At 38.3% G+C, this 72089-nt stretch overlaps 3 protein-coding genes and 2 pseudogenes across 3 annotated transcripts; 3 read left to right on the top strand and 2 right to left on the bottom strand.

The window, feature by feature from the left end:
* Nucleotides 1-3635: 3635 nt before the first annotated feature.
* Nucleotides 3636-9591, bottom strand: LOC125468836 (annotated as a pseudogene).
* A 9237-nt stretch (nt 9592-18828) lies between these two features.
* On the top strand, nt 18829-21948 carry LOC125480725 (lysine histidine transporter-like 8). The gene is made up of 5 exons (XM_048591800.1): nt 18829-19318; nt 19482-19618; nt 19727-20154; nt 20958-21089; nt 21303-21948. The coding sequence occupies exons 1-5, from the start codon at nt 18909-18911 to the stop codon at nt 21789-21791; spliced, it is 1596 nt and encodes a 531-aa protein (XP_048447757.1). The 5' UTR covers nt 18829-18908; the 3' UTR covers nt 21792-21948.
* Nucleotides 21949-35308: 13360 nt separating this feature from the next.
* On the bottom strand, nt 35309-39379 carry LOC125470281 (annotated as a pseudogene).
* A 15643-nt stretch (nt 39380-55022) lies between these two features.
* On the top strand, nt 55023-55688 carry LOC103959009 (lon protease 2; the record flags this gene model as incomplete). The annotated part of the gene is made up of 1 exon (XM_018650294.2): nt 55023-55688. A coding segment is annotated over one exon (651 nt), but the record flags the coding sequence as incomplete, so codon positions are not given.
* A 3967-nt stretch (nt 55689-59655) lies between these two features.
* LOC125468419 (lysine histidine transporter-like 8) lies at nt 59656-62045 on the top strand. Its single transcript, XM_048564115.1, has 5 exons — nt 59656-59933; nt 60083-60216; nt 60497-60927; nt 61325-61456; nt 61554-62045. Exons 1-5 carry the CDS (start codon nt 59656-59658, stop codon nt 62043-62045), a joined length of 1467 nt encoding a protein of 488 aa, XP_048420072.1.
* The last annotated feature ends 10044 nt before the right edge of the window (nt 62046-72089 follow it).

Raw genomic sequence — 72089 nt, 5'->3', positions numbered from 1 at the left:
AGTGGTACTTATGTCTTTGGGGTCCTCCCACCTATTGGACTAGTCTTTTGGATTGGGCTTTTCCCTTGGGCTTGAGTACCTAACATTGGTATATGTTATGATCCCATATCGGCTACACCAAAAATGGTGTAGTGGTACTTAAGTCCTTGGGGTCCTCCCACCTATTGGACTAGTCTTTTGGGTTGGGCTCTTCCCTTGGGCTTGAGTACCTAACATTGGTATCAGAGCCTAGGTTCCTGATGCTGCGGAGGGGGTAACCTGGAAAGGGTTACCTTAACGGGATGGCACAGAAGGTGCCTTTGTTAAGAGTGAAAGCCACCGGAGTAAGGGCCACCGTGGGCATCGGCTTCCGAAGGGTAGTGTAATGTTATGATCCCACATCGGCTACACGAGAAATTGTGTAATGGCACTTAAGTACAAAGGGTCCTCCCATTTATCAGGCTAGTCTTTTAGGTGGGCTCTTCTTTTGGGCTTAAGTCCTAATAGGTGGGATCCCTAGCAAAATCAAGGCCAAACACGTTGGGTTTGATTGAAAATTAATGGGAAAGTGGCAGGGAAATGATTTGGTAGTGATGGGGAGCTTCCATTTGCTCGGAAAACGCCGCAAAGGCGTTGAAAATGGACATTAGCCGAATCGAGTCAGGGTGAAAGAAACGGGTCAAGGGGAAAGGTTTTTGGTTGGGTGCCAATCACCTCTCTCCTTTCCCTCCTTGATCTCCCCTCTTATTCGTCCCCTCTCATTTTCCCTTATTTCTGTTTAGCCCCCCTAATCCCTCATTTCTCTTCTTTTCTTTCAATCCTAGCGATCCACCTCTTTCCTTTCTCCATCATAGCCATCCATGTGGTGTTTCCAATTTTTTTGGAGCATTCCAGATTATGGCCAAATGATCATTTTGTCCCTAACTTTATTCATTATAACTCCGTTTCACAAACGGTTTGCGCCTACGTGTTCGTGAGATGGAGCTATATTTGAAAATATAAATTGTGACCTTGAATGATCTACGAATTTTAAATGATTAATTTCCTAACTTCACTCTTCGTAATTAGTCTAATTTAAAAATCTAAATGTAAATAACTTAATATAAAATTTCCCGAAATAATAAAAAATCTCAATAATACAAATACGTAGATTATAACAGTGAAATCTAGGAATGGGATTTCACATAAATTGTGAGCGGTTCAAAGTATTTCACATCGCATTTTCCTTACTCATGGTTTTGTCATTAAGTTGATGGTATTTCGTCACCTCTACGGTGAGGTTTTATCATCAATTTAGTGGTGGTCAACGCATTTCCATCCTTAGCTGGAAGGCTAATAGGGTCGGAATGTGTCAATTAGGTATCACTACATGATGGTTAACTACAACAAAGAAAACAAACGAGTACAATGCAAACTGCATATACAACATAGTTGAACCTCTTCAAAGATAGAAGGCGTTGTGGCTTTAAACTTTCCATTTCAGAGAGATTTAAGATGATGTCCAACTGAGCTTTTTCGAGTGCATTTGACAAATTTTCAGGTTTCATCCCACTTGCCTGAGCAAAATTAGGGTTTCCACCCCCTCCACCACCACAAAACTTACCAATAGGCCCTATGAACTTCCCTGCATGCATTCCCAACTGGACAACCCCTGGGGTGAATGCAGCGACCAAAGGACATATTTCCAATTTCGTAGGCCTTCTCATAATTGGTCTGATCAAGTTAGTTTTCGAGTTGTTCGGAACCTCCTGAAGGATGCGAGCCATACGCTCGAGGCCAAGCCCGGTATCTATATTCTTCTGTTTTTAAGGGCTCTAGTGAACCATCATCCTTCTTCTTGAATTCCATGAAAACTAGAATGTAGAACTCTTTAAGAATATGGTGTCATCGTTGAGATCCTGAAAAACAAATTGATCCTGATCGTAAGTAAAGAAAAAAGCCTACAAAGTAATTCAGAATTTAAACCTTTCCTTCCAACTAAAACAAAATTTTACTGAAAACCAACTACATACAGCATATGATGTATCCCCTCTCTGGTTGGAAGTCAAAACACACCTCAGTGCAGGGCGCAAGGACCGGTGACCTCACTAGTCCAAAAGTTGTCATCTTCGCCCATTCTCTTTATAGCTCAACCGGAACGCCCACACGAAGATAAAGAATTTTATTCATATTAAACGGGCGTATTAGCTCGAAAAAGACAGACAGAGCTTAAGATCAAAGCATAATGTCCATGTCCATGTACGTAAAACTAAGAATGAAAGAATGTATAAGCAGAAAACGATTAACCAACAAGGTTAATATACAAATTATACATGACAGTAAATACAGATCGGGCCGTCTATAAACTTCAGCTCATAAGCATTTCTACTATAGAAGCGCATCAAAAACAACAAATGAACAAGGTTGATAAACAAAATACGTGACTATTCATGAAGAGTAAAAAGTTGCGACTCTTCATTTGAATTTTATGTTTGGAGAGACATATCTTTCCACCAAAGGAACCACTTCTAATTTTCATTCAGATGGTGCTTTACCGCATTGGCAAAAAGCAAATATGCCTGCACAGCTTGGTGCGGGTTCTATCCCCAACGATCTCTCCTCATAATAACTAACAAGTTAACTCACTAATGTTATGGTTTGTCAAATAATAAATTTATTATATAATAATACTAAATTTCTTAAATTTTTCTAACAAATAGTACGATATTCATTGATATGGTGAATAAACACATGCAAAGTGGATAAAGTACATTATTCGGACCTCGATAAAATTCATGCACATTGTACTCATTTTTCCTTGACTAGGTTTTTGATCTTTAGCAAGATTTTAACGATTAAGGGTTTAGGTTTTGTCCCACCAAATTTTCCAAGCAAGGTTCTTAATGGGCAACCATATCATTGTACGGAGGACATCCAATTAGGAGTATTATAAATTATAACTCCATTAATTGGTGGATGACCATCCTACCTCTTCCACTTCACCTTTGGTTTCCATGTAACCTATGCACTAGATATTTTCGTATTTAATTTCCTATCATGTAAAGCCTATAAATAGAGGTTACTACCAAGATGAAATACACAAGTTTGCAGAATATTGTACATTGTCTTTCTCTACTCTTTCTCTCTCTCTCCTCATTTCTCTCTACAATTTCTTCCATAGTTTTATAACAAAGCTGTTTTTATCCCCTAAAAGCAAAGCCTTGATCAAGTAGGAGGTTACTCGAACCAAGTGACCTAATGTTCTCAGTCCATATCTTGCTATCTTGCAATTATAGACTAACAAAATATGTAGTCTTTTCTAGTTATGTAGTTATTTTGGCGGTTTTGTAGTGTTCTTTATTTTTCTTTTCTACGAAATAAGATTCATAGATTTGTTTTTCTTTTCTCATATTTTAATTTGCTAACGATCTTTGCTTGTACTCGAAATCAGGACTTGCATATATTTTCAACAGAATCATCCAATTCTACAATTCCACAAAGGAAAATTAACATAGAAAACGAAAGAAAGTTAGTAATTTTAAAGAGAAAATTTAATATGAAGTCAAAAGGAGTAATATTTTGATCTTTCATGTTTACTTGTAAGATTTCAGGATTTCTGTGTTCCTGTTATTAACCTTCAAACTTCTAACTTGCAGACCAAGAAATAAAATTATACGTATAAATAACGGGAGAGAACCCAGCAGTTTCTTTTGCATCTGTCATCAACATTTCTGGTAAGTAAACATGCTCTAAAAGAAAACCCATCGATTTTGAACTTCCCAATTTAATCCCATCTCAGGTAGGTTTTCCCTAAGCAAATGTGCAACTTTACAACTGGGACTGGTTACTTGAGCGTAGATTGATGGACCTATTTTCTATCCACGCTCTACAATATTAACAATTTCCCCCAAAATAGACGTACCTGTATTCATTTTCGTACAGTAAGACAAATAATAATTCTTTAGACCCGTCAACTAGAATCCTGATGAATGACTTTTAACTTGCCTTTTCCGATAGAACTGAGATGATCTCCGACCGAGTTTTTTCAAGTGCATTGGACAAATTCTCAGGCTTCCGCCCTCCTGCCTGAGCAAAGTTGGGTCTTCCCCACCCCCTCCACCACCGCACAACTTAGCTATGGGCCATATGAACTTCCCGGCCTGTATTCGCAACTTGACAACCCCTGGGGTGAATGCAGCCAGCAGACCTACCTTCTTGTCACCTGGACAAGAGCCCAGAATTACAGCTGCCGGATCTTCTAGTGTCTCTATCAGATATTCGGCTGCCTTTTTTAGTGAATCGGCATCAGTGTCTTCCATGGATTCAACTAGTACCCTGTGATACGATATTTTCAACAAAGAGTGCGAAAATATAAGCAAATAACAATGAGGAGGGGACTCAATTATTGAGCCACTTTTACATGTTGGTTCAAAACCAAATAAGTTAAAATAGAAAATGACAATCAGGTAGAATACTGAATATAACTCGATTTTTACTTTCACAAGATTACGTGATTTCTTAGGCTACTATGCATCCTTCAGAACTTCAATCATGAGTTTCTTATCATTTGAAGGTAGGTGCTTCAGATGAGTAAAAATAGTAGTTAAACTCCTCGAGTAAGATGGGTGCTTATTTGATAAATGGCGATATATTCACAAGGCCTATGTAACTATGTAGTCAAATATGTACCTGACTTTTTGTGAAGTTCCCACAGAAATTGCTTTGCTTGCCATGATTGATGCTTTGTAAATTGCTGCTTTTTCTCGTAAGGTAGAAACTTCGTTTCTTGTCATCCGTAACTCCTCTAGCAGATTATCTACCCTGTTTGTTACTTCTTCAGCTTTCACCTTCACAAAGGCAACATTAAATAATAAATTTTCTTGTTCCATTAATAAGGGAAGTATTAAGCACCAAACAGCATTTGGAAACTGGAAAAGAAAAGTGAAAGAGAAAGGAAAAAGAGACAAAAAAACACTAGAATTAAAGAGTAAAAGAAAACATACTTTGAGAGTCGAACATAGTTGTTTCATGTAATAATCTCTGGCATTGACATATTCAATAAAGGCGTCACCTGCCACAGTTTCTATCCGCCTTATTCCAGATGCAATACCCTGTTCTGAGATTATTTTGAAACTGCGTATTTCAGAAGTATTGCTCACATGGGTCCCACCACAAAGTTCCATGGATATGCCAGGAACCTCTACAACTCGAACCTGCAGCAGGTCATAGTTTAAGTGAAAAACTCACAAGCAAATTTCACTCTGCATCCTGTTGAAATAAACACATTGTTTACGGGATCAAGAGAAGATGTGAAGCAGATTCAATATTAGAGATAAAGTAGTAAACTATACAAGTTACTGCAGTTCTTGTAATACAAAAGACACTCAAACCCCTTCACCATATTTCTCTCCAAACATTGCAATAGCCCCTGCTCCTTTGGCATCAGCAAGAGGCATCACTTTAGTTTGTAGCGGTGTTGCATCCCCAACCCATTTATTAACCAGACTTTCAATCTCCGCAAGCTCACTGTCCGTAAGTGGTCGATGAAAGTTGAAATCAAATCTTAGACGCTGAAAGCAACCAATGAACCAGCTTGTGACGTTTCCTGACCTATAACTTTCTTAAGTGCAGACTGCAGCAATGAGTAGCAGTATGATGAACCTGCAGGGAGCTCAACATAGTTCAGATTGCGAGCTAAAATGCCTCAGATAGAATATATTCTAATTAATTAGTGAATACCATATAATAGATCCATATATTGACTTTTGTAGTTGCAATTTATTCAGCTCAGAATATATAGATACCTCTCGTAGTTTTGAAGCTTGTTTATTGTTCATTATTTAGGAGGAAAAACCAATCCTGCAAGTATGTTTGTACCTTAGCTTGCTGCCTTAGTTTTGCATCCACTGAGGCTTCCACTTCTTTGCCAACTTCTAGAATTCCCTCTCGGATCGTACCCTTGTGAACAAAAATGTTACCCAAAGATTTTTGGACATCTATTATCTCCATAACAGCCTTGTATTGGTTTTCACCTTGCGGAATATATAGAAATCCATGATCTCCAATTTGACCTCCTGATTCTGCATAAAATGGAGTCCTGTTCAGCAATACTTCTACTTCACTTCCTTCGGAAACCTCTAGGACAGGGTTCCCATTGACTATAAGACTTTCCACTACGGCTGTTGCAGAAAGGGTTTCGTATCCAAGAAATTTGGTGTCTGCAACATCTTTTACAACATCTGCACTATTTCCCAAGGAAAGTTTAACGGCACTATGTGCAGCCTGGGATTGACGCCTTTGGTTTTCCATTTCAATATCAAAACCATTTATATCTATACTTACACCACATTCTTCAGCCACTTCTGCTGTTATTTCGACAGGAAACTCATGTGTCATACAAAAGAAATGCATCTTTTCCTGACAAGCAAGGTACAGTCCCACTTTCTTTTGCACTTGATAATGACTCAACTAACATTTGGTCAAGAAATTTTTCTCCCCTCTCCAGTGTCTGCACAAATTTATTTAAGTTCTTCCCTTTTCAACTCCTCAAAAATGCGGGGCATTCTACCTTCACATCCGGATATATGTGGGTGCTCATATCTATTACTTTTCCTGCAATGGCTCGTAAAAATGCTCCTTCAAGGTTTCCCTGACCATCTCCCTTTATACCAAGCATCCTGCCAGTAAGAACGGCCCTTCTAATAAGATGTCGAACGACATAACCTTGTCCAATATTTGATGGAACAACCCCATCCGATATGAGATATACAACTGCACGCACGTGATCTCCTATAATCTGAAATAAGAAAACTTCCATGAGCATTCCTACCAATGTGTTTGCTGAAAATACGAACTTAACAGATTGCGGTTTCTTAAACAAGGGCATACTTTGAGGTTCAGTTTTGACTGATCATCAGCTAGGTCATTTGGTACTTTTGCCAATTCTGAGGTTTTCTGTATAATTGGATAGATCAAATCGGTTTCATAGTTGTTTGAAACCTGCAAGAAAATCATGATTTAATTGATAATTATTGAACAAATTCATATGATACTTTTGTTGCAATCAATGCATCCTGCAGTTAACGACATGCTCAGTTAGTTTTCTTGTAAAACAGTAGAAGTATCAATTTTGCAAAGACATTTATATACATTATCATGCAAAACCAGCAAATCAACTGATACCTTCTGAAGAATGCGGGCCATAAGCTCCAAGCCAAGCCCAGTATCTATATTCTTCTGTTTCAAGGGTTCAAGGGAACCATCATCCTTCTTGTTGAATTCCATAAAAACTAAATTGTAAAACTCTATAAACCTCGTATCATCATTCAGATACTGAGAAATTAAATTCATCCCAAATGTAAATGACGGAAAAATCATCGCTGTAAAGTAGTTTGGAATTTAAACTTTTCCCTCCAAAGAAATTTTTTGAAAACCAAATACGTACTATATCAGCATATCCCCTCTTAGGATGGAAATCATAATAAATCTCAGAGCATGGACCGGTAACTCCACTAGTCCAAAAGTTGTCCTCTTCACCCATTCTCTTTATACGCTCAACAGGAACGCCCATCTGAATCAAAAGCCGTGATATGTCACATTCTGTTCTTACATTGGTTTAATTTAACATCAGTTATAGAACTAGAGATACACTTAAACAGTTAGTAGAGAACAAAAAAACACCGAGTCTTATATGATATTTGTGATTGTGATACTAGAAGCATACTCCAAAGGTAAAGAAAGATGTCCGTTTCATCAGAAGATACTGCACGTATGCATAAGGGTAAAAAGAAAATGTGTGTGTACATTATAAAACCAACCATAAATGTTGAAAGTCAGAAGGAGATTTATCACTGGCTCAATTTAATATAAATGCAATATGTACATGTAAGTATAGCTAGAAAAGAGAAGATGGATGAGCAGAAAAATAAAATAAAAGTAAAAACAACTATTGGGGACCTCGTTAATGGCTAACCTTGTCATGCTAGATTTCAAAAGCTTCATTATCCTCTTCAAAGACACTAATCCACAATCTGTTAGCGGGTAACCCAAATCTGAAAGAAATAAACAGATTTTGCAGACGTTATATTTTCATGAATAGAAAGGGTATAACTTGATAAAACTATGCATACTCATGAAAAGTAAAGCATAAATGAAATACAAAAGAATACCAAAGGACTATTGCTAAAAGGAAAACGAGAAAGAGTACAGTTTCTTATGAGACGGGGCTTTTTTCATAGAGCACAAATGGGAAATAAGAAAGATCATTTTTATAACAAGGAATTAAGATAAGATTCTTTGGAGTTTCTGTTTGCCCAAATGTAATGTATAAAGTGAATTAGGTGAGAATACTATGGTTAACTACTATTCAAAGAATAAGAACAGCGATCATTCTTGAAACAATAACCAGAACTTATAAATTAACATAAATGAGCGATAAACAACATTAAGTTTTTGCATACTCTACAGTTGAAAGCTCCCATGCCCATTGGACTGCCTCCTCCTTGAAGTAATCTCCAAAACTAAAATTTCCCAGCATCTTAAAGAACGTATGATGTTGAGTTGTTCGGCCTACAGTCTCCACATCATTTGTATGTATGCATCTCTGTGCAGTTGTGGCACGAGGAACTTGTCTAGGAACCTGAACGGGATCTGTGAGCACCATTAGAAAAGCTAGAGATTCTGTTTCAAAAAATGTAAGAAAGCAACAAGATCAGGATGAAAACTAAACAAAATCCACACAACAGAACTATAAACATAACGTAAACTAATATAGCGTACAATGTATATCACAGTATAGCAGTTCAAAAATACCCAAACTTTGGGGTTCTAATATGACCTTGATGATACACTAATAAACTGCTTTTATTACTTTACGAAAAAATTTTACTTCACAATTAACGCTGTTATGATTTCAATTGATATAATAACTATCTCATGACAGGTTCTAGAAAGTCAGTGTCATACCTGACCGAGAAATATAGGCTTAAATTGGAGCATTCCCGCAATTGTTAGTAGAACTGTGGGATCATCTGGCACAAGAGAAGCACTTGGAAGAACCTTGTGACCACGGGTAGCATAAAAATCAAGGAACCGACGGCATATGGAATCCCCACTCACAGAGAGATCCTTGGACTTACCTTCCACCAGTCCATCAGTTGCAGACTGTACAGGTGCTGAAAAGTAATGCAAGTAAAAACCATATCCTACGAATATAAAATCTCAACAATAATTAATAAGCTCTTAAAACAAAAATTATACAATTAGCCAAAGCAACCCGGTGTACTTTTAGTGCTAAACTGCATGCTCTGAATTGGTGTGACGGCACAATGCCTGCAGGGAAAGATATGGGAAGAAAAGAGAGGTACGGTTGCTGTGGTGATAAAGCCTGAAATTTTTTCCAAAACACCGATGTTCAGAAACTAGTGTGTGAACATGAAGTCAATGTAAAGCACTGAACCAAACATAATGCAATAAAACATATAAATTAAAAATAGCAAAATCTGGCACAACTATGATGTGAAGCTGCAAGAAGCGTACTAGATCACAAGATAAAAGTTGGACCTCTCATTACTGATGAACAAGAAATTTTTTCCGTTTACAACATGCAGGCAAATATATAGGTTCCATATGAGTAACAGGCAAACATTAGAGGCCTCCATATAAAGGTAGCATATGGCACTCACTCCTAACGTCCTAATGCAAGAAATTATATACGTTGGAGACAAGGGAGAGGATAAGGCCTTTGCAGAGTTCCACGTAATTAAGCTTTCAATTGATTTTGGTGGATTTTGGTAATGGGCCAAGGCCCAGAACAGAAGTACCCCAACACAGAGAAACGAACTCGATCTTTTAACTTGACTCAACTCATTCTTCAAATGAGCTTCAACTTACGTTTGGCTCAACTTAAGGAAATAAAAAACACAGTAATATATATGATATCCACGTTCAAACCTTGTCGTAGATTTCAAGTTACAATGCTAAATAAAGGTGTGGGTCGGTGGTTTACACAATTTTTGACACATGTTTTTGTGAGGTCTACTTCATAATGTATTTCAACAATTCGAATTGTTTATTTTTTAGATCTTACTTGAAAAATATGTCTATAAAAAATCATTTAAATCTAAAACCATATGTTCGGTGGATTAAAGGTTTAGGGATTCTTTGTGGAACCGTATTCGTTCATTTTCTTTACTTCAAATGAATGTCGTAATGGTTTTAGATTTGTCTATGTTTTTTTTTCTAGAATGATTTATGAAAGATGTTTTAAAATATAGACAGTTCGAATCGTTAAAATACATTACGAAGTGGGCCTCACAAAAGTGTGTGTCAAAAGTTAAGTAAAAAAAATGGTGTCATGAATTCACCCCCTTCTTAATATTATACGATTTTTTTTGGATATTTTTTTTAAGAGGAAGGTTTTTCAAGAGGAAGATTGATGGTTGGTAGTAAAGTTAATGTAACATCTATAAGCCAAGCTTTAATGAATGAGCTTGCATGAAAAGATATGAATTGTTTGCAAACTATATGAGCCGAAGATGCTAAAATTCAACATTAACTCTTTTTTTTTAAAAGCCTAATATTTTGTTGAAGCTCGGTTATTTGACTTACTAATCGAGCTTGAATGAGCCAAAAGACAAGTCAAATACAAACCAAGCAATTGGACCCGTTATTGTTTGTATAAAATTTACAAATTGTAATTAATCTATTTGATTATAAGCTTTCATCTAGCAGTTCAAATTAAAACAATTGGACCCCAAATTATATAGTCGTGAGGCTGTTTGTACAGAATTTACAAATTCTAATCTAATTGATTATAAGCTTTAAACTAGCAGTTCAATTCAAAGTAAAATGGATATCATATCATGTCAGACTAATCATATTAAATGGACTTATAATTAATCCCAAGAAGCCAATCCATCAGCATTTCCATTCCTTTGCGTAAAGCATTCAACCAGACAAGGAATGCGTCGGCCGGCCTCACTTAGAGAATGTTTATACTGTCCTCCTAATTAGTTTAAACCTGTCTATTGATGCGTCATTTTCCTTGACCTCTCTTCTTCTGTTTTGGCATATAACTGAGGGAACTCAGTAATAAGTTTTTGTGTTTGTTCTTAGCAGTGGCTCCTATATCTTTGTTATGAAGCTTGTGTATTTAGTAATTGGTCATGTTAAAGAGACTATCAACTTAAATCATATTTTGTAAACCACATTTTGTGGTGGTTGAATTTCTTTTTCTAAATCATTTAAAGAAGGAAACCAACCATCAATCAACTCATCACTTGGTCTATAAAATAGGAAAATGCATGGGTGACCGTATTTTGTAAATGACCTAGCGGTTGACGGTTGAATTCAATTTTTAATTATTTAAAGAAGGAATCCAACTATCAGCCGTCCTATCATATTATCTACGAAATATTGTCTAGAAAGATGGTCTCTTTAGCATCACCCCTACAAACTATGATCTAAAAAATGATCTCCCTCACGTTTTTCTGTAGTAGTAGGAGTACCAATATTTTAGTTAGGGAGTTATTGGAAGCTATAAATAATGAAAACTTTCATCGTGTGATAAACGAAAGAACGGAAGGCGTGTGGGTAGGATGATATTGTGTCCTTCTCATGAGTAACGTAGATTTTCATCGTACAAACATTATGATTGAAAAAAGAAAAAGTAATTCAATTTAGAGATCGTTTAACTATTAAAATGCATAGACTGAGTGTCACATCCCAACCCTCAGCTCCAACTATATTGTCCGCTTTGGCATTCCCTGCCCGAAGACAGAGCTACCGCACGGTTTTGTTTCTGTGGACCGGTACTCAGCCGTAGTCAGCGCCTGCTCTCCCCTCAGGGAGTCCACAAAAGGCCTAGTTGAAACTTAAGGTTGGCAATGGATATATAAGGCCCAAAGACCACGCCCTCACGGGCGATGTGGGATACTACACTGAGAGCTATAACGTCTCAGTTTTTTAGAACCTTGACAAAAAATGTGTTATCTAAATTTAGTCTGATCTAAGAATATAACACTATATTTTGATGATGAAATTTAAGATTATTAAGAAATTTCAAAATGACGAAATTTTATTTTTTAGAATTTGTGAATATTCTTGTTTGCACAACCTAATAACAATGGAATTTGAACGGAAATTTTTATTTTTAAACTCCATGCGTATAAATTGGAAATGACACATATTTACATATAATTTAAACTTGGGAATTTGAGGTCTCAAATTCAAAATTTTTTTCTTTTCATGCCAAATTTCTATGTTTATGAATCTGAACAAGAGAATTGGTGTATGTCAATTTTTAAATTCTTACTTTTATCTCCATATTTATCTCCCTCGTCAAAACATACAGATTTATCTCACAGCATAAATTTGACCAAATAATATCAATTGTAGGTGTTATCTACCAATCAAAACATGCACAATATCTTCACCTAAAATGATATGTACAGTCAATAATAACATTCTTGAGATGATAAAAAAGGAAGATAGTCTATAATATTCATCGTGCATTTCTTGAACTTTAATGTATAATAACGTTATTAAACTAACCAATTAGTGGTTCAAAGACTCGACAGAGTAACAAAGAAAATTAAAATTATAGAATTGATTAATTAGTTTTGTTTGATTCCTTCACCAACAAAATAATACATCACTATTGACATTCCAATTACATATCAAAAGACCATGTACATATGTGCGTGTAAACATATGGCTGTCGTAATTATTCTGGTTTTAATTATCATGTACAGATACACCATATGTCACCCTTCATAACTTCCATATATATGTTTACTTCCTGTGTTCTAACGCCGAAGAATTAGGGCCAACTGAGGGCCCTCCTTTCATAACAAGTCACAGACTCAAAACATATGCAGAAAAAAAAAAAAAAATATATATATATGTATGCATATAAAACAGGTTGGCCTCCTAACATCGCCTAAGTAACAAGCCTGTGAACATTGCGCGTCGCTTTCGAAAGCATCTATGCATTATTAAACCTGCAACTAGGGTTTACTATCCTTCAGTGACCCAATATGCTTGCCAGTTGCAGTATTGCAAAAAATAAAAAATTATTGTAGGGTAGCCGTGTATACAGCCGGCAAATTAGAACTTTCTTTCTTTGATGACCATATGTACTTGGCATGCAATACCATGCTTAATCACGGAGACATTCATGCACCGAAAATTTCTAGGAGAGAAAAGTAATACAATTGAAATTAGATTAAAAGTGGTTAAGGACGTTGAGCAAACTGTGCACGTTTGAGTAAGGACTTAATTAGGAAGGAGATATGTATTAGCTAGTCCGAGTACGTTAGCAAACCTTGTTAATATGATGTTAAGTGGACCATTTTTCTTAGGTGTAACTTAAGCAACTATGCAGAAAAGGACGACATGTAATAAACTAAGAAACAGAGAAGCTTGAGCCAAGAAACCCCATGGTAATAAGTTTTTATCAAATTTAAAACTAATATATTAAGGTCACAAGTCTCAAACTTTTGGTTACCAACTACATTGGAATGTGATGTAAGAGATATCTGCGTAGGTCCAAAGAGGTATTAGTGAAATGCTTAGGGTCTTGAAACAAATAGAGATAATAATAAGGGAGATGCTACAAAGACCATATATTAAAACTACATAATATAGCAGTTGATGGTTTGATTTCTTCTTTAAATTATTATAAAAATCAATCATCGACCGCCACATCATGGTTTACAAAATATAGTTAAAAAAACATCGTCTTCCTAACATTTTCCTAATAATAATGCCTCTGGTACTACTTTGTTTTGATAATCAACTATGTATAGTTATTCAGAAATTTTTTTAAGGTTATTTCAGAAAACTCCCATTTATTTATTTTATAGAGATGATAGACCACTTTGAAATCTAAAAGCTTGTATTAGTTAAACTCCCATGTTAATAAGCCTAATGTACTTTTTTAATAGGTCATCATAAGTTTTTGAAATGACCGTGACATTTTTTTTTTTTTTACCAGCCATAGTTTTTAGGTTCATACCAAAAAGAAGTAGAGAACTTGTGAAAAGATGGTCAAAAGTTCAAACCAATTTATTTCTCTCTCACACACACACAGACAGACACAGATAGATATATATATATATATATATATATATATATATATATATATATATATATATATATATATATATTCGTATGAAAATATAAATAAATAAAATAATTTGTAAAAAGGAGATCACAAGTCCGAAATAATTATGAACACAAATATTTTGAAAGGAAAATTTTACAAAGTTAGGATGATAGTTTCAAAAAATTAATATGACAGATCGCTTAATATAGAGGTGTGTTATCTACACACCCTTTTTTATTTCTCACACACTCTTCTAATTTTCGATCATCGGATTAGATGAAATGAAGAAGATCAAATGATACAAATTAACAAAAATGTGTTAGAAGTTAAAAATAAAATGTGTGTGAATAGCATCCCTTAATATATTAGTTCACATGACATTTCAAAAAATTTCTTTAATTATGTCTTGAAGTAGAAAAGTTAATAGCTAGGGACCATGGCTATACTTACCTTAGGATTCAGGGCATAGAATGCAATGAAACTGGGGTAGGCTGTAACGACCCGTCCCCAAATATTACGGTTTTTTAATAATTTTAGAACGTGAAATTACTAAAAATGCCATTCGAGGCAAAAACGTTGACTTTTGTTGACTGCCTTGTTTGTCATGTAAGATCTATTACCTTGGCGTATTCTTGTAGTACTCATCGCTACTAACGCGTGGGCGCAAGCGGAATCAAATTTGGAGTTACGATGAACATTTTCCGGAATCACGAATATGATGGGCAATTTGGTTATTTTACATAGGAAGATATTTTGTGTGTGTTGTTTTGTGAGTTGTGGGGCCCATACCTCAATTCCCCTTCTTCCCTATGTCATCTCCCCAATCTTTGGAACTCTGTTTCTCTGTCTGTCTGTCTCTTTCTCTTCTTTCCTCCCTGAGTGAACACTCTCGAACTCTCTCCCTCCTTGTCTCCCTCTTCATCTCTACACTTTCTCCACCCTAAGTCACCCTACCCCAGTGACATTGTGATACTTTAACCCCATCATCACTAGCCATTCATGCGACATGAGACGATGGGACGAGCTCTAAGATCGCTAGTCATTTTCCCCTACACGTTAAGTCATTATTCTTCATCTCCAGCGACCTCTCGCTGTTGTTGACATAGGTAAGCTTCGGAAACATTCTAAACCTTATCCTCTTATTCTCATGGTTCATTTTTTATCGTGTTTGGGTGTTTTGAACAACGGTATTGCACAAAAACAATGAGAGGAAAGTTCCTTAGATTTTTGGCCAAAAACCCTACTTTTGCAAGCATTTTCCTGCCAATCCTGACCTCAGCTCAACCTCATTTTGGTATGGCCATGTTCTTGATCTCCTAAGCTTCAATTTGACTTTTAATTCATGAAAAATAGTTAAGAATCGAGCTCGAACGGAGCTTGGGAAGTTTCTCTACCAAAATCCCAGGTCTAACCTTCTTCTTCGTTGGGTCTAGCGACCCACGAACCTAATCGGATCGACCTGATCCGCAACCTAAAACAGGCCCAAACCTTTGGGCCATGTAAACCAGGCCTAAATCCATAACGGATTAACCCTAACTCAAGCCTAACCCAGTAGATCTGACCCTGACCCAAACCCAGCTTCCTGGGCCGATGCATGGCCTGTGCGTGGAGCACACATGCCTCCGTTGGAGGTACTATGCTCCGTCGACGTTCACGGTGATGCCGACGACTTTTTCGGTGACTTATCTCAGCATGTGGCGATGCGTGAGGTGGTTAGTGGCCTTCCAGGTAACCATCTCGTGGCGGCGCGTCGGGGAACTCGAGGTCTCTCCTTAGGTTTTTCGATGTGCCGAATCCGAATCTGAATTCGTTTTCCGTTTTCTTAAATTTGATTGTTTTAGTAGAGTTTCATTAAATGGCTTCTATTTCTGCTTAAGTGCATCGGTGGGAAGCGACATCATTCTTTCTAGTTCGAGTGGCTCCCCGGCAATGGAATACTGTGAGTGGACCCTTTCTTAAATTGCATATTTTTATAAAATATTAGGTTTGCATGCATTGCATATTTCATGAATTGAGCATGTCTTATATCATGTTTTATGGATTTATATATTTATGGTTATGGAGAATTTATTAAATATTTATCATTTATCAAATTTATGTTTTATGAAACGTCGTGAATTATTGTATTTTCGTATATGCAATTATGTGGATTTACAAATATGATTTATCATGGAATTATGAGATGAGGCTTTGAGCTTTTGAAATTCAGATTTGATATGAGATTTTGAGATATGTTTTCGTTGCTTATCTGGTAGGATATCTTACAACACATCCACACAACACATGTATGTAGACATCTATGGCCATAGGACACAGTTGAGGACATTTATGCCATACCCTCAATTTTACTGGTAAAACCAATCTCGGACAGCTTCACTAGCCACATCTAGTGTCTGTGAGATGTTATATGTATATGTTTCTTCTCTGGTGTAGCCCAGAGTCATACAGCTTCGTTTTCAGGTGATGGGGCTTACCTTTTTTCTTCACTAGCGTAACCCAGTGTCATATAGCTTCACCTTTGGGTGATGGACAGGTTATGCCTTTGGGCGACTATAATACCCCTAGTGAGTACATCATTGATGAAATTTACGGATTTACGTTCGGGCAGCGATAGCACCATTATTGAGCATTGTTTTACGCGTACATGTTTTACGAATATTTTTATGGCATGCTAGAGTTTTCAGAAAACCTACTATGTAGTACTATATATATATATGTTTTCAAAACAGGGGGTTAGTATGTTCATAAAGAAAATGGTTTTCTTATTATCAGTACTATTATTATAAACTTTGGTCCACTCACTCTTTTGGTTTTGCACCCCTTTCAGGATTTAGATTCGAGGCACACGATCCCAGCATTAAGGCATTTCTGTTTTGGCATCTTCGAGTCTCCTTTGTGTAGGACCCTTCCTCGAATCATACCTTTTTATAATAAAATTTTCACATTATTCTTGGTTAGTTGTATATTCTGAACATAGTTTTGCATTAGTATATTTCTTTATGATCACATATTTTAATTAGTATGCATGTTAAAAATGGCTTCGTCACCCTTGGGTGTCGGCCAACACGTGCCTATCCTGGTATTTTGTTATATCGGGATTAAAGCGTGTCAGTTTGGTATCAGGGCATGGTTTGTTCAGAGCATACTTAGGATATTCTCCTACTGTAGTGGTGTGTTGGCATTGATATCATTTGGATGTCACGGCTTTTGTTTATTGATGTCCTTCAACACGGTTGTGCAATCCTCATTCTGCTTGAATGGTCACATCCTATTTGAAGCTTAAGAAATTCATGTTGGGATTGTGCCTCAAGTTAGAAGTAACTAATTGATGAATGACTTTCAACATCGGATTGATACTCTGCGTTATGCGTTCCCTAGGAATGGCGGGCAGAGTCGGTTCTACATAGAAGTGGCGTGAATTAGAAGAAACCTTAGTAGGATGAAGACTAGTTGGGATCAGTTGAAGGTCAGAAATGATGATGATCCTTTGCGACATGTGTTCCTTAGGAATGGTGGCAGAGGCATACCTATTGGGAAATCACTTATGACATCCGAAGTTCGTGGTGGAGAAAATTAAGGAAGCACCAGTTGTAGGCGAACTTAGTAGGTATCTGTAGGGTAAACCGAATCAGTTTCCTCGGATTTGTTGGTTCCACTAAGGGAATTCATGTGGACCCCCATGAAATTTCTCAACGATTGTTTCACTGATAATATCCTTGTCTTCTCCAACCATGAGGTCAGTTTATTAAACATCAACAACTAGTTATATACCGAATTCCTCAAATGTCGACCCTTCTTAAATTTCGTACCTCCTTGGGAAAAGTGAGCGTAGCAGAAGATATCCTTACCAAATCCAAAGTTGTGATAGTTGGAAATCGAAAATCCTCTCAAGGATCGTGAATTATGAAATATCATTGGTCTTGTCGACTTCTATCGACAGTTGCCATTGATTCTTTGACCATAACCTAAACCCTCATCTTTGGCTTGGAAACAAGTTAGTTTTGTTTGAGATATTGTCTCACTCTACCATTGTTTTTACACTCTTCGATGACACCAATAAATTTCGAATCCGATTGTAATGTCCACTGAATGATTTTTCGTGCGCTAATGCAGCCTGATCCAGTAACGTTTATGTCTCTTGACGGTTGGATGTTGAAATACAATGTAAAGTTAAACTTATACACAAAAGTGCCCGCAAATAAAATTATTCGAGAAATCTCTAAAATGAAGCTTAAGTGAAGATAATGGTATGTCTGTGGGCGTTCTACAGATTCTTGGTTCACTATGGCTTACATTAGCCAACAAGGACCTGAGGCTTAATGTTTTGGTCCCAAGAATTAACAAAACGAACGAAACATAGACCTAGTCCAAGTTAAGAGGATAAAAAGATAAGAGCAAATTAATCATGATAAACAAATCAGCAGTTGGCTGGCCCTCTCAGTTTCTATCTTGACCCAAAATTTAAGACTGCATGTTATGACCATACAGTGAAATATACCTAATAATTAATATAATATGGCCGCCAACGTATAGTTTTAATTATAGGGTTGTTAGTTGCTTGTTGTATAAACATTAATCTTGTCGTATCTTTTTCCAGTGGATGAGAGCAATGATTAGTACCCAAATATAAACTAATATTAGGTCAAAAAACTTGTACTGAAAATTCAATTTCCAGCTGTGTATGATAGTACCAAAATCTATCCAATGACTCACTGGATGGAGGTCTCTATATATAGAGACTAGACTAGAGTACTGGTCAATGTAAGTGGCTAGCTATATTTTTGGTGAGAAATTAAGGGAGAGGAAAAGCTAGAAGAACTAGCAAGTGAGTACTTGAAACAAAATGTCTGAAACGGGGGGCAGTGAGATAAGAACAGCCCCAATAACACCGCAGCCGCCTAAAGCACCCACAGAAGATCCTCCGGCATCTATGTCTCGAGCAGCATCTGTGGCTCGGGTACCACCACTGGTGATCCCGGCTCCAACCGCCATGACCAACGGTGGCGGTGACCAGATAACATTGAAAACCCCAAAAGCTTTAACTCCGAAATCTCGTACTCCACGGTTCATGACACCAATAGGAAGCCCCATTAGGAGGGCTCTCCACCTCACAAGGCTTGACCCTCAGGATGCTTGGCTTCCAATCACTGAGTCTAGAAACGGTAACGCTTACTATGCTGCTTTCCATACTCTCTGCTCTGGCATCGGAATTCAATCTCTTGTTCTTCCTGTGGCCTTCACTTATCTTGGGTGGTAAGTCAACAATGTATATGTTATGAAAAAAATTTCAATTCATTTAACAACTTTTTTTTTCAATTAATTTAATAAATAAAAGTTTGTTAACTTAATAATATTACTTTTCAGTGTCCTATATTATGATACTTTTTAAAATATTTGTTTTGGTTAATTACCGCAGGACATGGGGTGTTATATGCATGACTTTGGCATTCATATGGCAACTGTATACTTTATACTTGCTGGTCCAGCTTCATGAATCTCCTGAAACAGGCATACGTTTTTGTAGATACATTCAACTGTGCAATGCAACTTTTGGTAAGAACTACCGTTTGATATGTTTAAGCTAAATGCTAAGAAATTTTACAATCCCAATATATTCAGAAGTAACTTTTCCTAAACCATCCAATTTTCTCTCTTTATCAGGCGAGAAGATATCAAAGTTTTTAGCCTTGTTCCCGATTTTGTACCTATCGGGCGGCACGTGTGTGGCACTGATCGTCCTTGGAGGAGCAACATCAAAGTCGTTCTTCCAAATTGTGTGTGGAGCTACATGCACTGCAAAGCCATTGACACCAGCAGAGTGGTACTTGGTGTTTACATGCGCCGCAGCGATCCTGTCTCAGCTGCCAAACTTGAACTCCATCGCCGGAGTATCTCTTGTTGGTGCCATAACAGCTATTGGCTACTGCACAATCATATGGGTTGTGTCCGTGGATAAGGGTAGACTTCCTCATGTGTCTTATGATCCCTTGAAATCCAACAAAAAATTCATTCACTTTTTTGATGTTCTAAATGCACTTGGAATGATTGCCTTTGCCTTCAGAGGCCACAACCTTATACTTGAGATTCAGGTATGTCCATTAATCTCACAAATTCAACTGTATAGTAGTGTTATTAATTAGTACTCTTGTTAAATATTACAGATATATATATATGACTGTTTGTCTGTGAAACATGATTAATTTAGTGTCCTCTTTCAAATTTATATCTTATTTTAACATTTTTAATAAAATCACTATTGTTTCGCTTCAAAATAAAGAAAATTGATTTAGAACTCGAGTCATTCATTTTTCTCCTTAATTAATAATTACTATTTGTTTTAGTAGTATAGAGTTTCCACTTTGTAGAAGATGTTGAGTTCATATATCATATAAAAGAGTTTTTTGGAAAAAAAAAAAATCATATAAAAAGTTCATAAGATTCATGATACATTGCGGGACCTATACATCTCATGACGAGAGAGGGTGGGGATACAAAGAATTGGAAGTTCCTAGCATATCTTATTCTTTTGGTTCAATATATTTTAAAATAGTATATACTAATTAGTCTAGAGTCAAACAAGTGGATATATTTAAATTTCTTTTGTTCCAAATCTTCCTAGTGTACCCATGTGAACAAATTATTCTAAGTCATGATCATCCAACTTTTAAGTTAATAGCAATCTTATATGGTGTGGTGATGAAACTTCAACTTCAATTGAATTTTTTTTTTTAAGCAAATGATACGCCAAATATTTTGTAAATATAAAACAACCGACAAGAAATGTCTTTACTGATGTTCATATATGTTATGCTGACTTTGAGCGAATGATGTTGAAATTGCAACTTGATCGAATAGGAGTTCTGACTAATTGAGGTTTTCTCTTCCATTACAGTCCACAATGCCATCCAATGAAAAACATCCATCACGCGTGCCAATGTGGAGGGGTGTCCTAATTTCATACACTCTCATAGCAATGTGCCTTTTCCCCCTTGCAATTGGAGGGTACTGGGCATATGGTCAAATGGTACGGTATCTAACTTATCTAAGTTCAACTTTATTATTGTCTAAAAACAAACTGTTCAAACATATGACATTTAATTTTCCCTCGTCTACCATGTTATATTACCAGATTATTCATTTGAATAATTAAAATTAAAAGTCTGACAACATATATATAATATGTCAAATATTTACTACAAGAAGATTAACTAATTGTGACAATACTAATGGTTTATAGATACCACATCAAGGAGGCATGTTCGCAGCCTTGTTCGGCTTCCATATGCGTGACACATCCCGACTGGTTCTAGGACTAGCAAGTTTGTTTGTCGTAGTCAATGCTTTGAGCTCGTTCCAGATCTATGGCATGCCGATGTTCGACGAGATGGAGTCACATTACACTAGAAGGTTTAAGAAGGCAGCTCCATGGTGGCTTAGGGCCATCATGAGAGCTATGTTTACTTATGGATGCTACTTCATAGCTGTGGCCATACCCTTCTTGGGAAGCATAGCAGGTTTGCTAGGAGGGATTTCATTGCCAGTGACATTAGCTTATCCATGTTTCATGTGGCTAAAGATGAAGAAACCCAAGAAGTACGGTCTAAGTTGGTGGGTAAATTGGGTATTAGGGGTTGTGGGAATACTTCTAAGTATACTGTTGATTGCTGCTGGTGTTTATGTTGTAATTGACACTGGTATTACGGTTAGCTTTTTCAAGCCTCAGTGATTCAAAAGCAATGTCAACTGATGATATGTTGTGTCCACTATTGTAAACTGCAGTAACTTATTATTTTCTCTTGAGCCAAAAGCTTAAGTGGCTAGCATACGTAGGTTTGGTGTGGATGTTTAAAAAAGAAATGAATATTAGAGTGAATTTGTTTGCACATAATCAAGGCCAATGCACACTACTTATGTACTTGGAAATTTGGGCATAATTATTACAAACTAAACACGAATTGGTAAATTTCACAAGTGTCCAATTTCGCCATCTTTGAGTCAAAAATAAAAAATTATGCCATAAGCATATTCTTTTTTAGTTACATTAAAAAAATCAACTTCTGAATCCTAACCTATTACCACTTGAGCCAACTTCGAGAACTTGTTCGATTAGTATGTTTAATCAACTAGATCCTCAAACTGGCACACGAGACGTGAAACAAAATTCCAACGGCAGCTTCTTACTCCACCCAACAATTTGTTATGGCTCATAATCTGTTGGAGTGGAGGATCTTAACTAGGGTTTTGAACCTTTGGGATTTTGGTTACTGCCAACCTCATCTAAACAGATTTCGATTAACTTTTTTCACCAAAAGAAGCTGCTACTACTAGTTATGAAAGATGAGAACTACATAAACTTACAAAATCACTAATCCAAGGACATAAGATTGTAATCATATAGTTATAAGGCACACCATGACTAACCCTTCTTTTCTTTGTTGAGATTTTCTTTCTTAATGGGTTTGAACATCATCTTCATATACAAGGAAAGGGATCCTCTCCAGATTCCTTCCTCCTAATCCACGAAGTCCAAGGATCCAGGTCATTGAAATTTGATCCAAGACATGATTGGCAGCATTTGTGCTTCCAAGACTTTAAGTCTGTGAATGAATATAATTCTAAAGTTTGTCGAATCCGATCACTTCTCAAGTTTTGTAATGAAATTTTGACCAAAGAAGATCTCCTAGAGAATACCTATTCGACCTTCTCTGCTACTAATATTGTCCTGCAACAACAATATAGATCTCAGAAGTTCACTAAGTTTTCGGATTTGATCTCTGTTTTACTTCTCGTTGAAAAGCAGAATCAGTTGTTGATGAAGCACACTATAGCACAAACCAATGCCCAAAATGCCACAAGAGGTGTGGTTAAGGAGGCCAAAAGCCACCCTGTCCAGGTTAACAGAGCCACGACCCATCTAAGGGAAAGAAACGCCCTAACCTCACTCCCAAGGCCCCAAGCTTCAAGAATAAAGGCAAAGCACCTGAAATCATGGATTCAGATATGTGTTATCGCTATGGTTCAAAATACCATTGGTCCCGTGTTTGTCGAGCTCCCCAGAAGGTTGTAGCTGAGAGTTCGAAAATGGAGGTTTCTGACTTTCAAGAGGCCGTTACCCTTATGGAAGATTAGAATCTTAGACATAAACTATTTTTCTAGTTGAAATAAGACAATGGGGCCGAATTCCACAGTAGTGGCCGACCCCCCCCCCCTTTGTTTTCTGGTTAATTTTGAACAATTTTCCCTTATGTTTGGATTATTTGTTGGTGATTTGTTTTTTAGATATTAAGTTTTTAATTAATTTATGTCCTTGAATACATAAAATTATTTTGAATGGATATTCTTTTTAATAACTTTTATGCATGTGACCAATTCAATTTAATTTTTTATTCTAGGTATGACTAGTGGGGAAGTTAGTTGTCGGGCAAATAGTGCAACCATGCACACCGTTTTGCATGAACGCATCTATTTCACTAACTTCATACCTAAGAATGCATCTCTGACAACCCTCTCAGGCCCATCCAACCTAATCGAATTATACGATAAGGCACATATAATGTTGTCCAATGGTGCAATCTTGACCATTGATGAGGCACTTTATTCTCCGCGTTCTGGGAGAACGTTTATTGAGTTTTAAGGACATTAGAGATAACAATTACCAAGTTGAAACCTATGTAGAAAACGGAGTTGAATTTTTGTGCATAACTTCCTACGAATATGGCCAGAAACGTATTCTAGAGAAGATGGAGCGTATCCTGAGTGGTCTGTATACTATGACCATATGCCCTATAAATAGCCAATATGTGGCTGGCCCTACCTCTAGGACTACACACAAAATTACACTTTGGCATGATCGTTTGCGACACCCTAGACGAATAGCAATGCGTCGTATCCTCAAATCATCACACGGGCATCCACTAACCCAAAGCTTAGGTTCTATTCAAGGAATCGCATGTCAAACATATTCAATGGGAAAGCTTATTACTAAGCCTTTTTATGACAAGATTCGTTCGAATTCTCCCATTTTTCTACAAAGGATTCAAGGGGACATTTGTGAACCGATTCACCCTCTATGCAGACTATTTAGATATTTTATGGTTTTGGTTGACGCTTCTACATGTTGGTCACACGTGTGCTTGTTGTCCACAAGGAACGCTACATTCTCCAAATTGTTGGCTCAAGTTATCAAGTTCAGGGCTCACCACCCTCATTATCCAATCAAATATATTCGATTGGATAATGTTGGAGAATTCATATCTAAAAATTTTGATGACTATTGCATGTCAGTTGGGGTTGAAGTTGAAAATCCAGTACCCCATGTTCACACCCAGAACGGTCTGCTAGATGCATTCATTAAGCGCTTACAAATGATTGCTCGATCCTACCAAGATCTTGATCATTGCTTGGGGCCATGCAATATTGCAAGTAGCCATGTTGGTCCACCTGAGGGCTATTGCATCCCAACCATATACCGTTCTTCAGTTGGTTACCGCATACGAACCCAACATATCGCATCTGTGCATTTTTTGTCGTGCCGTCTATGTGCCGATTTCATTGACCTTACGTATAAAAAATAGGGCCTCATCAAAAGATGGCAATTTATATAAGATATAATTCTCCTTCGATCATTCGTTACTTAGAACCTTTGACAGACGATCTATTTACTGCTCATTTCACAAATTGTCACTTTTATGAGACAGTCTTCTTGTCGTTAGGGAGAGATAAGAACGTCAACGTTCATGATGAATGACGCGAATTATCGTGGACGACTCCCACTTTGTCTCATTTAGATCTCTACACCACTCAGTCTGAAACTGAAGTACAGCGCATATTAAATCTTTAGAGCATAACCAATCTAACACCAATGACAAGATCACATATTCTAGCTGCGAATGTACCTGCAAAGATGGATGTACCAAATGTACGACGAACTTCCCTCCTGGAGACCCGGGACGCCAACTTTGGTGATCCACGTATATTAATGGCTAGCTAATCATTTGTCCCTACACAAAAGCATGGCGAACCTCTTGGTTCAAAGGATTCACACCCCAGAAGAGGAAACCCATGGCACAAGCCCCTAGAGAGCCTACCGTGAATCTGAATGTTGCTTATTCATTCTATCCAACTCATGAGGAAATTCTAGATTACGGAAGCGTCCTTGAAGAGACGAATCCACTTCGCGAGAATCATGAGATTTCGGTCTATTATGCTAGCTTAGATGATGTGTGGTGTAGAAATGAGATGATCGTCGACGATGCATTAACATATGCAGTAGCTACTGAGATCATATTGAGCGATGACATTGAATCTCGTTCCGTTGATGAATGTCAACGTAGAACCGATTAGTCAAACTGGAAACAAGCAATCCAAGTCGAACTCAATTCGCTTGCGAAATGTAAGGTATTTGGACTTGTAGCTCCTACTCCTCCACATGTGAAGCTCATTGGCTACAAGTGGGTTTTAGTTTGGAAACCTAATTAGAAGAAAGAAATTATGCTTTACAAAGCTCGTCTTGTTGTGCAAGGCTTCTCACAACGCCCTGGGATTAACTGTGACAAAACTTTTCGCTACCTTATCAATTTGGTAGTTTTCAAAAAACTGAGTATGCAACTGATGGATGTAGTAACTACGTATCTCTATGGGGATCTTAATACGAAAATTTATATGAAAGTTCCATAAGGACTTACATTGACTGGATCAAATATTTCCAAACCTCGGAACACGCTCTCAATTCAGCTGAGGCATTCACTCTACAATTTGAAGCAATCCAAAAGAATGTGGTATAACCGTTTGAGTGAGTATTTCACTAGTCATGGATATATGAACAACGAACTATGCCCTTGTGTGTTCATTAAGAAGCCACATTCTGGTTTTACGATAGTTGTAGTACATGTCGATGACATGAACCTTATCGAAACTCCTAAAGAGCTCGCGAGAACTGCCACACACTTGAAGTCGGAATTTGAGAGGAAAGATCTAGGAAAGACTCGATACTGTCTCGATATAGAGATAGAGCACTGTTCGAATGAAATCTTAGTACATCAATCGAACTACACGAGAAAGTGTTGCACCACTTTAACGAGGATAAAGCAAAGCCTTCGAGTACTCATATGGTCGTTTGATTGCTAGATGCAAAACGAGATCCCTTCCATTCGAAAAAAGATGATGAAGAGATTTTAGAGCCTGAAGTTCCTTATCTAAGTGCGATCTACGCTTTATTGTACTTAGCTCAATGCGATAGACCCTACATCTTTTTCGCTGTTAATCTTTTGGCAAGATATAGTAATGTACCAACACACAGACACTAGACTGGCATCAAAGACATATTTCGCTACCTTAAGGGTACTACGGATTTAGGCTTGTTCTATCCCTACGGATCCTCGAGTGATGCCGCACCTCCTCCCCCGCTTCTCGAGTCGATTCTCGCCTTGTTAGTTATGTTGACGCAAAATACTTATCTGATCCGCACAAGGCACGCTCTTAAATGGGTTATGTCTTTACTGTTTGAGAAACAGCAATCTCTTAGAGGGTCAACTAAACAGACATTAGTTGCCACCTCATCTAACCATGCTGAAATTCTCTCCTTACATGAAGCAACTCGGGAATGCTTTTGGTTGAAAGCAGTTGCGGGCCATATTAGAAGCCCCTGCGATCTTTACCCTATCGTGGATGTCTCGATGACGATCTATGAAGACAACGCAACATGCATCGAATAGTTCAAGAAGGGTTACATCAAAGGAGACAACACCAAGCACATTGTGCCAAAGTTCTTCTTCTCACATCAACAACAAGAGCATCAAAAAATTGAAGTCATGCAATTCCGTTCATAAGATAATATGGTTGACCTCTTCACCAAATCACTACTGAAGGCGACGTTTCAGAAGCTTGTTCAAGGAATTGGTAAGCGTAAACTTTCTGAGTTGCAACATTGCCATTTCTCTTTGAAATTATGTCAAACTTAGGGGGAGTATCCTAAATAATATTTGCTTGATCTTAATGTACTCTTTTTCCCTACGATTAGGAGCATTTTTTCCACTGGGTTTTTACTACCTAACTAGGCTTGAACAAGGCATCCACCTTGCGCTGACCATATCCATAATGATGTCCTGTAGACGCTTTATTTGACTTTGCATTGCTCCCGCATTTTTCCTTAGATTATGGATTTTATCCCTACTCAAGTTTTTGCCATAGTCTTTTTGTTTTTAAGTGAGACTTACTTCTTTATGCAAGTTCCTACCTTATTGAGAATAACGTTGTTCCTAGAATCAGTGCCGATAAGTTGACTTCCTCAACTTCAACATGATGCTGAATCTACCTTGAGTATTTACATACTCAAGGGGGGAGTGTTATGAACTTTCCTAGTTTAAGTGTGATTGTGTGAATCTTAGATTAGATTTGATTCTAGTTATTCTTTCCTAGATGGACTTGTATTCCTTAGGGATGAATGAATTCTTCTCTCTTATTACTATAAATAAAGGTACTATGTAGGAGGGAATAACATACACATTCTCCTACAATTCTACAAACACATCTCTCTCTACAATCTCTCCTTGCCGCCTGCCCCCTTCTCTTAGTCAGATAAAATAGGTTACAACATAAGTGAATTTATACGAGAAACGTCAATAATATGCCTAACAAGTATATCTATATGAGAAATGTTGATAATATGCCTACTAATAGTGGCCCGGAATGCATGATAAACATGTATGAAATATTATACTAATTTATCTATATATATATATATATATATATTAATGTACCTATATTTTGTAGATTCACTAATGTAAATAATAAAATATATTTTATATGAGAAATTCAATAGTATGCCTAATAAGTATATTTATATGAGAAATATCAATAATATGCCTACTAATAGAGGCTTGGGATGCATGATAAACATGTATGAAATATTATACTAATTTACCTATATTTTTGTAGATTCACTAATTTAAATGATAAATACATTTTATATGAGAAATATTAACAATATGCCACCTAATAGATGCTCAGGATTCATGATAGACATGTATGAAATGTTATACTAATTTACATATATGAATTGATTTACCTATATTTTCCAAATCCAAAAATTTGATAACAATTGCATTGTTTTTCAAAATGACCAAAACTATTACTAGTAAAAATAGGTACATATTTTTGCATATTTTAAAAATTTACCTATAATTTACCTATATTTTAAAAATTCAATAATTTAACTACATTCTTTTGTTACAAGCTAATTTATCTGCATATTTTGAGTGCATATTAATTCACCAATCCACTTATTAGTTTATATATACAAATAATACTATCATATAATTTACTTATAATATCCAAAGTAATTATATACATTTTTTTCTTTACCATATCTGACACACCCCGACCTAAATCGATGCATGTTGGCCGTCATGTGATGGTGACGTAGCTATGTGCGCAAGACAAGTAAATAAGTGCGGGAAGAAGTGTTAGAGTGTAGATACACATAGTCAGAGCGTAGGTGGTATGAAAGAAAACCCTACATTGATGGATGTCTGTCAGAACCGCCGTAGAGTCCTCGTGAGCCACCAACATGCAGTTCCATCTAGAACCTGGAGGGGCGCAAAACAGAAAATGTGAGTGGGTAAAAAGAAAGCTTTTCAAAATCATTTCTCTTTCCAAAAGTAATAACCCCTTACCGTAAAACTCGTATAGTTTCCTAGAAAATAAAAATACGTACATATATAAAAATTACGCTCCAGAGTAGTGAAAATCAAATATATGCCATGTCAAGTATCCCAATATGGAAATAAGTAGCCAGGTGAAATAAATCAACGTAAAATGATATGTCAGCCGGAGTCACCTAACGTGACCTGTACAGCTGAACCTATAGCTCATCAAATATGCATGCACACGAGTCGGAACCACCTATTGTGGTATGTACGACAGGGCTGGGTGCAAATAAGTACACTCAAGTGTTACGATCATGTGAAGGCTATGCGAATAATCGCGGATCACCTATGAGTCGGAACCACCTAATGTAGTCTATACGACAGGGCTATGCACCAAACTTGGATCCAAGGTGAACGTGTAGTGCGGGAAGTGAACATCATGTGAAGGACTGTGCCCTGGCCACAAGCGTGAGCACTAGCACTGGGGTGCAGGATAATGAGCTCTAAATGCATCTACATATAACCACAAACAATGCATCCACTATCATCAATATATACTCACCTGAAGCTTACCTGGGCGTCCGCAACATCAAGCAACAATATGCATATCTATACTAATGCATACTCTAAAGCATAATGCAATTGACATGGCATTTAAAACGTAATTTCAATTAAAACAAATTTCTGGGAAAACGCAAAGCATATATATGTATATAGAGAAAACCAAAAGCCCATTCACTAGTATGTAGCTGGATCGTAACCCCCGAGTCTCGCCTGACTGTGCTTGTCCTTTGGAAACCTCTCACCTATATGTGAAATCACTATTTTAACATTAATCTTACGTACATAACCAAACCCATGTAATAACTTCTCATACGTTGCTCAATTGGGGTGTTTGAATATACCATCGTGGCCTACTCAACACCATGAGCATCCTTATATTTTTAGAATAATTTTCCGACCTCCCACGTACCCTCACGCGCCGGCCAAGGCACGACCATACGCGCCTGCCACGCGTATGCACATGCCTGGCACACAAACGGAATTTTAAACGCCATTAGGGAATATTCTGCTAAATAATATAATATTTCTTTAACTGTACCTGACGCCATTAGTAAATTCCATCAAAGTTATTTTTGGAATATTCCATTTTTTCCTTGGTGGTTTGCCGGATTCCGACACCGATCGCTATTGCGTCGCCGGAAACTGGAAAAATTTCAAATTTAAATAGCTCACTCAAATCTCAACCAAACTTCACAAACTTCACATGGATTTGAAGCCCTAAACGAGTAGAACATGTTCTTACCACTTTGAAGTCCTAAAATCGACGGAAAAAAGTCAGAAAATCCTTCGATATTCTGGTCAAAACTGCAACTCGAGGAACTAACCTATCCCGACGTCCAAACCCTTCCAAAACTTCTCTATGATCTATGTGAAGTTTTTTTTAAACTCCCTTAAGCCCTAAAACTCCGTGAAACGTCCACGATCACGATGAAGTAGCAGAGCACCTTGCCGGAGCTCTCAAGTTCCCGAGTTTTTGAGGTTCTTTCACAAAACTAAGGGTATGATTAGGTTCCTGACTTTGCAAGGAACTCGAAAGTGACCTTCATTAGTTCGATCTGTGCAAGATGAAGATGGTTAGGTGTGTGTGTGTACGGACTGTACGAACGAAGGAAAGATCGAGATAAAGGATGATGGTATGTACGTGTATGTGAGTGTGTGCGTGTGGTCTGCATTGGGCATAGATAAAAGGGATCTTAAGCCTTAATTGGGCTGCATGTTTAGGGCTAACAACTGACCCCAAAACAATCCTAAAATTCTAATTGGACACAAGAAAGTAGGAGGTGTGGTGATTGGTCCATTTCCTTAGCCCAATTACACAATCGTTTATTCGTAACATTTTCATTACGAACCCAACTCAGCCCTAAATCACGTCAACACTCTCGTGACATCGAGTATGATATAATTACGTCAACAGGAAAATAATTAGAAACCATATACGTACATTCACGTCACTACTACTCGAGGGTATAATCGTCATTTTCATACATTCGAGGATAAAATATATATTAATTCGGGATGGGTCGTCAGAACCTACCCCCTTAATAAAATTTTGTCCTTGAAATTTCTATATACTAACATAACAAACCACTAATATCCATAAAATAAGTGTGGATACATATCTCGCATATGATCCTCCGTTTCCTAAGTGGGTGTGCCAAGCACATGCCTGCACGTGGCCAGCGCGTGAGGAAATTTTAAATCTTCCTTCTCCGATGGTTCACTGGATTCTAGCGCCGATCAACGCTGCGTCGCCGAAAACTGGAAAAATTTCAAATTTAAATATCTCACTCAAATCTCAACTAAACTTCACAAACTCTATATGGACTTGAAGTCTTGAACGAGTAGAACATGTTCTTACCACTTTGAAGTCCTAAAACCGACAAGAAATAGTCTGAAAATCCTTCGATATTCTGGTCAAAACTGCAACTCGAGGAACTGACCTATCCCAACGTCCAAAACCTTCCAAAACTTCTTTATGATCTATGTGAAGTTGTTTTAAGACTCCCTTGAGCCCTGAAACTCCATGAAATGTCCACGATCACGATGGAGTAGCAGAGCACCTCGCCAGAGCTCGCTAGTTCCCGGGTTTCCAAGGTTCTTTCACAAAACTAAGGGTATGATTAGGTTCTTGACCTTGCAAGGAACTTGAAAGTGACCTCCACTCGATATGTTCAAGATGAAGATGGTTGGGTGTGTGTGTGTACAGACTGTACAGACGAAAGAAAGATCGAAAGAAAAGATGAGGGTATGTACATGTATGAATGTGTGCGTGTGGTCCGGATTGGGCATAGATAAAAGGGATCTTAAGCCCTAATTAGGCTGCATGTTCAGGGCTAACAATTGACCCCAAAACAAACCTAAAATTCTAATTGGACCCAAGAAAGTAGGAGGTGTGGTGATTGGTCCATTTCCTTAGCCCAATTACACAATCGTTTATTCGTAACATTTTCGTTACCTACCTAACTCGGCCCTAAATCACGTCAACACTCTCATGACATCGAGTATGATTTAATTACGTCAACGGGAAAATAATTTAAAACCATATACGTACATTCACGTCACTACGACTCGAGGGTATAATCGTCATTTTCACACATTCGATGATAAAATATATGTTAATTCGGGACGGGTCGTCACAACCTAATGGACCAATCACCACACCTCCTACTTTCTTAGGTCCAATTATACAATCGTTTATTCGTAACATTTTTGTTACGAACCCAACTTGGCCCTAAATCACGTCAACACTCTCGTGACATCGAGTATTATTTAATTATATCAACGGGAAAATAATTTAAAACTACATACGTACATCCACGTCGCTACAACTAAAGGGTATAATCGTCATTTTCACACATTCGAGGATAAAATATATATTAATTTGGGACGGGTCGTCACAATATCACACCTATGGGGTAGGTAAATTATTTTTACATTATTTCTATTCCTAGTAGTTACTAACATTTAGATAGGCAAATTATTTCCCATGAAAAGAAAAAAATAGATACATTATTTTGTATTATTTTTCTGACACAAATTATTGTCTATATTTCAAATGGAAAACACCATAATAATTTTATTTATATTATATATTGCATGCTAATAAGGTATGTTAGTTTTACGAGGAAACAAATTTGAATACAATTGTGAACCCTAAAACAACACTTTGGTGATTGTTGGTAAAAAAATTTGAAAAAAGAAAGCGTAACCAAATAATAGGTTAATTGACTTTTAATTGAATTGAAAACAATAAAATGCAACAATTAATTATTAATCATAAGTCAAACTTAATGCACATTACAATCTATGAGGGTATTTAGGAACACGAGAGTTATTAAAACTGACATATCAAGTGACACACCCCGACCGAGATCAGGGCATGTTGGCCGTCACGTGGGAGTGACGTAACCATGTGCACAATGCGGAAGCTAAGAAAGAATAATAAAAGTACGAATAAATAAAAATAAAGCTATACGCTAAGTAGATAACATACAAGTGCAAGCGTAAGTGTGAAAAACAATATTCAGAGCACGGAAGATCTAGTGCAGTCCGAGGAACAAACGCTAAATAAACACACCCAAAGGTGGTCCTACTCTGGTGATAATCTATCAGATATGCCGAGAATCCCTCGAGAGCCACCAAAAGAACTATCCAAACTAGAACCTGGAGGGGCACAAAACAAAAAACGTGAGTGGGCAAAACAAAGCTTTTCAAAATCATTTCAACAATAAAAGTTCTAACCCCTCGCTGTAAAACCTATATAGTTTCCCAGAAAATAGAATATACACATATATATAAAACACGTTCAGAAATATGCCAAGTCGAATGCCTCTGAAAAAAATGCAAGTACTCAGGTAATGCCAAATCAATGCCATATAATCTATCAGCCAGAGTCACTAACATGACATGTACGGTTGAATCTAGAGCTCAAGTCCACAACTCACTAACTATACCTGCACACGAGTCGGAACCACCTAAAATGGTCTGTACGACAGGACTGGGTGTAAAATAAGTACGCTTAAGTGCTACAATCACGTGAAGACTGAGCGAATAATTACGGGTCACCTACGAGTCAGAACCACCTAAAGTGGTCTGTACGACAGGATTGTGCACCTAACTTAGGTCCAAGATGAGCATGTGGTGCGGGAGGTGAGCATCACATGAAGGCCTGTGCCCTACTCTAGGCGGGAACACTAACACCGGGGGTGCAGGTTCTGAGGTCTCTATACATCTCAATTCACTACTAAACACAAACATAAACCACAACTTACCTGGCACTTACCTATGCGTTCGCAGGACCCTATATATATATATATATATATATATATGCAACTACTAATGCACAATTAATTAGGCAAACGCAAAGCCTGGCATTTAAAACATATAAATGTTTCAGTTCATTTTCTGGGAAAAATCACAAGTATCTAGGTATAAACGGAAAACCAAAAGCCCACTCACTGGTATGTAGAAGCGTCGTAACCCCCTTGCCTTGAGTGACTGCGCTCATCCTTGTGATAGGTCTCACCTATATGCGAAACAACTATAAAAACGTTAATTTAATGCACATAAACCAAACTAGGTAAAAACTTCTCATACAATGCTCAAATGGGGTGTATGAATACACCAACGTGATCTACTCAACCTCACGAACATCCCCATATTTTTAAAATGATTTTCCGACGCTGCACGCACCCCCACGCGCCAGCCAAGGCACGGCCACACGCGCCACCCACTCGTAGGCACATGCCTGACACACTGACGGTGACAGTTAATGCCGTCAAGAATATTCCGTTAACTTTGACAGATTCCGTTAAAGTTAACCTAACATCGTTAGGAATATTCCGTCCAAACTGACAGAATATTCCGTCGTCTTCTCCGGCCAACCTCCGACGCCGTCGCCGTCGTCGGAAAACCGGGAAAATTTCTAAACTTCATATCTCACTCGTTTTTCACCCAAATTTCATGAAATTGGTACCAAAATGAAGCTTACAACGAGAGGAACAAAACCTTACCACTTTCAAGCACTAAAACCAACAGAAACTCGCCGGAAAAACTCCACCAAATCTGGCCAAACCTACAACTCACGATCCCGACGTCCAAAACCTTCAAAAGAACCACCCCGAGACTCCTAAAGACCTCACCAAGCTTCCTACAAGCCTGAAATTCCCAAAAACACATGAATTTACGTGTGCATGAACAGTACCCCGATTTGAACATCTCGAGTTCGACGTGAAAACGAAGGTTCCATTACCTGAAATGGGTATGATTGAACTCCTAAAAACCTCACGAGCATGAATATGTGGTTTTCTTCCTCGATCTACCACATTTTCAAGCAATTGGGCTCTTGTCCATACGTATGAAGAAGAAGGGAAAAAGAGAGAGAGAGAGACTTCGGGATAGAGAAGGTCACCGGGAGAGGTTGATGGGAATGAAGATGGATGTATGGCTGAGATGCAACCAACCAAAAACCCAAAACAACCACACAAACAACAATTATCCACTAGGGGCAAAACCGTCATTTCACCCCTACGGTATGAAAAAATCCGGGACGGGCTGTCATAACCTACCCACCTTAATAAAATTTCATCTCGAAATTCATAACAACCCCTCACAGCAACCACTAGCGATCAAAGAACAACCGAGGATATAATTCTTTCATCCGATCTTCAGTCTCCTAAGTAGCCTCTTCCACTGTATGATTCCTCCACAAAACTTTCACCAAATTCACAGTCTTGTTCCTCATAACATTTTCCTTCCAATCCAGAATCGTCACTGGTTCCTCATCATAAGTCAAATTCGGATTAATTTCCAAGGGTTTAGGAGGTATCACATAAGATAGATCCACAACATAATGTCGAAGCATAGACACGTGAAAAACGTTATGCACTTTTGCCAGCTCAGAAGGCAACTCAAGTCTGTAAGCCACTTCACCAACTCGCTCAGTAATCATGTATGGTCCGATATACCTGGGACTCCGCTTACCTTTTTTTCCAAACCGTACAACACCTCTCCACGGTGAAAGCTTCAGAAACACCTAATCCCCAACCTCATACACTCTGTCCGTAGCATGCCGATCTGCTAAGCTCTTTTGTCGATCTTGGGCCGCCTTCAAGTTAGACTTGATTACCTGAACATTTTGAGTAGTCTCCTCAACAATCTCCAGGCCCACCAAAACTCTTTCTCCGACCTCAGACCAACACAAGGGTGTACGACAAGATATACCATACAACGCCTCAAATGGTGTCATGCCGATACTCGAATGAAAGCTGTTGTTGTAGGCAAATTCTATTAAATCCAATCACTTGTGCCAAGCATCACCAAACTGTAACACCGAAGATCTCAACATATCCTCCAACGTCTGAATGGTTCTCTCTGACTGTCCGTCTGTCTGAGGATGATATGCCGTACTAAAAAGTAACCTCGTACCTAAAGCTTCCTGAAAAGCCACCCAAAATTTAGAATTAAATCTTGGGTCACGATCCGAGACAATACTCACAGGAACACCATCTTACTTCATGATCTTCGAGATGAACAACTCAGCTAATCGACCCAAAGAATACTTCTCCCTCACTGTAATGAAATGTGCTAACTTAGTAAGCTGATCAATAATCACTCAAATGCCGTCAAAACCATTATGTATACTCAGAAGCTTGTACCCAAAATCCATAATAATGTTTTCCCATTTCCACTCTGGAATGGAAAGCGACTGCAACAACCCAAATGGCTTCTTCCTTTCAACTTTAACTTGTTAGCACACAGCACACCTACTCACATACTCAGCTATCTCCCTCTTCATACCCGGCCAATAATAAAATGGTCGAATGGTATGATACATTTTAGTAGCTCCTGGATGCATAGCATAAGCCGGTAAATGTGCTTCATCGAGAATTGCTTTCTTTAAATCCAAATTATTAGGCACAAACATCCTACCCTCCTGCATAAGCATGCCATCTGATTCACGAACTCTGAGGTATTTCTTCTTCCCCTGATTCTTTGCTTGGATTATTTCTTGAGTCTCTTCATCAGCTACCTGAGGTCCAAGCACACAATTAACTAAAATTGGCCTAACTTGAAAATTAGCAAGTAAAGCCACCTCTTGATCTTCTACCTCTAACCTTACTTCTGTGGATCTTAAGTCTGCCAGAAGAAGAACACGGCTAGCGAACAACACATTGATATGGCCCTGAGACTTCCTGCTAAATGCATCAGCTACCACATTTACACGACCAGGGTGATAATCAATCGTGCAATCATAATCACTAAGCAGTTCCAACCACCTCCACTGATGAAGATTAAGATCCCTTTGCGCGAAAAGATACTGAAGACTTTTATGATCTGTAAAAATCTTGCATTTTTCTCCATAAAGATAATGTCTCCACAACTTCAATGCAAAGATAATGGCTGCTAGCTCCAAATCATGCGTAAGGTAATTCAACTCATGAGGCTTTAATTGTCGTGAAGCGTAAGCAATTACCCTACCATGCTACATCAACACGCATCCCAGACCATTCAAGGAAGTATCACTATAGACCTCGAAATCACCACCATCGTCCGGGAGTGCCAAAACAGATGCATGAGTGAGACAATACTTTAACTGCTGGAAACTCTGCTCACAATTATCATCCCACTCAAATTTAACATCTTTCTTCTTTAGCCTCGTCAGTGGTAAAGCAATCACAGAAAAATCCTTCACAAATCGTTGATAATACCCTGCCAAACCAAGGAAACTCCTCACCTCAGTGACGGTTCGTGGTTGCTCCCACTTCTCCACAGTCACCACCTTTTGAGGATCCACCAAGATACCTTAAGCTGAAATGACGTGCCCCAAAAATGCTACTTGATCTAACCAGAAATGACACTTGCTAAACTTCGCATACAGTTGGTGTTCTCTCAACCTTTTTAACACCAAAGTAAGATGTCGAACATGCTCCGATTTAGACTTAGAGTATACCAGAATATCGTCAACGAAGACAATAACAAATCTATCCAAATACGGCTGGAATACTCGGTTCATCAAATCCATAAAAGCAGCTGGCGCATTCGTCAATCCAAATGGCATAACCAGAAACTCATAATGACCATAACGAGTCCTGAAAGCAATCTTAGAGACATCCTCTCTACTAATCTTCAGCTGATAATATCCAGACCTCAAGTCGATCTTGGAAAATACACAAGCACCTCAAAGCTGATCAAACAAATCATCAATATGTGGCAATGGATAACGATTTTTAATCGTTACTCGGTTCAATTGCCGGTAATCAATACATAGCCTCAAAGTTCCGTCTTTCTTTCTCACAAACAACACTGGAGCTCCCTAAGGTGAAGTACTAGGCTAAATAAAACCCGTATCCACTAATTCCTACAACTGAATTTTCAATTCCTTCACCTCAGCAGGAGCCATACGATAAGGAGTCAAAGATATAGGATTAGTACCTGGAAGTAAATCAATGGTGAACTCCACGTCTCGGTCTCGTGGAAAACCAGGTAAATCATCAGGGAAAACATCAGGAAAATGTCTGACTACCCTTACATCCTCCACACTGCTAGGAGCAACATCATTCAACACCACATGAGCTAAGTATCCCTAGCAACCCTTCGATAACAACCTTTTTGCTCGCATAGCAGAAATAACACCATGTCTCACCCCACTCCGCTCGCCCACAAAAGTAACCACAGGTATTCCAAGACGATGGAAGGTAACTATTTTCCCGTAACAATGAATATTGGCACGATTGAAATGCAACCAATCCGTGCCCAAAATCACATCAAAGTCAACAATATCCAACGGGATAAGATCAGTTGGCATAATAACATCCTCCACCATCACTGGACATCCTGGGTACACTGGGTACACACGATCAACAATACATCTCTCCCCTCTAGGCATAGCAAACTCTAAATCATACCCTAGAGGTGTAGGGAGAGGTTGCATCACTTGAGCAAAGGTATGAGAAATTACAGAATGTGTAGCACCACAGTCAATTAATACTCTAGCTCAAATAACCAAGGATATTTAACGTACCCATGATCAAGTCTGGATTATTTTGAGCATCCTACAGAGAGATATTGTGAATACGCCCCTGGGTCTGCTGCCGTCCACCACGACCTCTGCTTGTCTGACCACCATGACTCTGTGCACTACGCCCCTAACTAAGCTGACCAGACTGTCTCGACGATCCCGCACTACTCGCAGCAATCTCCCCCTGCTGATGTTGTCCTCCCTGGAACCACTAAGACCCACCTGCTGGAACTGGAGGATACGACATATAGCCACCAGAATACTGGGGATAACCACTCTGAGAATATGGATCCTGGGGATATGGATATTGTCATAGGGCATAAGGAACAACATCGCCCTGATAGTAATAGGCACCACCACGACCCGTCTGCCCATAACTACCAGGACCAGGAACCTGCTGGATCAGTGCAGGTGGTGGCAAAAAAGTCTGCTGGGGCCTCTGCTGACTCTGGGGACAATTTGCAGCCTGATGTCCCACCTGCCCACACGTGAAACAACCGCCGATGCCTCTCTTGCACTCTCCAAAATGTCGATTATTACATTTGCGGCAAACCGGAGCTCTTCCTCTACTAGCATCACCCTGCCTCTGACCTCTAACACCCCCAGTAAATCTAGCACCACAACCTTAACCAGTGGCACTAAAATCACCGCTAGAAGAACTAGAACAGGTTCCACCATGCTTGAAGCTCTGGGTCTTGCGGGGTCCGAACGATGCTTGACCTTTGCCCTTGTCATCTTTCCTCTTGTTACCATCTTTCTCTTCCTCCTCACTCTCGCTGGCATGTTTTCGGAATCCTCAATCCTCAACAGAATCTCATAGAACTCCTGGTAGGTGTCACAAGGGGTAGTGGTCGCCATAGAACGCCACTTCTTCTTAGTACCCAAACGGAAACGACAAAGCATCTCTCCCAGATTGGCAGCAACGTCCGGATGATAACGGGATAAATCAGTAAACCTCCGGTAATACTCGTTTGCCGTCAACTTCCCCTGCCTCAACTCAGTGAATTCCTGCTTTTTGCAGTCTATATACTCAGGAGGCATAAATCTTCTCCTAAACAACTCTCTGAACACCTCCCAATCAGTCATCTCTAATAGGGACAAACGACGAACCTCCTGCTCCCACTAGGATGCCGAATCCTTACCCAAAAACCAAGATCTTGTCTCAACCCACTTCTCAACAGGGAGATTCCCCTGATTATGCAGAACACAAAAAGTCTTCTCAATATGTTCTAGCCACCGCTCCGCTCCCTCAAAACCCTCGTGTCCTTTGAACTTATCAAGCTTCAGATTGTACATAGTCTCCAGAGGAGTCCTCTGGGAGGGCGGAGCGCCGACTGAATAGCAATGGCGATAGCTTCACCCAATTGAGCTACATCGGGGAAATTAGGCTCAGCAGAGCGACGTAATTCCCTACAAGGCAGCATAGTTCTGACAGAAGACACTAAAACAATTAGAATACTCACAAAGGTACAGGACTGCCAAACCTATGCTCTGATACCAAACTGACACACCCCGACCGAGATCAGGGCATGCTGGTCGTCACGTGGGAGCGACGTAACCATGTGCACAGTGCGGAAGCTAAGAAAGAATAATAAAAGTACGAATAAATAAAAATAAAGCTATACACTAAGTAGATAACATACAAGTGCAAGCGTAAGTGTGAAAAACAATATTCAGAGCACAGAAGACCTAGTGCAGTCCGGGGAACAAATGCTAAATAAACACACCCAGAGGTGGTCCTACTCTGGTGATAATCTGTCAGATATGCTGAGAATCCCTCGAGAGCCACCAAAAGAGTTATCCAAACTAGAACCTAGAGGGGCGCAAAACAGAAAGCGTGAGTGGGCAAAACAAAGCTTTTCAAAATCATTTCAATAATAAAAGTTCTAATCCCTCACCGTAAAACATGGATAGTTTCCCAGAAAATAGAATATACACATATATATAAAACACGCTCAAAAATATGCCAAGTCGAATGCCTCTAAAGAAAATGCAAGTACTCAGGTAATGTCAAATCAATGCCATATAATCTGTCAGCTGGAGTCACCTAACATGACCTGTACGGCTGAATCTAGAGCTCAAGTCCACAACTCACTAACTATACCAGCACACGAGTCAGAACCACCTAAAGTGGTCTGTACGACAGGACTGGGTGTAAAATAAGTACGCTCAAGAGCTACAATCACGTGAAGACTGGGCGAATAATCGCGGGTCACCTAAGAGTCGGAACCACCTAAAGTGGTTTGTACGACAAGACTGTGCACCTAACTTGGATCCAAGATGAGCGTGTGGTGTGGGAGGTGAACATCACGTGAAGGACTGTGCCCTACTCTGGGCAAGAACACTAACACCGGGGGTGCAGGTTATGTATCTCAATTCATTACTAAACACAAACATAAACCACAACTTACCTGGCACTTACCTGTGCGTTCGCAGCACCCAATATATATATATATATATATATATATATATATGCAACTACTAATGCATAATTAATTAGGCAAACGCAAAGCTTAACATTTAAAACATATAAACGTTTCAGTTCATTTTCTGGGAAAAATCACAAGTATATAGGTATATACGGAAAACCAAAAGCCCACTCACTGGTATATAAAAGGGTCGTAACCCCCTTGCCTCGAGTGACTGCGCTCGTCCTCGGGATAGGTCTCACCTATATGCAAAACAACTATAAAAACGTTAATTTAATGCACATAACCCAAACTAGGTAAAAACTTCTCATACAATGCTCAAAGGGGGTGTATGAGTACACCAACGTGATCTAATCAACCTCACGAACATCCCTATATTTTTAAAACCTGGAATTTCTAAACTTCATATCTCACTCATTTTTCACCCAAATTTCACGAAATTGGTACCAAAATGAAGCTTACAACGAGAGGAACAAAACCTTACCACTTTCAAGACTAAAACCAATGGAAACTCGCTGGAAAAACTCCACCAAATCTGGCCAAACCTACAACTCACGATCCCGACGTCTAAAACCTTTAAACGAACTACCCCGAGACTCCTAAGGACCTCACCAAGCTTTCTACAAGCCTGAAATTCCCAAAAACACATGAATTTACGTGTGCATAAACAATACCCCGATTTGAACATCTCGAGTTCAACGTGACAACAAAGGTTCCATTACCTGAAATGGGTATGGTTGAACTCCTAAGAACCACACGGGCACGAATGTGTGGTTTTCTTCCTCGATCTACCATGTTTTCAAGCAATTGGGTTCTTGTCCGTACATATGAAGAAGAAGGGGAAGAGAGAGAGAGAGAGAGAGAGAAAGACTTCGGGATAGAGAGGGTCAACGGGAGAGGGTGATCGGAATGAAGATGGATGTGTGGCTAAAATGCAACCAACCAAAAACCCAAAACAACCACACAAACAACAATTATCCACTAGGGGCAAAATTGTCATTTCACATATACGATACGAAAAAATCCAGGACGGGCTGTCACATCAAGCTTGTTAAGAAAATTTGCTTAGTTGGACCCTAATCAATGGGTTTAAATGACAAAATTAAGAGGATCGGGTTTTTTTTATTTTTTTTATTTTTTATTTTATTTGAACAAGCGATATTATCTACACTAAGGGGATATGTGGGCTTAGCCTCACATTGTGTTAGTAATAATGTGGTTCAAATTCGTCTTTGGAGAGAATTGAACCTAAGACATCTCACTTACAAGTGAAAAGAAATACCACTAGACCATATTACTAAATGGCAATAAAGAGGATGGGTTATAGGTGAGAGAAAATAAGTTTTCAAGGGTAGAACTCACATTTTCAGAAAAAATAACAAAATATATTACAAATAAAATAATAATTTAAAAGAGAATCAAGACATTCTCCAATATCGTAAAGTTTCAAATAGCTTCAAAACCATATAATGACCCAACACATTTTTTTTTCCTTCTCCTGAACACCCTTATTTATTTATAGATTTTGATTTGAATGAATCAAAAAAGAATTGAGAGACGGAAATAAACAAAGATGCTGATGCTTAAAATTGGTTCAACCTCAAGGTGACCTCTATAGATTGAGGTCATGCAATTCTTTCAAACCAGCTTGGCATGATCCGATATCTCGTCCTCTAAAGGCTAAAGTAGTAAAGCTCTGCAAAAAATGTTCTCATTTGATCTTTAATATGTGTTGAGGTCCTGCCATTCTTTCTTACCAACTTGACATGATTTCGCATCTCGTCCTCTAAAGCTCTACAAAAAATGGTCTCATATGAACCTTAGATGGATTGAGGTGCCATTCTTTCATACCAACTTGGCGTGATCCGACATCTCATCCTCCAAAGATCTGCAGAAAATGATCTCATTCGATCCTTAGATGAATTGAGCTAATGTGACCTTTATCCACACTGAGCCCAGGTTCATGATCTAATGGGCCCATGAGTACCACTTCGTCGAGGTATGGAATCCAAGTGGCTCATCTATCATATCCTACATATTGGTCGTCTTTGACCTTAAGATAAAATGGCTTATAGGGTATAAAATATGTTTGTCGCTCACACAACAACTTTGTAATTATCTCAGCTCACTTTACAATGTACTTTACCTCAACAGTTAAAGATGTACAAAAGAAGAAAATGGAATGCGGATGTTATTTTTTAATGAGAATTGTTATTAGCACTCTAAAAATCGTATTCTACATTCCAAGGTTTCTACATTTGGAAAGAAAAATACACTTGTAAGGAGTGTAGAATGAGATTTTTGAAGTGTCAATAACACTTCCTTTTTTAATAACCAATTACCCATGCCTCATGAACCTTCCCAATATTTCGGCTGTATTAGAGCAAGTCCACCGTTGTGGATTGCTCGGGGGACAGTGGAACAAATAGGGTTGGATAGCTCGGCTAAAGCCCTCCAGCGTGGGGAGCCCGAGGTGGACCTGACGCAGGGCTGACGTCAGCCACATTTTAAAATTTTTTTCTATCAGGCGCGTGCACCTCACCTGCGCGTGGGGGCACGTTAGTCGACAGATTTCAAACCCCAGGGGCCCGCAGTGCAGTCTGCCTCAGTTACCGTTGGGAAGCCACGTGGCTTCCCATGATCCGTTCGATCTCAACGGCTCTTTAAAATAAGCCGTCCGATTTGCAACGGTAATAAAAAAAATTCTAATTTAATATCAACCGTTCGATCTGAGATCGACGGTTGATATTAATCTACTTTATAAATAAATAAAAGAAAAAGTAGTTTTAAAATTAAGAAAAGTTATCATTGTGAGACGTGGCACAATCTAGAGTGTTGGAATTCAAATTTTTTTATATCCAACGGCAGAGATTAATTAGTTGAATAAAAATTAAAAAAATATTGTAAAAAATGCGAAAAAAAATCTGATTTTTTTTTTTAAAAACATTGTTTTTACTTTTCTATGAATACCTTCTCATTATCATCTACCTTACACCACAATTTCATATTTTCTCAACTACTTTCAATCACATTCTTATTTTTCTCTCAAAGTTTCAATCCAATTTTTTTCAACAAAATGACTACTGATGCAGGTACGAATTGGTCGCTTCTTGAAGATGTTGCATTGTGTACTAGCTAGGTTGAAGTTACTTATAGATCGCTTACCGGTAATGAGATGCAGTTGCGAGAAATGTGGAGTCTTATTCATACCAATTATCTTGAGAAAATGGGTGGGAAAAGAACCAAAGAGTCGATGTCCAGTTGTTCAAAATTACTTAGACAATCGTTTAGTACGTGGAGAGACGCCTTGGCACAAGCTAGTACTAATATTCGAAGTGGGGAAAATTACTCGAATCAGGTAAGAAGAAGACATTGTAAGAAAGAAGTAGAAACTATGAATAATGATAGAGATTTTTGTGAAGAAGGAAGTAGTTGAAGAAGGAAGTAGAAACTATGAATAACTATGAATAATGATAGAGATTTTGGTGAAGAATGAAGCAGAAACTATGAATAATGATAGAGATCTTGAGAAAATTGGTGTGAGATTTGTGAGGATGGATGGTGGAATATATGGAGGATTCATAAAGGATTAGTTGTAGATAATGCCACGTGACATGCCATCATTTGTTAAAAACTTGATGGAAATCTATCTTCAAAGATTGTAAACAGATTATGATACGTGGCTCAACGTAATTGGTTGATAATCTTATCAAAAATCCATCACCAATAATTGTATTTTTGGATAATGACACGTGGCATGTTGTCATTCTTTAAAAATCTGATGGAAATCTATCCTCAAAGATTGTAAACAGATTATGACACGTGGCGCGACGTGATTGGTTAATAATCTTATTGGAAATCCATCACCAATAATTGTCTTTTTGGATTTGATGACAAGTAGCGCAACGAGAACGATTAAAAATCTTATCCGAAATTACAATTAAAATTATTTGGTATTATTTTATAAATAAAAAAATACTAATATTTTAATGCCTATTGCCAGGGTTATTGAAGTGTAACGATGGAGATGCAAAATGCAATTACTGTTCATTAAGGTAGTTACTATTCACTAGGTGGATAGCATAGTGTATTGCCTGGAGGAAGATTTCACATGCTTAAACTGCTCTTACTAATTATAGCCGCGGGTTTGCTGCCTTGTTTTCTTTGATAAAATTTGACACGCATTCTACCACTTAACAGAATCTTAACACTAAGTTTTATATTAAAGCTGAATAGAAAAAAAAAAAAAAAAAAAAAAAAAAGCAATAATTCTGTAACGTTCTCCAGCCGCCGGGTCCCATCATGATCTAAGCATTGGTAATCCTTTTCACTCTTTTGATCTCCCTAAAAAATGTCTTAATTTTCTTGTGAAGCACGTCCACAAAAATCCCAGTAGACTCAAATTCTTAATTTTGAGCAATTGCAACTTGACCCAATTTTGTGACGCTTAGTCCACGTTTCACTTTCTTAGTTTAGATAAAATCATTGTTTAAAAAATAAAAAAATTGACCCAACTTCTAAGTTCTAAGATGTCGAAGCAATCGAGGTTCAGACATACAACAATTGTAGGTTCAATGGTGTTTCATGGAATTAATTACATTAGCTTTACAAGCCGTGTGGTGAGACAGGGATCCGAGGTTTCTTTTTGGTGATATAGAAGAGGAGGAGGTGGCAGGGTGTATAGGTTGTTGGGTTTATAACTATGTGTTTCAGGTTCAAAACACTTTCTCATTTAAATTATTATAATAGTTTTGAACGCTTTACTAATAATAATAGTTTTTTTTTTTTTTTTTTTTTAAAAAAAAAGGAAGAGGACGTGGCAGACCAACGACAGTGGACTGGGAGGAAGGAGGAAAAGATTAGGGTGGCATAAAACTGTCCAACTGCAAAAGCGAATCAAACCACGACAAAATAAATCGTAAAAAACTATGTTGATAAAAAAAGTCAACTTAAGTGTAAGAATCGAACCTAACCATGCAAATCGGTTTTGATTCTAGTTTTCATCGAGACAGAATCGCTCAGAACCGAATGAACCATGAATATAAATAATAAATTAAATTTATTAGTTGTTTAAATTACCATAAGATACATTACGTAATGAATGAAAGTTCAGACAAAAAAATTATGAGCATATGACCAAAGGAATGTGCGCCTAGAGTCCCTCTGTATGGTGTGTGGGTGGGGGTGTGTGGATGTGGGTGTAGAATTATCAAAGAGACGGACCACAATGCTCACTTCCAACAACATCGATATTGTCCTGAACTTGGTAATCACCATCTGCACAATCTGTTAGGTGTGGGGTTTTATCACAAAAGGCCTCGGTATTAGTTGGAATAGGATTAGGGTATTTAAACTATTCTTTTGTCATTGATACGGTCGATGTAGGACATTTCAACATGACCCGTCACGTGGGACCCAATTAGTGGGTCATACGTGGGAGATCCAATCATCGACAACCATGTGGAGTCAAGGGGACTCACCCTACACGGGGGGCCAAGGGACCCACCATCATTGTGTGGGGCCAAGGGGACCCACCCATCACGTGGCAGTACGGTACAGGCTCGCTCCCTGGCTCTGATACCATGTAGAATTATCAAAGAAATGAGCCATACGGCCCACTTCCAACAACACCGATGTTGTCTCCAACTTGATAATTATTACTTGCACAATCCGTTAGGTGTGGAGTTTTATCACAAAAGACCTTGGTAGTGGGATTAGGGCATTTAGACTATTTTTTTGTCAATGATACGGTTGATGTGGAACATTTCAACAGTGGGGGGGGGTACGTGGGGTGATAGGAGCATATTTAGGCGACTTACTTAGCTTGTTTTCGTGCATCTATGTTGTTAATTCATAGTTGTTTTAGTAGTTTAAGCCATTTTCGTGTGTTTTTAGGTTCATATGGCTAAGGAAGCAAAATGATGCATTTTGGAGCAAAATTGGGCTTGGAATGGATAGCATATGCTTGGAGCCAAAGTGTTGGACGAATTTGAAAGCCTTGTATGCACTTTGGACATAAAACAAAGGGCCTAGCCCAATCAAACAATCCTTTGAGCCATGCAAGACCTCTAGCCCAATCAACAACCCTTAGCCACATGCATTTCCACCTTCCTACTTCATCATTTCATCATTGCATCACCATTCACACACACATGCACTTACTCTTTCATCATTGCACCACCATTCACACACACATGCACTTACTCTTTCATCATTGCACCACCAATTCAACACATGCATTTCCACCTTCCTACTTCATCATTTCATCATTGCACCACCATTCACACACACATGCACTTACTCTTTCATCATTGCACCACCATTCACACACACATGCACTTACTCTTTCATCATTGCATCACAAATTCAACACATGCATTCACACACCAACAACCTAGCTCTTTTTCCATCATTATTTCATCCACATGCACTCTCAATCATAACAACCACATTCACTCTTAAACAATCACCCACATATTCTCCCATTCCCCCTATAAAAACCCATGCATTCATACACAAAAATCACATCTCATTTTCATACACAAGACACCACAAACACATCCAATCTTCCCCTTTGCCGCAAGCTCCCATTCCATTTCTACACAATCTCTTCTCGGCTTCATTCCATTCCATACACTCTCCCATTTGCAGAAACCATTCAACCTTAGCCGCTCCACCTTCATTTACAACACACTTGGAGCACCAACACCGAAGGCAACTCTTAAGGGATTTCAACATCAGTTTTGCTTCAAGGGTTCTTTCTTCTTAATCCTATGTTCACTCATGTTATATATTTTTATGTCAAACCTTTTGTAAACATGAAGTGTAACTAATCTCTCTCTAGGGATTCGATGTAGCCTTGCAAGATTGCCATGTAGTTAATTCAGAATTCTCATTTAATTTATCTATTTCTTGTTTCATTCTCCGATTTAATTGTGACTTAGTGTGTTGATTTTAATGCTTGATCATCATTTGAATTAACCACAGGTTGTTTAGCCAAGATTAAAGCACACATCATGCATAATCTTGGTAGATATGTGAATGAATGAAGGGAATGTTTTGCAAACATCCTGCCGAGTGTTCCCTTTGGTTTTGTGAAAGTTTCTTGTGCACTACATAGTCTTGATTAGGAACCAAAGTTGCACATCACAATTAGGCTCATGATTAGAGACATTTGATCAAATCCACACATCATATGGCTGATCATATCTAAGTGAAACAAACCCAAGAAATAAGTAGAGGGATGAGTATAATCTGACTTAACAAGCATGGACTTGGCTTCGCAATGGTGAAATCGAATCTCTAGCTTCATCTCCATTTGTGCTATCTCTTTTTATTAGCTGTTGATTCATTCATTTTGTGTTTACTTCATTTCCTTATGCTTTAATTTACAATCTGTCATTTAGTTTAATCAAAACCTAAATCCCCCTTTACCTTATTGTTCAATTTAGTTAGAAATCAATTTAGTTTATGCTTTAAAGCATTTTGAGTCTTTGGTTTGTCTTAGTGTTTTAAAGTTTAGTTTTGCATTCTTTGAGTCTAGTATAGTGTTTTAGATTGTGTTTTTAGCGTTTTTGAGTCAAATCCAAGTGATTAACAATCCCTCCTAATCCCCGGTCCAGAACGATCCCTACTTACATACTTACTACAATTGTCAAAAAGAGGGTTTAATTTGTGTGCGTGTGAATGAATGAAGGGAATGTTTTGCAAACATCCTGCCGAGTGTTCCCTTTGGTTTTGTGAAAGTTTCTTGTGCACTACATATTCTTGATTAGGAACCAAAGTTGCACATCACAATTAGGCTCATGATTAGAGACATTTGATCAAATCCACACATCATATGGTTGATCATATCTAAGTGAAACAAACTCAAGAAATAGGTAGATGACTGAGTATAAACTGATTTAACAAACATGGCCTTGGGTTAGCAATGGTAAAATCGAATCCCTAGCTTCATCTCCATTGGTACTATCTCATTTTATTAGTTGTTGATTCATTTATTTGTGTTTACTTCATTTCCTTATGCTTTCAAGTTACAACAACAAATCTGCCTACATTGATTAGTTTTATTTCTCTAGTAAAAAGTTCTTGCAAAACAAGTGATTATATAGATCCAATTAGTCCCTGTGGATTCGACACCCTTACTTGTGCCATTATACTAAACATATTCTAGCACGAAGAAGGAAAACCTCAATTAAAATGGCGCCGTTGCCGGGGATTAGAAAATTTGCTAATCCCTTGGATTGTTTTATTTTCGTTTGATCTTTTTATTTTTTTTATTCCAGATTCTTAATCTTGTTTTGTTTCTTGTTTTAGGTACTAGTTTATGACTCGGAGTTTTCATCCGATTCGTGAACATATCCTGGAGTGATTGGGTTCTTCGTCCGGCTGCAAGACGTAAAAGAAAGCGCTACTTGGGAGGCAACCCAATGCATTGAATAAAACAAAGCATGTTCATAATAAAAAATAAAAAAAAGAGATACTAAACATGGAGAAAGGTGGAGCTTCACAAAGGTTGTTTACGTGAAGCCCCACTACGAGGCGTCGGAGCGGAAGGCATAGAAGCGGAAGGCATAGAAGCGGGAGGCATCGGAGCGGAAGCCATCAGAGCGGGAGGCATCGGAGCTAGAGCATTCCAGGCCTCAATACTTGGCCAAGCGCTGGATGACCCAGGAAAAAGGTGCCTCTGGAGATAAGCAGCAAGCTTTTGACGGTCACTTTGAATCCGACCTTCAGATTCTTGCAGCTCATCAAGCTTCATCTTCATGCCCGCCGAATAGTTATTTGCAAGCACATGCAAACTTCTATTCTCATACTTAAGCTGTTTGATCTCCTGCTTAAGACTTTCCACCTCTCCCATCAATGATTCCACTTGGCGGGACCGAGCAAGCAGGCGTTGGCCCATGTTGGACACAGAACTCGCACACTAAACACTAAGTGCGAGGGACTCTTGAACGGCCAACTCATCGGACCGTCCTGACAGCAGCCTACTATCTTTTGGAGTGAGGAGGTTCCTAGCTACTATTGTAGCTGTTGTGGCGTCCTGCATCACGGAGTCTTCACCTGTAAGAAGACCGTTAGAAGATAAGAAAGAAGGGCGCCATACGTTACCTTGACGCGGCGCGCCCGTATCACTGCTAAGGCTCAATTCCAAGCTAAGGTTCGATGGGTTTGCCATTTTTCAAAAGTGTTCAAAGAGAAGGGATGGAGTTAAATTTCAAAGGGCCGGAGTCGATTTTCAAGAATGGGAAATCTTCAGATTGTGTTTGTTGGCGGTGATCGATACCTCTATAAAAAGCCAAGGCGACGCGTCCACCGATTCAAAAAGCCGGAATTTCCGGCGTAATTTTGGCGACGTTTTCTCGGCTTTTCAGAAGACGTGTTCAACTTTGTCAAAAGATTTCTTCTTTTCAGAAAACACGTGGAGGCCATCATCGCAACTACACATCGTTAGCCGACAAGCGCAAAGTCCGGCGACACTTTCTCTGCTTTTCAGAAAACGCGTGCAGCTTTGTCAAAATGAGCCGCATCCGCACTACTACATGTCGTTCAGAAAGCAAAGGGGCGCCTGCTCAGAAATCGAAGGGGCGTCGTTCAGAAATCGAAGAGGCGCCTGCTATTTCAAAAAGCCGGATTTGCGGGATCAAAACGTTTGTCGACAATGGAACAGTACCACCACTTGATATTATCTCTATATATGTCGACCTTCGTCTTTTATGGCAAGGCAGACCTGAAGAAAATGCCCAACTCTTCCTCACCTCTGAGGGCGCACTCCCAGCAAAGCCTTTCGAAATACTCAATTCTTTCTTCTTCCCCAAAGATGATACCAGATGCCTGGAGTACAGATGACCCAGGAGGAAACGGCGGATTGAAGTGTGCTGAGTCATTCACCGCTTCGTCAAAAGCAAAGGTATCTCATATCATCAAGGTCAAAAGCAAAAGTATCACATATCATGCTCTTTCCCTGTCTTTTTCTTTGTCTTTGTTCTTACTCGCATGGCAAAGTAAAAGAAGCAATCAGCCGGCACTTGGAGTCAGTATTCTGTTCTGGGGCCAACTGCCTGGAATCTATTCCTGATTGCTTACCTAGCGTTGCTCTCGAGTAGTCATCTTCAACGGTTGATACACTTCCAGAGAAGGGACCACTTCTGCAAAGGGGAGTAAGTAAGGCAAGTGAAAGTAGGGCATTGAAGCATGTAGAGACAAGCAATGCTGAGCTATCCTCTAACCCTCTTCAATACGAATTGGAGAGATTGAACAAAGAAACAGATAAAAGGAGGAAGCTCAGACCTTTGGGGAAGACCAAAAAGATTCCTGCTGCCCAGTTCAAGAGTAGCACAAAGGAAAATCAACGAGTTGGAGGAGACCAAAAGAATCCTCCAGCCCAGTTCAAGAGTAAGCCTGTGGAATCACCATGATCAATGCCTCAATGCAATTACCAAGGAGAAGATGGAATTTACACTCTATAACCAGATTTGCGTCCCTAAACTCTTCTCTTTGTTAATTACATTCTGCCATGTTTAGTATGTTTAGTTGTTGTTTGTGTGTTTACTTATGTTTTGTGTGAATCTATGCTTAAAACATTGAGGACAATGTTTGATTTAAGTGTGGGGGGGTAACTAATGTTGTTAATGCAAATTCGTGGGATTTTATCACCCATAACTTCAAATGTTGTTCCTTGCTGTTTTAAGGTGTTTTTAAATTGTTTTAGAGTGTTTTAGTGTGTTTTGTTTTATAACTCCGAAAATCACATAAAAATTTGAAAAAAATGTTTTGAAAAGCCTAAAAAGAGTGTTTTGAGTCGTTTTTGTGTGTTTGTGTCTTAGGGTACCTTCCAACACAATAATAAGGATTTGGTTTGTAATTGCATGACGGTTAAAAAGAGTTATAAACATGGATGAAAGTTTGATTTACTCTTGGTATATGCTTGGTTATGGTTATAATGTATGACTTCACATGCAATCATAAAAGAAAAATTCGTTTTTGTAACATGCTTGAAGGAAGGAACTCAAACAAACGCTACAACCTTGTGAGACTTGAGCCTAAACATTCTTTGGAGAGTTATTTTCTGTGATTCTTTGTTTTCTAAAGTTGTTGCATGATCTCATTATTCCTTGCTTGGTTGCTACTTAGAATGCAATTGTATCATGCTAGAACTAAATGCTAGAACTTATATCCATTTCATTCAAAGCATTGAATTGCATAACATATATCAAGATAAAGTTGTGTAGTTGCCACCATAGCCAAATAGCCTTACTTCCCATATTTCGTATTTGTTGTAAGTTTTAACCCCTTTGAGCCTTGTTTAGCCTATGTTCTTTGTTAACCCATGTTATCCTTACCTAGCCTAGAATAGGACCATCCATGCCTTTGTTCTTAAAGCATAGTAAGCATGACGGAAAATGAATTCATTTTTGATTAATATGTTACAGAAAATAAGTGTGGGGGAAGGATTATTGATGAGAGTTGTTGTGCCATAAGCACGGCTAAAAAAAAAAAAAAAAAAAAAAAAATTGAAAAAAAAATGAAAAAGAAAAGAAAAATAAGAGTTGTTTGAATTTCCCCTATTAGTCTAAAAGTTGTTTTCCGCGCTCTAAAGGGAATTCTAAGTGCCTAATTCAATACTTTGCTCACTATTGCTTTAAGAATGTTTGTTTATCCTTCACCTTTCATTGTTAACCAATACCCTAGCCCCGTTACACCCCTTTGACTTCTATCTTGATCGTTATGTGTTCAATAATGTGGAGTTTGGATTTGATATGAGCTTATGGAATCACTAGTTCTCATTCTAAGTAGTAGCATTCCATTCATGAGATCATATTCATGTCATTATTGTAAATCCAGAAAATGCTTTCTTTGTTATAACATATGTGAGATACTAGTCTTTCATGTTTACGTCAATCTCTCACATATAACTAGTGTAGGGTGTGTAGTCAGAAAATCTGTGTGAAAATAGAGTGCATTCTAGTAAGGAATTGAGTAAATTCTCTAAAGCATGTTACTACATTTGAAATGTGTTTTAATTGCTTAAATGTGAACTAGTATGTGGTGACTATGATTAAGAATGTACTTAAGTGTAAAGATGGCTAAAATCTGTGAGAATAATGATTTTTAACTTGTCATGTGCATTGGAAATCCCTAAGACGGTTGTTGGAAGGTTTAGGTTGTGTTTTACTTGTTTAGTGTCATTTTGTTTATTTGTTATTATTTTGTTTTGCTCGAGGACTAGCAAAAGCTAAGTATGGGGGAATTTGATAGGAGCATATTTAGGCGACTTACTTAGCTTGTTTTCGTGCATCTATGTTGTTAATTCATAGTTGTTTTAGTAGTTTAAGCCATTTTCGTGTGTTTTTAGGTTCATATGGCTAAGGAAGCAAAAAGATGCATTTTGGAGCATTTTGGAGCAAAATTGGGCTTGGAATGGATAGCATATGATTGGAGCCAAAGTGTTGGACGAATTTGAAAGCCTTGTATGCACTTTGGACATAAAACAAAGGGCCTAGCCCAATCAAACAATCCTTTGAGCCATGCAAAACCTCTAGCCCAATCAACAACCCTTAGCCACATGCATTTCCACCTTCCTACTTCATCATTTCATCATTGCATCACCATTCACACACACATGCACTTACTCTTTCATCATTGCACCACCATTCACACACACATGCACTTACTCTTTCATCATTGCACCACCAATTCAACACATGCATTTCCACCTTCCTACTTCATCATTTCATCATTGCACCACCATTCACACACACATGCACTTACTCTTTCATCATTGCACCACCATTCACACACACATGCACTTACTCTTTCATCATTGCATCACAAATTCAACACATGCATTCACACACCAACAACCTAGCTCTTTTTCCATCATTATTTCATCCACATGCACTCTCAATCATAACAACCACATTCACTCTTAAACAATCACCCACATATTCTCCCATTCCCCCTATAAAAACCCATGCATTCATACACAAAAATCACATCTCATTTTCATACACAAGACACCACAAACACATCCAATCTTCCCCTTTGCCGCAAGCTCCCATTCCATTTCTACACAATCTCTTCTCGGCTTCATTCCATTCCATACACTCTCCCATTTGCAGAAACCATTCAACCTTAGCCGCTCCACCTTCATTTACAACACACTTGGAGCACCAACACCGAAGGCAACTCTTAAGGGATTTCAACATCAGTTTTGCTTCAAGGGTTCTTTCTTCTTAATCCTATGTTCACTCATGTTATATATTTTTATGTCAAACCTTTTGTAAACATGAAGTGTAACTAATCTCTCTCTAGGGATTCGATGTAGCCTTGCAAGATTGCCATGTAGTTAATTCAGAATTCTCATTTAATTTATCTATTTCTTGTTTCATTCTCCGATTTAATTGTGACTTAGTGTGTTGATTTTAATGCTTGATCATCATTTGAATTAACCACAGGTTGTTTAGCCAAGATTAAAGCACACATCATGCATAATCTTGGTGGATATGTGAATGAATGAAGGGAATGTTTTGCAAACATCCTGCTGAGTGTTCCCTTTGGTTTTGTGAAAGTTTCTTGTGCACTACATATTCTTGATTAGAAACCAAAGTTGCACATCACAATTAGGCTCATGATTAGAGACATTTGATCAAATCCACACATCATATGGTTGATCATATCTAAGTGAAACAAACTCAAGAAATAGGTAGATGACTGAGTATAAACTGATTTAACAAACATGGCCTTGGGTTAGCAATGGTAAAATCGAATCCCTAGCTTCATCTCCATTGGTACTATCTCATTTTATTAGTTGTTGATTCATTTATTTGTGTTTACTTCATTTCCTTATGCTTTCAAGTTACAACAACAAATCTGCCTACATTGATTAGTTTTATTTCTCTAGTAAAAAGTTCTTGCAAAACAAGTGATTATATAGATCCAATTAGTCCCTGTGGATTCGACACCCTTACTTGTGCCATTATACTAAACATATTCTAGCACGAAGAAGGAAAACCTCAATTATGGGGGTGTGGGTTGGTGGGGTGTGGGGTGTGGGGCTATTGGTGTGTGTGTAGGTGTGTGGGTTGTATGTGGGTGTATACCTAGTAGGGCTGGGCAAACGGGGCCTGGACCCGCGGGTAGGGGCGGGTCCGAGCGATTCGGGGCGGGTACGGGGCGGGTCCATGTCATTTGCGGGGCGGGACGGGTCTTAATTGCTGAGGAAACGGGTCCCCGACCCGAACCGTTTCCACCTTCCAAAAATTTGAGATTTAATCTGATCCGTTGGTTTAATCTGATCGCACTCAAGTAAGAGTCTCAGACTCTGCCTGTCAGACTCCCACAGTCGACACCCCACTCCCCAAATCTCCTCTCCTCTCTCGTCTCAGACCTCGCTCGAGCTCTCCATCTTCCCCCTCCCCCTCGTCCTCTTCCCCGGCGCCATCCTCCCCCTCCAGATCTTCGAGTTCCGCTACCGTATCATGATGCACTCCCTCCTCCAGACCGATCTCCGATTCGGGGTTATCTACAATGATGCCGTCTCCGGCACCGCCGACGTTGGCTGCGTCGGCGAGGTCGTCAAGCACGAGCGCCTCGTCGATGACCGGTTCTTCCTCATCTGCAAAGGCCAGGAGCGGTTCCGGGTCACTAACCTCGTCCGTACCAAACCTTACCTGGTGGCGGAGGTCCAATGGCTCGAAGACCGGCCGTCGAACGACGGCGAGGAGGACCTGGAGGCGTTGGCCAGCGAGGTCGAGTCGTATATGAAGGATGTGATTCGGTTGTCAAATCGGTTGGGCGGGAAGCCGGAGAAGGATGTGCAGGACCTGCGACGAAACCTGTTTCCGACGCCGTTTTCGTTTTTCGTTGGGAGCACTATCGAAGGGGCACCGAGAGAGCAGCAGGCGCTGCTGGAACTGGAGGACACGGCGGCGCGGTTGAACTGGAGGTAAACCTCTTTGTATCCCTTTCCCCTGCCTCTAATTCCTGGAGGACTCTAAATGTTGATTTTTCCAATACTGTTTATTGGTTTTGAATTTTATGGATCTGCTTATAGATTGTAGATTTTAAGTTGTTTGGTATTTAAATTTGCAGAAATTTAAGAGTATTTGATTACCATAGTTTATTGGTTTCGAGTATTTGAAGAGAGGCAATCTGTGCAGTTTTGTGCAGTTTGCAATCTGTGCAGTTTTTGTGCAGATTGCAATCTGCAATCCGTACAAATTTTTTTTTTTTTTTCAAACCAAAAAAAAAAAATAAAGGACCCGTGGACCCGGCTCGAACCGGCCCGTTTCAACCGGGCCGGGTAATGTCCGGTTCTTATATTAGAAAATGTAATCCCCGGCCCGGCCCGCCCCGTTCTCTTTGAACCTAGGTCCGGTCCGGTCCCTTCAAAATTGGGCCCGGCCTGGCCCGTGCCCAGCCCTAATACCTAGTTCATTTCTTCTTCTAAAAGCAGTCTCTATATTTTCTTACCCCTGTGATTTCGTACCAACCATTTGCACACCACCTATAGGAATTATTACTCGCATTGGAATTGAACCAACCATAAACTACAGGAGTCGAACCAATTTAAAACTACCTAGTTTCTAAAATTCGTGAAGGGACATGTGGTTACAAAAATCTGCTTGTTTCATGCTAGTTGCCTACACTGAATCTTCTTTTGTGTTATCTTTTGACTTTTTATTGTTAAATTAATTTTTCTATTAATCTTGGCCTTAAATAAACGCATGGAACTTAATATTAAAGTTTCATTAACTTCTTGTAGCCTACTGCTCCATTGCACTTCGGTTGATTCATTGTGACCTAAAGGTTGTGGGTTTGCCACAGGACATAGCCTAGCTGAAAGCAGGTTTAAGGATGCATGCATCTGACTTGGAAATGCATTAGAGTTTCTTTACACATTTCCAAAAGATGTGGCAACAAAAAAAAACACACACACACAACCATTTTGATTTGGTATTCGGAACAGTAAACCGACATAAACCAAATCGGAATTGGTGTGAACCGAACTATATGATTTTAGTAATAAATAGCAAACCAAACCGTTGATATTTTTCAGTTCCGATTCTGATTTAAGTCTGGAACTAAGCCAAACCGCACCGTGCTTACCCTTAGAGGAGATTGCTCAGTGATTTTAGAAGGCGAGAGGACTTTACTGGATTATTCTTTCTTTTTTTCAATATACCCTAATATAGGACTTAATGGGATTTTAACAGCATCAATTCTCTATTAGGTGTAAGAACATGGATCAAAAAAATTAACAAAAGTGACACGAAATGAGACAGCTATTTGGGGACAGCAAACCCGTTGCCATTAAGTACAATTGTTTACGAGAGCACTACTAACTTTGACCATGAGCTTTCTACCTTTACTCTCAAATAGTAATAGCAGTCGCAGTTGCAACCAAAATGTAATAAGGCTACCAATGTATGGGATGTTTGAATAGCTAAGACTTTGAATTGTCAAAATCTAGTCATGCAAATCCAACGGTCCAGTGAACCGGAGTGCGACGATGCATGGTAGAATTTTATAGCATAACTTCATGTGAATTTGTGGATCAATTTCATATTTTTGGATTATTTCTTTCAATGAAAGACTCAAACTTTACATTAAGGGGATGAATTTTAGAAATGGGTTGGATTGTTTGTGTCTTTAATCTTGTTGGTTTTTGAAAAAATTGTGATAGCTTATTTTTAGTTTTCCTTCTAAGAAATAAAATCTATTTGAAGTGTCTAATTATCATGCATGAAGCAAGGCTGATCGAATCATATCTATCTATTATATATAAAGTGAATAGGGCAATGAATAGTGCTGATTTGGTGTCACGGCTTCAACAAAAATATTAGGACAAAATTGTCCCTCAACCAAAAATATATCAAATAATGCATGAGTAATTTGGTATTTGGTCATCATAAAATATAATATAAATATAAGTGGGAAGAGAGAAAAGAATAAAAAAATGGAAGGATGAGTGAAAGTTAATGGTGCCCACGTGAAGGAGAAAGAAAAATATAATAAAAAATAAGAAAAATCATGAATATTGTGTTCAAACCATCTTAAAAGGCGCGTAGTGCTGGTGATAAATTAGTACATTTTATTTTATTTTTAAATTAGTGCCTTACAAGTTACAATATGTTAGTAATAATGTGATTCAATCAGATGTTCATAAAATATTATTTTCTCTATTTTTAAATACGTTCAAAACATCTTAAGAGGCGTGTAATGCCAGTTATAAAAAAAGTTTTTTGGACGCGGATAATAATGTAATTAAATTAGTTGTCAAACAAATTTTTTTTTTTTTAACAAACAATATTATCTACACTAAGGGGGAGTGGGTGGACTTAGCCTCACAATAGACTAGCAATAATGTGATTCAATCAATTGTTTATTGAATATTATTTTCTTTATTTTTAATGTAAAATCTATAGAGACCGATTTTATTATGTGAATTCAACTGCTTTAATTGGTTTATGAGAGGTTTCTTCTAGCATGATTTAAGATTATTCATTTACTTCAAATATTTGATTTTTCTTTTGTTAATACGCATATAAATACATTTAAAATGTATAAATCATGCATAGCACGCCGTGATTCAAAAAATGCTTCATGGAATGCATGATGGCTAGTGTTTAATCAAAAGACAGAAACCAAAAATATTTTATAAAGTACAGGTTATGACAAATTTAAGAACTCTTCGCCTAATCCCTTAATGGAGTACTAGATCATTGCTTAGATCACATAACGAATTTAATAAAAAATAAAAAATTAAAAAAAAAGTTCAGTAGGGAGTCTTGTTCCCGAACTCCATCCTGAACTCCAAAACATATTTTAACGTCACAATTTTTTAGTAGCAATTGTATCTATGATTCCTTAATTTTAACTCAAATGGAGCAATAATCTCTTAATTAAAAATTCATAACTATTTGTTCCTTAACTCATCAAAACGTGTAGCTATTGTCCTTTTCGTCAACTCCATCAGAAGCACCACCAAAATGAGTTGCGTTGCTACAATTGAGTTAAATTTGAAAGATCATTGCTACAATTGAGTTAAAGTTGAGGGACCATTTCTTCCATAGGGTTAAAGTTGAGGGACCATTGTTACAAATTTTCTCATTTGGTTTTCCATATTTTCTCCTTCATTCAGACTAACGTGCATGGCACATGACTTATTTTGACGGGATTTCTAACCGAGTTGATGGAAATGACCATAGCTGGACGTTTTGATGAGTTAAGGGATCAATGGTCATGAATTTTTAATTGATAGATCATTACTCCAATTAAGTTAAAAATTAGAGACCGTTATTATAACTTCCTCTAATTTTTTAGGATATAATACCAAGTGTTTAAATTAACCAATTAAAATTTAAAAAAAAAAAAACTGAAAAAAATCTTCAATATGCAGAGAGCTCGTTGTAACCAAATTCGACTCCTCTACTAAAATACCATCAAGTGTTAATAAGTGTTTTAACAAGATTCAACAAAATTGCTTATGTTTTAAGACTTTAGAGTTTGACATATAGATATAATGATACTTTACTAAATGCACCACTGACATATCACTTAAAGAAGTGTTGCTAAATTTATGTTGCCGGCTATTTCATATATGATTACGTGTCGAACCAAAATAAATATTACGACTATACATTTGCAAAGGTGGAAGGGGTATGGCTAGCTCAATGCACCAAGCTAGTATAGCGGCTATAGCCGTTTCCCAGTTTCGATGAAGTACGACAGTACCTTTCAGCATAAAACAAAACCGTTGAGTCAATATTGACCACATATTACCAACACGTCAGCAGCTACATGTACTCCCATATCAATTAGGAAACGTACTCCCAGCTTCGAAGACATGCATGGCTAGGTGCATGCACCAACGCGTATATATAAGCAGGTTAGCTAGCTTGGGTATTATAATTCACATCAACAAGAAATATGGCAGCTGATCCCATCGGAGAAGTTATTGTTGAAATTACTACTTACACCACAAGAAGCTCAGCCTCAGCTCAAGTTTTTCCCGACACAAGAAGCCCCTCAAACCTAGATATTACAAGTACAAATTGGGAAGGTAGTGAGCTCAATCCACAGGACGCGTGGCTACCCGTCACTGAGTCGAGGAATGGCAATACCTACTATGCTACCTTCCATTTACTCTGTTCAGGAATAGGAACTCAAGCCCTTTTACTACCTCTCGCATTTGCCACTCTTGGATGGTAAGCAACAACCCTTTACTTGCTTCAAGCCAGTGATTTTTCACACTTGTTTTTTCTGGTTTACCGTAGACAAAAGTATAAGATATTCAGTTTGAAATGTAGATGATTCATTCATAACTAACACCAGTAACTTTTCTCAATGGTTGCAGGGCATGGGGAATTATATGCTTCTCACTAGCATTTGTGTGGCAGATCTACACCAAGTGGCTTCTCGTACATCTACACGAATCTGAAAATGGATTTCGTAATAGTAGATACCTCCATCTTGCAGTAACGGCCTTCGGTTAGTAAACTGTACATCAAACTCATATAACAATTAAACTAAAGAAGAGTTCTATGCACACACTCTGAAATTTAATCTCCTATCATAATTTGAAGGCTACAACATTTGCTAGCCATATAGATTAAGACATTTCAAAACTATCCCTCTATATGTTATTTATAGAGGGCCTTGTCCTCTTTAGTCATCAAAGAGGAGTATAAAATTCATTGCTTGGGTGTGAAGAATTTTTGTTTCAATAGAAGCCCACAAAGATAAATGGATAGTTTCCATTCTTTTTCAGGTAAAAAGTTAGGAATGATTCTAGCAATGTTCCCAGTTATCTATCAATCAAATGGTGCTTGCGCACAGCTGATCATCGTAGGAGGTGGAACCTTGAAGCTTTTCTTCAAAACTGTGTGTGAGGATGGAGCCACTTGCCATCCATTGACTGGTACTGAGTGCTTCTTGTTGTTTGCATGCGTGGCTGTGGTTCTCGCCCAATTTCCCAACTTGAACTCCGTAGCTAGACTCTCCTTGATCGGTGCCATCGCATCAGTTGTATATTGCACTACTGTTTGGACTCTTTCAGTTGGAAAAGGCAGGGACAATGACTACACATCATATGATCCACCAGCGATGGAGTCCACCATGGATATATTTGGTGGCAAACTGAATGCGGTTGGCATTATTTTTCTTACATTCAGAGGTCACAATGTAATTCTTGAGATACAGGTGAGCCTCCTTGCTAATTGTAAGATTAATTTTATGTTTCATTAGTTTTCTTGAAACTTTGGGTGGGTTTTCTATATGCTATATGCTATGGCCATGTCGAAGAAGGGCTCATTGGGCTCTGACACTGTTAGTAAATTCCTTAGTTTGCTAGTTTATACTTGTGACTTAATAGTACTAATTATCACCGTACGTCCCCGCACGTTCAACGGATTGCATTAACCGTGTGTATTTTGTCAACACTTTTGATAGTTGGTCATATCGGCTAATATCAATAGTGTATTATGGACGGTACTCAACACCGGCTAGCTACTGATGCCCTACCATCAAGTTGGGTAATTTGTGCAATGTATCTATCAATATATGTAAAGGTAATGAAGTTCACCAACTTATGCTGCAGGGCACATTGCCATCAAACCCCAAATACCCAATACATAAGCGAATGTGGAGAGGAGTGACTATAGCTTGTGCACTCATAGCCATGTGTTTTCTTCCTCTGGCCATAGGTGGATTTTGGGCTTTCGGCAACAAGGTAAGAGCGAATTATGTTTTGATTTAAATATGCTTAGTCACTTCAATCGCAATGAATAGTTTTTTTATATCATCAAAATGTATTTCGATTTATGTAGGTACCCACTTCCTATAGAGGAGTATTAATCTTAGTTTCACAATTCCATGGACATAAAAACACTTCAAAATTTGTACTTGGATCATTTTGCATGCTTGTGGTGATACACTGCTTAAGCACATTCCAAATCTATGGCATGGTGGCTTTTGATAATCTGGAGTCAAAGTACACTATCAGGAAGAGCAAGCCGTGTCCAAGGTGGCTTCGCGTAGCTTTACGCATTTTCTTCGGAGGAGTGGTATTCTTCATAGCAGTTGCTCTTCCATTCTTGGGAAGCTTGGCACCTCTAATCGGAGGGTTGACATTGCCTTTGGCATATGCTTACCCATGTTTCATGTGGATTTCAATCAAGAAACCAAAGCAAAAAGGAGCAGTGTGGTGGATTAACATTGGACTTGGATGCTTAGGCTTGGCTTTGAGTGTCATTTTAGTTGTTGCAGCAGCTTGGAATTTAGCTGACAAAGGTCTAAATGCCAACTTTTTTAAGCCTTAATTCATACTGAAACTAAGCAAATTGTGTAATTATTATGTTTGAAATTGGTTCACTTCATTTTTTTTTTAACAAACGATATTATCTACACTAAGGTGGAGGGAGTGAGCTTAGCCTCACAATGAACTTGCAACAATATGGTTCAAATTCACCTTTGGCGAGAATTGAACTTAAAACCTCTTATTTACAAGTGAAGTGGAATACCACTAGTTCATAGTATTAAGTGGTTTCATCTTCTTAACACACACACACACACACTTATATATGATGTGACCTTTGGGTATGGCCTAAATGCAACATAGCACTCATTCATTCCTACGAGTGTTTTAGCTGTTAGATTTGATTTATACGATTATTAAATCTTTTATTTTCAATCTCAATAACTCATTTTTTTCTACTACTCAATGCTACGTAGTATTGAATAAAAATTGTTGACCTTAATGACTTGTTCGTCGGCTTTACTTTTTCATAGGCTTAAATTTCTAAAAAGATGGAACATAAGTATTGAATCAACAATAATTTTAGGGGGCCGGTCTCTCTGTGGCCTGGTTGCTTTGTGTTTCACATGAGGTCCACGGGGTCATTAGCTCGACCGGCACAAGAAGGAAAAAAAAACTATAATTTTAGAGATGTATTATCCACACATCTTTTTTTAATTCTCACACACTCCTTATTAATTTATGTTTTTTGTTCTTTTTTAATTCAGTTGATCCGACGACCGCAAATTAAGAGAGTGTATATAAAATAAAATAAAGTGTAGATAGCACATTCCTAACTTTATTTTTTTGACATAAGAAAGTGGAAATATTCTGTAAGAAGGTTTGCTAAGTATCAATTTTTCAAGGGTTCGACCACAGTTTTACAAGTGTCAATTGGGATCATGCTGTGGTCCAAAATGGCAACATTTATGACATGGGTGCAATCACATTGGCTCCAAAATAGATTCTTGTGCTTAACTTGCCACTATCTATGATAAAGTTTGTTGATTTTAAGTTCAAGTGCTGAATGATACCCTCAAACGAGTGCGCGCCATACCCTTCATCACCAACAGCGTCAATGCGAATGGACACACAAATGCATAACAAATCGGCACCTAAGGGACCTCCAAACTCCAATCACATCAAATTTACTTTTCTTATAAGACCATCTCCAATGGTGACCTAAAACCTAAAAATATTTAGCCCAGAAAATTTAGGTTTTAGCCCAGAAACAGCTTTTCTACTCCAACCTTTCTGGGTTAAAATTTTAGCCCCAGATTATCAAAGAATGAATTAAGGCTATTTTTTTTTAAATTAACTTTTTTTAAAAAAAAAATTATGTAGACTATCCTAAATTAATTTTATGAACATTTTAACCTAAAAATATTTAAATTCCGATAAATTTTGAAAAATCACTAAATCAATACATGAAAATCAAGATAAACCACATAAACTTAATACCAACGACATTTAATAAACCACATAAACTTAAAAAATAAAAAAGACAATTAATAAACCACATAAACTTAAAAAATAAAAAAAACAATTAATAAACTACATAAACTTAATACAATCGAAAACTCATAGACTACATAAACTTAATAATGATATTCACCATCTTGACTTGGTGATGGACTTGGGTGATAGTCTTGAGATGAATCATCATCTTGAAATATACTCCTTGTGGCATTCCTTCGTAAAATTTCCTTTTGCTTACCACGTAAGTATCTCTTCCTCTCTGGAGTGTATTTGTCGAGGTCCTCCATTATCAAATTTGTTTCGTACCTTTCTTGCACCCTATCCCCTTGTTCCTTCATGGCCAAAAGCATTTGGGCCGATTCTTCTTGCCGACGGCACTGGATTTCGTTCATTATTGCCATTTCGCTAGCAAATTGTGCACGTGTCGGATCTTGGGACTTCCCTTTTCTCTTTGCTTCCTTTTGCTTATCTCTACCCGGGGGCCTTGCAAAAGAAGAAGTTGGGGTCATTTGTTCGACCCCTTCATTGTCAGCAAAATTCACACCTTCATTGACATCATTTGGGGGTGGGGCTTCATTATGAAATAATCTTCCACATTGTTGGTTCGCATCGGTTCCCCACCTCGGACAATCCTTAAGGATGTTCCAAGCATGATGCAACTTAAAAGCTTGATTTTTTGGTGTAGTTCTTGTCTTGTAAATTGCCATTGCTTTTGTCACCCTATGCAACAAATACATAAAAACAATTAGTTGCAAAATACTATTATGTACATGACAACTAAAATATCAACAAATAAACTCACAATTTCTGAGGCGCCCCTTCCACTAGGCATGTCAACCATGGCTCTCTCCAAGCTTCCTTTTCATAAAGTGCACGCTTTGTTGATAATCTTCCACCGATCATAAACACCACCAACTTCCCTTCGACCGGCGTTGGAGTTTTCATGGAACTTATCAACGATTTTACCCCATAAAACCTTTCTATTTTGATTGGTGCCAACGGCACCATCTTCGCTAATTGAAATCCATGCCAAACATAAAGCAATATCTTCGTCAAAGGTCCAATTACGACCTCTAACATGCTCTTTTGCCATCTTGAAAATTCTAGAAATGAGAATAAATGGTATAAAGAAAAATTGGAAGAATTGTAGGAGAAAAGTGAGTTTTGTGTGGATGTTTGAACAAATACATAGGTATTTATAGAGTTTTTGGTTGAATTTTAAGTTAAATAATTTTTAAAAATTATTCTAGCCGTTGGATTTAAATTTGGACCGTTAGATCTTTTTTTTTTACTGTTATATTTAATTATATTTGATCTAAGCCGTTGGATTCAATAAATACATAAATAAAAAACTTAAATAAAAAAAAATTGAACCTGGACCGTTGGATTAACCAACGGCCCATTAAATCCAGCCGTTGGATTGTTGGAAAAGTAGCCGTTGGGCTACACAATGGGCTGACACCCAGGGGACAACCCCACGTGGGTGGGCCAGCTTGTGTCAGTCTTAGTTGAATTGTGGGTGGTCTGGCGCGTGGGAGCTGGGCAGTGGGCTTCACAGCCCTTGTTTCAGTCTCAGTTGGTGGGACCATTTTGCTTTGTGGCCTAAAATTGGGTTGGTATTTGGCCTCAAAAATAAGTTTTAGGTTTTAGGTTAATTTTAGGTCATCGGTTGGAGTAGATTTTGTGTGGGGGGGGGGGGGGGGAAGGGAAATTTTAGGTTTTAAGTCATTGTTGGAGATAGTCTAAGGGCGCCACACTTTCCTTTGGTGGTATGTTGAGTCCTTACAGCCATAACTTTTCTGCCAGCTGGCCTATTCATGGCATGCGTTTGAAATTGCAACCAACAAAAGCTGAAAAGCGATCCTCTCCAAATCTCTTCCACCTAATCCTCCTTATCAAACAATCCGGATATTTGAAATTTGATCCAACGGTTAAAGTTATTATAACTTTTAAAGTAAGCCCGTGTTTTTAGTCATTTGATCAAATTTCAAGGATCTGAATTGTTTGATGAGGAGAATTAAGTGGATGAGATCCAAAAAGGATCCCTTTCCACAAAAACTTAGGCCATCTCCAACCGAGGGCTGGCCAAAGAGCTCGTTTTAGCCCTCTGGCCCTCCAAGATTCTCCAAGATATTAATATTTTAATGAACAGTACAGGGCCATATTTACCTCTGTCTCCAACAGAGGGCCAGAGGGCTCGTTTTAGCTGTGCCACAAAAAACCGTCTCCAACCGAGGGCCAAAGGGCCAAACATAATTTATTATTAAATTTAAAAACTACAACAACTTAAATTTAAAAACTACAACTTATATTTAAAAATTACAACTAAAATTTAAAAACGAAAAATTAAATTTAAAAACTACAAATTAGTTTGACAATTCCCCCTCACACTATCTTCCAACACCCATCTATAAACCTTGCAAAGAGCTTCATCTTTTTTTCGGGTCCAAGTCCTACCATTCATTGCAGAAGAGGTCATTTCAAAATTATTAAAAAAATTGAAGGATAGATTTTTGAAAGAGGAAGGAAAATATGAGAATTGAAATGGTAGGAATGGTGAAAATTTTGTGAGGAATGGTTTAGGTATTTATAAGAAAAAAATAGAATTTTTTTTTAAAAAAAAAAAAAGGCCCAAAAAACCGTAAAAAAAAAAAAAAAAATTGAATCCAACGATAGCTGGCACCAGCTAGCCGTTGGATTCAAAATTATTTTTAAAAATTCATGTCGGTTATAACCAACAGGAATACATTTGTATTAAATAATATAAATGAAATCTTGTCGGTTATAATCGACAGGAATACATTATAACCGACAGGATTTTCAGTTTTTCTGGCCAGCCCTCTAGCCCTCTCCGATTCAGTGGGGTCCTCTGAGATTCCACAGCCCTCTGGCCTAGCCCTCGGTTGGAGACGGTTTTCAGGCTATTTTCGGCCCTCTGACCCTTTAGACCTTTCGGTTGGAGATGGCCTTACAAATTCTCTGCATCATTTGCCCCTTAATTTCTTGATTTTTCTTTTCAGGGAAGAAAGTTAGTATTATAGATTATATATAGTGTCCGGGGCCTAGACTTCTAGTTCTAACCCAGACTTTAAACTCCAAAACTTGGAAACCTTTTGTGAGGTGATAATAGAGGGTCTGAAAAGAGTTCTACTTTAAAAGAGTATTCTTTACATTTCTCTTAATAGGGTACTACTGTTATTTTTAAAGTATTCTTTACATTTCTCTTAATAGGGTACTACTGTTATTTGCGTAAAACAACTAAGGTTATGAACTTAATGAACCGAGACTGACGAAAATTATTGTAATCATGAAAGACATTTAATTGTGTATAATTACTGTGATACATAGAGAAGCGACAACTGAAAAAAAAAATGACTACAAAAGTTATATAAATGATAGGGGTAAATTGCCGTTTGACCCCTTAATGTCATATCCCGGCCCGGGCGGGACCACTTCTCGGGTCCACTCTACCGTTGCACGATATTGTCCGCTTTGGGCCCCCAGCACACCCTCACGGGGCACGCCTTGATTTCGGTCGGGGTGTGTCACTTAAATTATTATTCCAGTTGAAATTGACCTTCTGAATTATTATTTTTTGGTAAATTAACCTCTGGAACTATTTGAAATATGCCAATTAACCCCTTGTCCCTAGATTCTGTCCATTATTCTATCAAATTCAAGGGCAAATTAGTCTTTTTACAATAAATTCTTATATGTCACTTATAACCACCAATAAAATTATAACATGTGGACAGATATTAATGTGTAATGATAATATGAAATGGTCCGTTATGTAAACGTTTGGTTTTTTTCTATTTCTTATTATGTTATAAGTTTTTGAATTATTATGTGTTCACTTGACATTATTTTATTGGTGGTTATAATTAAAAAGTAAGAATTGATGATAAAAAATCTAACTTGCCCTTGAATTTGATGGAATAGGGAACATAATCTAAAGGCAAGGGATTAATTGATTGATTTTAAATAGTTTACGGAGTTAATTTACAAAAAAATAGTTTAAGGGGTCAATTTCAGCTATAGTAATCCTTTAGGAGGTCAAACCGCAGTTTACCAAAATGATAGAGAAAGCCATTTATGAACCACAATAACTTGTGTATAATTACTGTTATACATGGCAAGTTTCGTGGCCCCACTCATGAACTAAATTTTTATTTCTTAGAAGGGAACAACTAAACTATACAGCAACACTAGTGATGGCCAACCATGCATATTGGTTCTATGGCGCATTTTTTGAAGACGACATATTGAAAGAAATGCAGTACTGCTCTGCGTCGTGGAACTTGAATTGATTGGTAACAATTATGCTAAGAGTATGCATGATATTATTTTGATGACTTGATAGGCATATAATATTAAACAGTTGGTAGTCGGGACTGCATAGTGGTTTTCTTCACGCATTAGCATTTAGCATTACCGTACGTTTTGATGGTGTCATCTCGCATCGGAGATGGAAACCTTGCATTTGTAGTTCAAATGATCTTGAAAGGTCTATTCGCTCATTGTGAATTGATTTTGAATAAATATGATGCTCACACTTTGACACTGTCGAATAGGAGTTTGAACCTAAGTTATTCTCAAAAAATTAATCAGGGCATGTTCGATAATGCATTCTGAGTTCATTTTTCATTTTTTTTCTCAAACAAAAAGCCCAAAAACGTATTGAGTGAGTTCAAGTTTGAAAACACCAAAGGACAACTTTTGAAAATGTTTCTCCACTTTTATTCATTAAATAAGATATTCTTTATTTTTTGTGTAAAATTGAAAACAAGAGAAACTTAAAATACTTTCACCATATAGTATTTATTTTCACGTTGTGGTCGTCTTTAATATAGACATTTTCATTGTTTTTGTTCATTGAGAATTTTTTTAATCAAATAAATGTGCGTCTGGCTAAAGAAGTACCCTATAGGAAAATGATTCCGGATTCTCGCTAGATCATCTTTGTGAGGATTTCGGAGATCTGTGAATCATATCCATTTATCGTACATCGTGCGGTCAGAAATTATTTTAAATATTTTTATTTAAAACTAAATACAAACAATACTTAATAAAAACTAATCGCATGATTTATGGATTCCCATGATCCTCACCAAAAGAATCCGAAGAGGATCCTGTTGGTATGAAAACAATCTCTAGTGTATTTTTCTGTTAAAACAAGGCCTCCAGAGAAAAAACCTTAGAGAAAAATCAAAGTCTTTAGTACGTACCCAATCACATATGTTTCCATCATCCTTATCTCAATCCCTTTCCAAGAACGCATTCTCTAAATTTTCCTTTTTTTTTTTAACTTTATTTCTATCCCCGATTTGAAGGACTTCGGTTTACAATTATGGACGCATCACACATGGGTCAGAATCCACTCAAAGTTTATTGAGATTAAAGTTCATGCAAGTGTTTGATACATTTTCAGTTTTTATATAAAGAAAAAGTGTTTGATAGTTGGTATTAAGTAATATTCTCTCATTTCTATTCTTTCTCCTTTTTTTTCACTTTTTACTTGAACGGTTACGATTAAATCACATTATATTTTATAGAGACAAAAGAATAAAAACCAAAATGTGAAAAAAATGAGAGAAAATAAGATGAGAATAAAATGAGAGAGAATCATACTCCCTAAATGACACACCCCGACCGAGATCGGAGCGTGCTGGCCGTCACACTAAGGTGACGTAGCCATGTGCACGTGCAGAAGCTAATAAAGTAGTAATAAAAATGTGCGAATAATTTAGAAACTAGTATATAAAGTATTAAACAAGTGCTAGCGTAGGTGAAAGACAATTTCAGAGCAGGTCTACAGCAGTCCAAAAGGAAGTTGCGACATAAGTACACCCAAAGGTGACCCTACGCTGGTGAGTATCTGTCAGAAAAGCCGGGAGAAATCCTCTGGGAATACCACCGAAACTGCTAATCAACTAGAACCTGGAGGGGCGCAAAACAAAAACGTGAGTGGGCAAAAACAAAGCTCTTTGAAAACCATTTAGCAAAATACATTCTAACCCCCCGCCGTAAAACCTGTATACTTCCCAGAAAATAAACATATAATCGTATGTAAAAACATGCCAAACATGCACAAGGGTATGCCAATCATGCTCAAGATATGCCATGTCGAAACCTCATAATGAATGTAAGTGCCCAGGTATAAATCATATCAACATCATAACATCTGGCAGCCGGAGTCACCTAACGTGACCTGTACGGCTGCATCTAGAGCTCAAATCTCAACTCTACAACTGAACCTGCCCACGAGTCGGAACCACTCTAGGTGGTCTGTACGACAGGCCTGGGTGTAACATATATATACGCTCTAGTGCTACGATCACGTGAAGGCTGTGCGAATAATCGCGAGTCACCTACGAGTCGGAACCACCTAATGTGGTCTGTACGACAGGCCTATGCACCTAACTTGGATCCAAGCTGAGCGTGTGGTGCGGGAGGTGAACATCACGTGAATGACTGTGCCCTACTCTGGGCGGAAGCACTAACACCGGGGGTGCAGGTTATGAGCTCTCTAAGTCTCTCAAACTACTGCTGATAGTAAATATGAATATCACTTACCTGATACTTACCTGTGCGTCCACAGCACCCACTATGCATATATATGTATGCCACTACTAATGCGTGCAATGATGCATAAACGATAATAATAACATGCATGGCATAAGGCAAATAACCCTTTTTAAATCAATTTCTGGGAATAAAAATGTATATAGGTATATACGGAAAACAAAAGCCCACTCACTGGTATGTAGAAGGGTCGTAGCCCCCCTGTCTCGCGTGTGCACGCTCGTCCTCGGGGTACGTGTCACCTAGATGCGAAACAACTATAAAAACGTTAACTTTAAAGCACATAACCAACTTCTCGTAATAACTTCTCATACATTGCTCAAAATGGACAAATGAATATACCAACGTGATCTACACAACCTCAGGATCACACCCATATTTTTAGAATAATTTTCCTCCGCCGCACGCGCCCCCACGTGCCGGCCAAGGCACGCACCTACGCGCCCCCCACGCGCGGCCACGTGCCATGCACACTGACGGTGTCAACAGACGCCGTCAGGAATATTCCGTTAAACTGACGGAATATTCCGTTAAACCTAACTGACGCCGTCACTGCCGTTAGGAATATTCCGTTAAACTTAACGGAATTTTCTCCTTTCTTCTCCGATCTACCCTCGCCAGACTCCGGTCGCCGGAAAACTGAGGAAACTTCAAATTCACTATTCTCCTTCGTTTTTCAACCATTTTCTATGATTCTTGTACCAAAAGAAAGCCCTAGACTAGTAGAATCACGTTACACAACTTTTAAAAGCCAGAAACCACGCGATCATACCTGTCTCAAAACTCAAAACTCGGCCAACTTCAAACCAGGCCTTCCCGACGTCCAATTTCGTCCAACAAGCTACTCCGACGCTCCTTAGGACCTCACTAAGACACCTACGAGCTCAGAAATCCCAAAAACTCAAAGTATAAGCTTTGCATGAATAGTACTAAAATCGGCCATTGTTGAATCGACGTGAAAACCAAGGATTTCTCACCTGAAAATGGTATGGCTGTGCTCGCCTCGACCTCACGAGTTCAATGGTGTAGTTGGTTCCCTCGATCTGCTATGGTTTGAGGGTTCTTGGTGTGTGTCCGTACGCTAATGGTGGAAGAGAAGAGAAAGAGATAGAGACACGGGAGAGACAGAGGGAAAAAGGAGAGTGACTGTGTGTGTGGTCCAACACATGCCACACCACACAAAACAACCCACTAAGTGACAAAAACGAACTAGGGGCAATAAGGTAATTTTACACGTGCGTTTTAATAATCCCGGGACGGGATGTCACAACCTTCCCGCCTTAAAAGAATTTCGTCCCGAAATTTAAAACAACCCAGTAACAACCCCTAGTGGTCAAAGAACAATCGAGGATACAAATCCCTCATCCGATCTTCTGTCTCCCACGTAGCTTCCTCGACTGAATGATTCCTCCACAGAACCTTCACTAAATTCACCGTCTTGTTCTTCAGAACCTTCTCTTTCCAATCGATGATCGTCACCGGTTCCTCGTCATACGTCAAATCCGGATTAATCTTTAATGGCTGCAGAGGTATCACGTGAGATGGATCAGCAACATAGTGTCGGAGCATAGACACGTGAAAAACATTATGCACTCTAGCCAACTCCGGAGGCAACTCCAACCTGTAAGCTACCTCACCAACTCGTTCTGTGACCATGTATGGTCCGATGTACCTGGGGCTCAACTTCCCTTTCTTTCCAAATCGCACACACCTCTCCACGGTGAAAGCTTCAAAAATACCCAATCTCCGACCTCATACACTCTGTCCGTAGCATGCCGATCCGCTAGACTCTTTTGCCTGTCTTGAGCTGCTTTCAGGTTAGACTTAATCACCTGAACATTCTGGGTAGTCTCCTCGACAATCTCCGGACCCACTAAAACTCTCTCGCCAACCTCTGACCAACACAACGGTGTGCGACAAGCTCTGCCATACAAGGCCTCAAATGGCGCCATGCCAATGCTCGAATGAAAACTGTTGTTGTAAGCAAATTCCATCAAATCTAACC

Source organism: the organism of the source record quoted next, unplaced genomic scaffold (genome assembly GCF_019419815.1).
Source record: "Pyrus x bretschneideri cultivar Hongxiangsu unplaced genomic scaffold, Pyrus_bretschneideri_v1 Contig10, whole genome shotgun sequence".
NCBI lineage: Eukaryota > Viridiplantae > Streptophyta > Magnoliopsida > Rosales > Rosaceae > Pyrus > Pyrus x bretschneideri.
This window is presented reverse-complemented; position numbering and strand designations above follow the sequence as displayed.

Bases quoted from the DNA above. Each gene is read 5' to 3' on its own strand.
- LOC125480725 (XM_048591800.1), top strand. From the start codon at position 18,909: ATGTCTGAAACGGGGGGCAGTGAGATAAGAACAGCCCCAATAACACCG. The intron at 19,319-19,481 runs GTAAGTCAACAA...TAATTACCGCAG, and splicing joins GCCTTCACTTATCTTGGGTG to GACATGGGGTGTTATATGCA. The intron at 19,619-19,726 runs GTAAGAACTACC...TCTCTTTATCAG, and splicing joins ACTGTGCAATGCAACTTTTG to GCGAGAAGATATCAAAGTTT.
- LOC125468419 (XM_048564115.1), top strand. From the start codon at position 59,656: ATGGCAGCTGATCCCATCGGAGAAGTTATTGTTGAAATTACTACTTAC. The intron at 60,928-61,324 runs GTGAGCCTCCTT...CTTATGCTGCAG, and splicing joins ATGTAATTCTTGAGATACAG to GGCACATTGCCATCAAACCC. The intron at 61,457-61,553 runs GTAAGAGCGAAT...CGATTTATGTAG, and splicing joins TTTGGGCTTTCGGCAACAAG to GTACCCACTTCCTATAGAGG.